The sequence below is a fragment of the Biomphalaria glabrata genome, chromosome 14 (assembly GCF_947242115.1).
Source record: "Biomphalaria glabrata chromosome 14, xgBioGlab47.1, whole genome shotgun sequence".
Taxonomy (NCBI): Eukaryota; Metazoa; Mollusca; class Gastropoda; family Planorbidae; genus Biomphalaria; species Biomphalaria glabrata.
In genome coordinates this window covers 35,087,673-35,148,199 of record NC_074724.1, presented here as the reverse complement: position 1 = coordinate 35,148,199, position 60,527 = coordinate 35,087,673, and the positions used below count along the sequence as shown (strand labels likewise).

The 60,527-nt window shown below is 34.9% G+C and overlaps 1 protein-coding gene across 4 annotated transcripts; it reads right to left on the bottom strand.

The window, feature by feature from the left end:
* Positions 1-4,283: 4,283 nt before the first annotated feature.
* On the bottom strand, positions 4,284-57,859 carry LOC106052491 (uncharacterized). 4 transcript variants are annotated; one of them, XM_056010293.1, is made up of 13 exons: positions 57,724-57,859; positions 55,724-55,894; positions 54,440-54,525; positions 52,706-52,838; positions 50,783-50,949; positions 50,511-50,634; positions 47,882-48,010; positions 46,773-46,952; positions 42,317-42,607; positions 7,819-7,971; positions 7,275-7,367; positions 5,911-6,131; positions 4,284-4,795 (listed from the first exon to the last, which is right to left on the bottom strand). In XM_056010293.1, exons 1-13 carry the CDS (start codon positions 57,788-57,790, stop codon positions 4,403-4,405), a joined length of 2,208 nt encoding a protein of 735 aa, XP_055866268.1. In that variant the 5' UTR covers positions 57,791-57,859; the 3' UTR covers positions 4,284-4,402. The 4 variants fall into 4 exon arrangements, with proteins under 4 accessions (XP_055866268.1, XP_055866266.1, XP_055866265.1 ...); XM_056010291.1 differs by lacking the exons at positions 42,317-42,607; positions 46,773-46,952; positions 47,882-48,010; ... (4 more) ...; positions 55,724-55,894; positions 57,724-57,859 and adding exons at positions 10,189-10,479; positions 11,889-12,068; positions 15,941-16,069; ... (4 more) ...; positions 26,303-26,473; positions 29,022-29,311 and having other exon boundaries at positions 5,911-6,125; XM_056010290.1 differs by lacking the exons at positions 42,317-42,607; positions 46,773-46,952; positions 47,882-48,010; ... (4 more) ...; positions 55,724-55,894; positions 57,724-57,859 and adding exons at positions 10,189-10,479; positions 11,889-12,068; positions 15,941-16,069; ... (4 more) ...; positions 26,303-26,473; positions 29,022-29,310.
* Between the last annotated feature and the right edge of the window lie 2,668 nt (positions 57,860-60,527).

The following is a 60,527-nucleotide window of genomic DNA, read 5'->3' as shown; positions in this document are numbered from 1 at the left end:
TCTTTCTATTAAATCAGACGGCAAGGTAAAAATAAAGGGGACTAATCCACTTATAGCACCACTTCCGTCAAATACTACTTCGTTCCCTTGTTTGAGATAACAAACAAAATAATTTATTACCAATATTTAATTATCTAATTAGTTATTTTTTATATATATCGATTGTGTGTTTTTAGAGACTTAAGGCAAGGCTTTGGTCACACAAAGTTTCGAAGGTTACGTAGTAATGTAACCATTTCAAGATTGCATCTAAAACGTCAGCTTGAGTGAGATCTTTAATTACTCATACCATTGTCTATTAATCATATTTTCATGACCAATCTATTGATTTACCGATAGTGTACTTAGTTGGTGCTCACAAAACTTACGTGACGGCAACATAGATTGTAAGTGTAGGACCGTAGTGCTAGATATCTATTCCAACTTCCGTTTGTAGGCAATCCTATTAGCATGATATTGCAACTTGATAACGTCTTTTCCAAACAGAATACACTCGAGCTTTATTAACAAATAATAACAACTTTTGTTCTTTGTTCATAGAAACTGCTTTCCTTCTACTGTTCACAATATATGAGGGTTCGGCGGCTGAGTCATTAAGCAACTGGCTTCCAAACCCGGCTTCCAGGGTTCGAATCTCGTAAAGGACTGATTTTAAATGTCGGGATACTTAGGGCACCGCTGGGTCCACCCAACTGCAATGGGTACCCAACTTTACTTCGGGAAAGCAAATGCGGTTGGTAGTTGTGATGGCCACATGACACCCAGCCATAAAAAACAGATTACCTTAACATCATCTGCCCCATGGATCGCAAGGTCTAAAAGGGGAACTTCATTTTACTTAATAAGTAATTAAGTTCATTAAGAGAAGAGATAACTCGTCTTCACATTAATTGGCAGGAGGTCACTTAATGTCAAACATAACCGATCTCTAAACAGGTATTTTTACTTTGTTATGATCAATTGTAAAACAAATTTCCAATCGGATAATGAACATTATTAATGTTATTATGTTAGGAACAAAGCAGTATTCATTCTCTGGCACTGCCAGGGTCGAATTTCGTTAAAGGGAAACAAAATTCATTGTAGTCACTTTATCAGTTCTACTGAGGCATTTTCGATGATGTGGCAGGTCTGCAGCAGTACCGCCCTCTGACGCAAGGAGAATATTCCTAGGAATGTTAAGGCCCTTGAAGGTATCTGTGAGGTCAGTTGTCATTATCCCCTTGGTTGATATAACGATGGTGTATATTGTTATTTTGGATAAATTCAGTAAACGCTTAATCTTATTAATATTATTATTATTATAAATTAAGTCTCGTACACACTTTATATAATTGTCCCCATAGAGAATCGAACAAAAGTATAAAAGAGAGACCTCTTGTCGGTAGTTGAATTGTAGCTCCAAGCAGTTAGGAAAACAAAAGAAATGTATGTGTATTAGTTTTGGGGAAATAAATTTTAAATAATTTAAACATACTCCTTTTTGTGAACAAAAAGTCAATACAACTTTTATTAACAATATACACAGATCCAACGTGATACGATATATGAATCTAGTAATAGTAATATGAAATTTTAAACGAAATCTAAGTCACTAAAAAACAACCTTTGAAATCTTTTTGTCGTCTTTGTATTCACATGGACATTACGTAATATCTGTTGTAGTTTCATCATTCTGCACTACCCGAAAACCAACCGCTACTTCTACCACTATATACTAATACACAGACACACGCACTCTCTCTTTTTCTCTCTAACCCTCTTTTTTCATCTGTTTATCTTTCATTCTCTCTATCTCTTTCTCTCTTTCTTTATCCTTCTTTTTCTAATTTGTTTTCTGTCTCTATCAGTCTCTCTCTCTTTTTCTTTTTGTCTCTCTATTTTTCCTTCTCTCTCTCTCTCTCTCTCTGTCTCTTTCTTTCTCTCTCTCTCTCTCTCTCTCTCCACAACATCTCACTAATAGGTCATCAAGATATTGGGAACTCAGTTTCCGTGAAAAGATACTGTAAAGTTACAAGATATAAACTCTTAAATATTCCAGATCAACAACGCTATACAGCGTATAGAAATCAGTCCATACCATAATGGTATAATTGTAAAATACTGTAACATAATATCTCTAAACTCTAAATAGTATAAAAAGAGCATCAGCGTTAAAATTACGGTCCTAACTTGACACTGCAGACTTAATGTTTAAAATAGTATCTTGGATCTAGATTCTATATCTTGTCTATACTCCAGACTCTAGACCAGCGGTTCTCAACCTTTTAAGCTCGGCGACCCCTTTTTACTATCCCCCCACTATGTGCGACCCCCCCCCCCACACACACATACAGCAATAGAATCCATATTTTCGATGGTCTTGTGCGACCCCTGACAAATGGTCAATCGACCCCTCAAGGGGTCGCGACCCACAGGTTGAGAACCCCTGCTCTAGACTGATCGGTAAATAAAAATAGAAATACCATAAAAGTTGTATGACAAGGGGAGTAATTTAAGCAGGGTATCGGCTTACATTTATTGTAAGGTTGAGAACCCCTGCTCTAGACTGATCGGTAAATAAAAATAGAAATACCATAAAAGTTGGATCCCAAGGGGAGTAATTTAAGCAGGATATCGGCTTACATTTATTGTAAGGTTGAGAATCCCTGCTCTAGACTGATCGGTAAATAAAAATAGAAATACCATAAAAGTTGGATCCCAAGGGGAGTAATTTAAGCAGGATATCGGCTTACATTTATTGTAAGGTAGAGAACCCCTGCTCTAGACTGATCGGTAAATAAAAATAGAAATACCATAAAAGTTGGATCCCAAGGGGAGTAATTTAAGAAGGATATCGGCTTACATTTATTGTAAGGTTGAGAATTCCTGCTCTAGACTGATAGGTAAATAAAAATAGAAATACCATAAAAGTTGGATCCCAAAAGGAGTAATTTAAGCAGGATATCGGCTTACATTTATTGTAAGGTTGAGAACCCCTGCTCTAGACTGATCGGTAAATAAAAATAGAAATACCATAAAAGTTGGATCCCAAGGGGAGTAATTTAAGCAGGATATCGGCTTACATTTATTGTAAGGTTGAGAATCCCTGCTCTAGACTGATCGGTAAATAAAAATAGAAATACCATAAAAGTTGGATCCCAAGGGGAGTAATTTAAGCAGGATATCGGCTTACATTTATTGTAAGGTTGAGAACCCCTGCTCTAGACTGATCGGTAAATAAAAATAGAAATACCATAAAAGTTGGATCCCAAGGGGAGTAATTTAAGCAGGATATCGGCTTACATTTATTGTAAGGTTGAGAACCCCTGCTCTAGACTGATCGGTAAATAAAAATAGAAATACCATAAAAGTTGGATCCCAAGGGGAGTAATTTAAGCAGGATATCGGCTTACATTTATTGAACCTGATAATTACATGAGTCCATGTGTCCGCGGTCCTGCTGAAATATGGTAGTGTTAGTGTTATGTACAGTTCGAGGCTCTGAGTTTTGTAGACAAAAGATATTTATAATAGGAAGTGAATGTAAGCTATACACGTACATGATATCAAGCATTTTAAAGGCATACATTTATCTCTGGATATGACTTACAGAATGTTATATATATCAGCTCCATCTAATTACATTCAATATATTATTTAACTCTATCAGTGATGCCAAACCTGTTTCGACCTGCGGGCCATTTTAATTTCCAACACTCGTGTCGCGGGCCACATGAACGAAAACGTACAATAACGCAATGTGCTTGACATGAAACTGTTTGATTACAGACTTACATTAATTAGTGGGACATTATAAGTTTTATCTTTTTTTTACGCGTCGGAAAATGGCTTCATTTCTTCTCTACTTAAAATGTGAGCGCCTTCGTAGCTTTACCACCGTCTCATGTTCTTGTCTCTATTTTGGATATATTCTCATCAATCCTCCAATCTCTAGATGTAGTTTAACAATATTTTATTCACTGCTCAAGCCAAGAGTGTCGTCCTATTTGCTTCATAATGCTGTTATATATGTTGTTGTTTTTTTAAATAGCCACCCTTCCTTCAAAACATTCGGCTTATTATCATGTTCCACAAAATAAGTAAAGATTCGTTCACGTTCCTGGTAGATTCCACATTTTATACACACACAAATGTTAAAGGCTAATATAGAAAAAGATGCATTTTTCAACCTTTTTTTTTATGAAAGTGGGATATTTTACTTTTTGTGCTGACGTTTCGGCTGGCTGGATAGATCCACGACGCGGGTCTGATGTGGCCCGCGGGCTGTATTTTGAACATCACTGAACTATAAGATATTGCATTATAAATATTTATTGAATATATTTAGATGCTATGGTTTCCTTAATCATTGTTTTTTTTTTCATTCCAACATTGAATAATTGTATTTTAAAAGATTTATTTATTCATTAGCCTCTGTGCCAGCTAAGCTTCCCGAACTATTTTCTATTGCTGCTAGTGATGTTGCCAGATAGTCTAGACTGCTGTACTCCACAGCGTCATAAGATGACTTCCCTTCTTGACATATCTCTGTCTTGTTTTCATCCTGTGACTTGCCCAACTTGTCACTAGCTTGGGGTTTTTCCTCCACAAGTTTTGGGGTTTTACTGCTTCTGTTGATCTCAACCATGACGTAGACCAAACCTTCAGGACTAACTGTTCGAGAGTCTTCAATAGGTTTAGCTTCTTGCATTTGCAGCTCTCTGTTTGAGATTTCCCCTTCCTTTGAAGACCTGTCTATATTTTCTTTATCATTTGTATGTTCTTGGTCTTGTTTTGGAGTGTCCTCCGGCGTCTGTAATTAAAATTGAGACAAAGGAAACTATTTTGTTTGATATAATTAGATATTTGAAATTGTGTACAAGACGTAGAGGAAGACCAAAAAGATGAAGCCGCAAGGACAGGAAACAGTTGGGAAAGCCATTAAAAGACAGGAAACAGTTGGGAAAGCCATTAAAAGACAGGAAACAGTTGGGAAAGCCATTAAAAGACAGGGAACAGTTGGGAGAGCCATTAAAAGACAGGAAACAGTTGGGAAAGCCATTAAAAGACAGGAAACAGTTGGGAAAGCCATTAAAAGACAGGAAACAGTTGGAAAAGCCATTAAAAGACAGGAAAGAGTTGGGAAAGCCATTAAAAACTGGCGTGTTTTTACTGAGGGCCTATGTTCCTTGAGGAAATCAAAGAAAGATGATGATGATAATAACAAAACTAGAAGTAGGACTGTGTTACAAATCTGATGTATAGTTAAGAGTGGCAATGCAGAAATGGATTCTCTTTATTTCATATAGAGCTACTCAACTGTACAGGGTGAGAATGCTGTTTTTATTGAAGTGCAAAGAAACAGAAAAACAAGTACAACTTTTTTTTTTTAACAATTCCTCTGTTCAAGTTATTTCTAAAAAATAGACTCTAAAGATTTGTCTAGAAATTTAACAGTTGATATATATATCGCACTGCGCCCACCCCTTTGAAACCGTAAACCATATCCTCTTTGAATGCCCCACCCTAATCCACCATAGGCAGACCCTACTTCCACTACAGCCCAACATAACCAACACCCTGTACGGCAGTGCTGAACAACTGAAGAAAACAGCACACTAGTTTTCCTTGGCACAGTCTGCCAAAGAGCTCACATCTCAGCAGCAATAAAGCTTGCTAGAAGAAGAAGAAGAAGAAGAATAAATCACAATGAAAAGGATTGCTAGCTCGTTGGCCCAATGCGGAATACTCTAGTTTGATCGTATAATTATTCAAAGTAAAAAAAAATTTGGCTAGAGACTAAATCTAGGTCTAGATCCTGCATTGGAGTATCGCGTTCGGGTATTTCCGAATGTAAAGTTGTATTGAATCGAGAGCTTAATAAATTAATGTTTAGGAAGTTGTATAAGTTGTATACTAATCTCTTACATTTTCATAAACATTTATGTCATCGTCCCACGTGACCAACGTTTTTCCAAGAGGTAAGGTGCTTGCTTGACGTTTTCCTGTTTCTATAGAAACCTTTTCTTTTAACTTGACTGACGACCCGGACTTCCGTGCCGGTTTTAAAGCTTTAGCGCCCTGATGAGCTTGGCTTTCTAGGACATTGTTGTAAATGTTTTCAGCGACTTCGCTTGAACACACTGGGGCTTAGAGGAAAAAGAAAATACTAATACTTTGTTTTAAAAAAAATAATGCAAGTTTGTGAAAAGAATTTGTGAGATATCTGGTAATATTAGCTTTAAATCGTACTCGGCTGCTTTGGTTTTTCAACAACTTTTACTAATTAAAATAAAAGAACCATTATTTCATAAAGATTACAGCTAGTAAAAAGCAGTGCATAAGTCTGGAGCTAAACTAGAACTGTATCCGTCGCGATGAAAAGGTCGACATTTGTTTTTTAGCATCGCACTCTAACACTTTCAAAACGCCCATGACATTTTGGCGTTTCGATTGTCACAAAACATATATCAGCCTCTTGCGTTTGTCTGTCTCGTACACAAATTGTAAGACTAATTTCCAGACGGACAATAAAGATTATTATTATTATGTTAGAAATGAACGAGTAGTCATTCTCTGGCGCTGCCAGGGTCGAGTTTCGCTAAAGAGAAACAAAATTCATCGTAGTCCCTTTAACAGTTTCCACTGAGGAATATTATTATTATTATTATTATTATAAATGTGCACACGTTATTTCTCCCACACCCATTCTCGGAATAAAGAAAAAAATGTCCACATTTATTCAATACAGGAAAAAAAAATATTTAAAAAATAAACCAATTAATACATTAAATACTGTTAATAAATTATTTTCTCTGAAGCCAAAAAGGGAAATAAATCTTATCAGTATTACAAGTTTTCTCAAAATAAGTAGGGTTTTGTCCCCTTATTAATGATATTTCTCCCCACCTTTTGTCGGATCACGTGGAAATATTCACTTTTGCCTAGCAAAACACAAATCAATTAAAAACTAATCAATACGTTACTTAATTATTGGTAATCAATTATTTTGTTTGATTTTGAATAAGAAAATAACTTCTACATTATTGAGATTTATAGTTTTAAAAGTAGCGTTCTTCCTCTTAGATAATTTTTTTTAAAGAGTTTTTTTTTAAATAATATTTTGTTTGCTTTTTTAATAAAAGAAAATATTTTCATCCATCTAACTCTATCATTTCTCCGTCTTCGACTGTGAAAATAGATTCCGAACAACAACAAGTTGCTGATTCTAATTTGAATCCATTTTCTACATGAACTATATCTCTGTTTCTATGATATTACTTATTTCTCACCTAATGGATTAGCAGAACTGTTGACATCACTTGGACTGGACTGTTGGGCGGAGATGGTCTCTGATCCACAATGGTATCTGTAGTCTCTCTGGTCTGTTGGTTTAACAAGTACATCATGTAAACACTGTAAACTGTGGGAAGCGTGGTCGAGAGGCCAAGTGCGCTTGAGCTTGGCTTGGCTACCTACAAGGGGGCTCGAGGTTCGACACCCGACTCGGGCAGAGTTGTGTTTACTTGAGCGCCTAAAGGCAGCACGGAAAACCAACTCCTAGATACCCCCTCCCCCCCAGTGGTCCACAACTGAGATTGGACCAAAAGCGCTCTGAGCATGCTATAAGCATGAAAGTAGCGCTATATAAAAGCTATAATAATAATATTGATTAGCTTTGAAACATAGTATATATTTTTTAAAATGTTGTTTCCACAATATGAAAATATTTTACGTTTCATTGAAATATATATATCTAAATCGCTTTGATGTTTTATTTCCTAATCTATAATTTTAGTCTGTTAGGTGTGGTCGTAAAAATGAAATATATATTACCATTAAATGTGTTTTTATTCTTCTGATTCAACTTAATTTTTCTGACCACGACAATGATGACCACGCAAATGACCAGTAGAACCACAAGAGCTACTATGGGTATGATATAGAACATATCGTTAGTGTCACCATCTTGAGGGAGAGCTGCTGGTCCTGTAGTGAATGACAAAAAGTTCGATTATTTTTTTAAAAAACAAAATCTTGTTTTAAAACAAAGCTTATCTGAGGAGATGAACCGCAAAATAACTGCAATATTCTTCAATACTGCAGGAATAAGCTTTTTTTTTTTTTTTCAGTATTACACAATTAATTGCTACTAATTAATTAAATATCGTGTTAATTTTTTTTTTATTCATGTGTAGACATTAACCATGAATAATTATGTAAAATTAAAATTGATCCAAAAATGGGAAAAGTAAAGTGCACTAAACGTAGAAAAAAGGAAATAACTCCACATATACAGCCACATCTCTTAATAAGTAGCATTTAATTCCCTTTTTCAATACCAAGTAAAATAGTAACTATCAGTAACTAATTAGATAATTAATTGTTGCTTCATATTTTGTTGGAAACGAGAAATAAGTGTGTTAAGTTTTAACCTGATCCGAGAATGGGTGTGGTAGAAATAACGTGTAAAGAAATCGTATCAGACAGACAGAGTGAGTTGATATAAGCTTTGTATTTGTATTAAGTTCTAAGTCTGAAGAAAATTTAACTTAAGCACTCAAATTCCATCTGTAACACTCAAACACACATGTCGGCTAGTAGCTTGAATTTAGACGGGTCAGTAATTTGGACCAGAATGTTTTGTTAGTGTTGATGACCAGATCCTTGAAGAGGTATTTTGGTAAACAGGTAGGAGATGGCCGAAACAGAAGATTAGAAGAAAATGTTAAGATTTATGTAACTATTAAGGCAAGTCTTAAGGAAGAATACAAATGTAAGACAAAAAGTTGGATATCGGGGTCCTAGATTATTGTCATCGCTAGTCTGTAAATTGTTCAGCAATTATTCACTATGCTTCATTTATCGGTAATATTATTTGCCAATGTCGCTTTTCTGCTATTCATATGATTCCTACAGGTGATTTATATTTTATGTGAATTTTTTATCAATAGAATAATTGTTTTATTGAGTTTATATTAAACCTAGGAAAAATTAATATGCAGCAAGCTTGAAAGTCGTTTTATATCCAAAGCAAATTTGTACAAATGCTCCTTCTTTTCTAGTGCTATTACGGTATCACCCAAACTTCTAGAGCTAGCGAGGAGAACCAATGACTTAACAGAATTTAAGTTATTGGTTAACATGCGTGACAAGATGCATGACGCGTTGGACGTAATCATCTTCTTTTTTTGAAGTAACGTCTGTATAATATATTATAAGATAAGATATGTTGTAGTTTGACGTCAAGCTTGCAAAGATCTTCCTACAGGGAACAGTACCAGGAAAAAGAAGAAGAGGCAGACAGAGAAAGCAAAGGGAGGAATGGAGAGACTAAGAAATAGGTGAAGATGAAGTACGCTAGAAAAATGTAGATAATAAATTACACATTTTAATCCAATGAAAGAGGAAACAGTGCAATGTCCAGGTCACTATAATATCCTAGGATTAACATAGTTTGTACAAAGTTAGTTCCCCTTTCAGACCTTGTGGTCTATCGGGCAGCTGATGTAAAGGTCATCTGTTTCTGTGGCCTACGGTCAACAAGGGTGTCATGTGGCCAGCACAACGACCAACCGCCTTTACTTTTCCCTCAACTAATGTCAGGTACCCATTAGGGCTGGGTGGACTCAGAGGCGCCCGAAGATCCCGAAATTAAAAATCCCAGTCTTCACTAGGATTCTAACCCCGGTCCCCGGTTCGGAAGCCAAGCGCTTTACCGCTCAGCCACCGCAACTCCCTTATAGTTTACCTATCTTTATATATGTCACTATTCTATTTCCGTTATTTACAAGTATATTTTGTCGAATGATTATGAACTTTTTAATACCTACTAAAATTTGATCACCAATAATATAAACTAGTCTGTTGCTCATAATTATCTTCTTTTCTGAAGGAACATACAAGAATTAAAAAAAAAACTTATCAAGAATATAAAATAAAAGTTTTAACTCACGAAGATTATAATTATAAACAAGACTACTAAACATATTATGGCTGCCTGTCGTGCGATTTGCGCGGTGGACTGTCGTTCGGAATTATCGATGGTCCCAGGTTCAAACCATTCCCGCTTCCATCCCCCGTCGTCCTGCGGGAGGTTTGGACTAAGAAGTAAACTATCTTCAACTCTGAAGGAACATCCGAAACAATGTCAAGCATTGTACAACCATTTATTAACACACCTTATAACTGATCACTTAGAATTACCTTTTATTATAACACTTGTTATCACATGTTTACACGGAGTCTCAAACTGTCCAGCTTTCACACGGAGATAAAAACTATACTTTGTGTTAGGTGATAGTCCAGTCACATTGTAAGACAATATCATTTTTTTCTCGTACGAGACTGTATCCAAGTGGACGTCACCAAGTCGATCAGCTTTAAAAATTTTAAAAAGTTGTTCAGATATTTCATAAGTTATTGGTGACCAGGTCAGTCTCACCGTATTTTGATCCAGTTCTTCTGATGTTAGGTTGTTCGGACACTTTGGTGGACCTGAATACAAGTATATTTTGTAATATTAAACACACTTATCAATACCTAGATCTATTGTTTCTTGACACATGAAAGATCTTTAAATTATCATATAGACGAAATAAACACTACATAAATCTATAATTTCAGGTCTATCACCGCAGCTGTAACCCACTAGATCAGCGACGTAGCTAGGGAGTGGGAAGACACATGAATTAGGTTGTACATTTAAAAGTCAACACTCTTTCTTGCAAAATGGAAGAACTCTTCAATACTGTAAGAGACGAAAGCTGAGCTGGTTAGGTCAAATTGTAAGACATGACTCACTATTAAAAGTCACTTTTTAACGTACAGTTAAGAAAACAAAACAAAAAATGTATTTAGAAGATGTACAATAATTGACTGGCGTGTATTTTGTTATGTTACTAAAAACAGCACCCCTACCACAAAAGTCAAGCGACAAATGATGAGATGAGTATCAATATTAATAAAGTTCATCAAAAGAAGACTTGATCTGAGACCAAATTTATTTTGTTAAAAAAACCCAGAGCTTAAGAATTAACCTTGATTAGACTTGAATACTTACATTATTATAAGAATTACCATATCGGTTTAAAAAAAAAAAAGGTTACAAAACCTTTTTAAAGTTAATAGTGTACGCATCTAAATAACAAGCTAAGATCTAATTAAAAAATCAAAGAAAGGTAAACTATGACTCTCCAGTTTTTTAATTGAATTTCAAAAACGAAGTTCCCAGATCTGTGTCTTTTTATTTGGATGCGCAAACTGTTATTCGAAATTTTCATACAAAGGGAAAGAAAAATATAGATAGCTTATTGGTGTATAAAATAAAATAAAATGTGAATAAGTAATGTTTTTTAAAAGGTAAATGATAATTTTAGTGCACATATTTCCTTCTACAGAATCACTTTTTCTAAGTTTTTTTTTTTTTAAATACAAAGTAAGTTTAATTCGGATGAAGCATTAGACTCTTGCCTTGTTACCTACATCTTTATAGAAAAACACGCTTTCTATTCAAAGAAGCTCTGTATAGAACGTTCCAGAGAAAGATATCATATAACAGCAGCACATTGTGCATTATATATGGTTTCTTAGTGCTTCTAGTTAAAGCACAACTATAAATTTAAACATTGGCTGCTTGCTAATCCAAACTTGTAAAAAAAATAACAACTTCGGGAGTCATTTCTTAGGACAAATCAGGAGCCGGTGAGCGTGGCCAGTTCGAAACCCATGCTGCATCAGTGTGGCAAAACTGAGACACAGCTAATTCCAATCAGCATGAACTGGGAAGAACTGTGTGAAAACAATAACTTCTCATTTAGGTTTTACTAGATAAACCTTTTGCGATTCTACAATTAATGGCGACAAAGTGTATACTTTTATGTTGTCTCTAAAAAAAGATTACTGACCTGCGATATTGAAATAAAGTATTGACGAAACATATTTATGATAAAATAAAATATGATATCTTCCATAATCAGATGACGTCACGTTGTAGAATCTGATGTCAATTTCACCTCGTGCTGATGTCTCATCAATGTAAGTGAAATTGGCGTTGTATCTAGACTCCGGGATATTCTTGGTGGCACCTAATTTTAATAATAAGATAACAATCAAACCATAACATTTTTTTTTCTCTATTTTAACATAGTTTTCTTTTTCACTTGTGATGTCTTTTGTCTACCCTTAACTAAAACCAAGATTTTAGAATTAATTTACCTATCAATGTACACGGATGTGGTGAGGAATTTCATGCATAACATAGTCCACAATCAAATTGTATGTCTAGTTTGTAAGAAACATTTCTCTCAACTCTAAATACTGTATTCACTGTAAAGTATTAAGACAGAGGTTCTCATCCTCTGGGTCGCGACCCCTTTGGGGGTCGAATGACTATTTGCCAGGGGTGGCCTAAGACAATCGGAAATTCGGGTTTACCTCTATTTTTCATCGGAATTATTTTTTTCGTCAATAGTCAATTAAATAAACTACAAAAGTGAGGGTGTTACATATAAGAACCCGGGCATACTGCCAGAGAATACAGAGTGTGCTTTGAGTTAGTAGGTGTGAAATCATTATTTAAGATAGACATGTTTTTCTTTTGTTGTTACATCTTTTTTTTTTAAATTGTCATTCGAAAACAGAGGCTGGAGACCACATCTTCATAAACGCAGCATAGGCTAGTCAATGTTTGGTACAAAGTGAGTTACTAAAAAGTCCTCGGAACTCACTGTTTGATTTATGGACATAACATTAGCAGCGAAGACACTGCCAGAAAAATTACATCGATAGAGATGCAGCTAATAATGATTTCTCTTCAATGTCAGTTACGCAATTCTGGTTCTATTGTTTATAGTCATATAGCAGGGGTTCTCAACCTGTGGGTCGCGACCCCCTTGGGGGTCGATTGACGATTTGCCAGGGGTCGCCTAAGACCATCGAAAATATGGATTGTTTTTGTCTATTCTTCTTTTGCTGTGTGTGTGTGTGGGAAGGGGGGTCGCGGCCGAGTGGGGGATTCTAAAAAGGTGTCGCCGAGCTTAAAAGGTTGAGAACCGCTGTTATATGGGGTTCTATCTGAAAAATTTTTATGCGCCTTCTTCTTCCAGTTCCAACATCATGTCTTTGCGAAAGTGGGTTGTCCAGGCTGTTAGTGATCAAATCTAAGTACAGAAGTAGGTTGTCCAGGCTGTTAGTGATCAAATCTAAGTACAGAAGTAGGTTGTCCAGGCTGTTAGTGATCAAATCTAAGTACAGAAGTAGGTTGTCCAGGCTGTTAGTGATCAAATCTAAGTACAGAAGTAGGTTGTCCAGGCTGTTAGTGATCAAATCTAAGTACAGAAGTAGGTTGTCCAGGCTGTTAGTGATCAAATCTAAGTACAGAAGTAGGTTGTCCAGGCTGTTAGTGATCAAATCTAAGTACAGAAGTAGACTTGAGGCTAGAGATCATGTTCTTAATGATCTTACAAAGACTGTACTGAGACTTCCTGATCTGGTGAAACAAAAACAAGCAAAAAACTTCGCACTAACATTGGTGTGTTTTGCAAAGACTGTCGCAACAATATTTTAGTTTCAATGTACGTTTACTGTATCAATGGCTGTACGTTTTCCATGATTAGGCCTACTTTTAAAACTGCAGTTGACACAAAATTAAGTTTTCGCTGTGTTCACTTTCTAACAATAAAAATACATCATGGATATCCGATATATACATTTTGATAACGATTTTATAACATAGTAAAATCCCATTTAGCTAGGCCTATAATTGAAAACCAAAATACGGCTGGGGGTCGACGCATAGTGGAAAATTGTATTAGGGGGTCGTGGACCTGAAAAGATTGGGAACCGCTGTATTAAGATAAACACTTTTTTTTTTCTTTTTCAGTATTATAACCGGTAACGCTTTAAAAATAGCATATACAAGGAGGAGCCAAGGGGAATAATAAACAGTCATGAATGTAAAAGTTATTTGAATGTCCAAATAGTGTCATTGCTCGCCCACCTAAGAATACACCTTTTATTCTGTTTGTATTATCCGATTAATGTTTAAAACAATATTTAGAAGTCTTATATATTTTATACTACTCTATAGTGGAAGAATATTATCTAAAGCAAAAAAAAAACAAGAAGGGTGTATGTTAAAATAAACAACATATACCACGGAAACAAATCAACAGGCACACTACATGCGAAACAGCAGTATGATATAAGCGTATATATTTCATAATGAAACAAAATATACATAGTACTTACAAATAAGAACAACAAAGCTTACAGTAAGCGTAGTTGTATCTATCAGTTTGGATCAGTCATGTAATTAAATTGGTAATAGATCTAGACCAGTGATTCTCAAAGGGGTCTATATAGGGGCTTACGATGATTTTTAAGGGGTCTACGAAAGTGTAAAAATAATTGCCTTAAAGAAAAAAAAGTTATCATTTAAACTATAATATCATTTGCAATATTTGAGAACTGTTCATGGTTTGGTTCTACTGTGGATATTGTAGCTGGAGTTTTTAGTAATACGATAGTGATCGATTGCATGAATATCTTCAATCAGTTGTAAACCAAGTTGACCAAAGTAACAAGTAAAATATGCTATTTCTTGCTCAAATGTGTTGAGAAAATGACTAGAACTTTCTTTAGTTGTTCCTTCAGTTGCTCCTTCACATTGAGGTACGAAGGTTGTTCAAAATCTTACTCTGACAAGATTTTTTTGAAACATTTTTGACACTGTTTTGGAGTTCTTGAATGCTAAAGGTCTGATTTTAAAATACAATGTTTAATCATACAGAAATAACTTATTTCCTATTTAACATATATGTGTCTTAAACTCATTGAGGTGTACTTAAATGTGATTTTTATTATAGAAATCAGTAAAGAAAAAAATTGCATTAAGATTAAAAAATATTGCAATATTGGCTAAGCAGGGGTCAACGGAATGCAGGAAAAAAAATTGTTACGGGGAAACCACTGATCTAGACTAAAGAAATAAAACAGTTTAATTAGACATTTTTTTACAAATCGTTTTTGATTAGCACGATTTCATGCTTTGAGCTTTCTCAATGCGATACGATCCTGTCACTTGTCTGGACCAGTTGGAAAAAAATATGGGGGGGGGGGGGGGAGAATGGGGTATCGCTCTTTTAATGTTTTTTATAATAACAAATATAAAAATATAGAAACAAACACTGTGCCAAAGAATCGCGTATTATATTTTTTATAATGAAACTTTTTTAAAGCAATGACCTACAAAGTATAAAGGAAACTAATTAAACTTATACCACAAAATCCGTCGAATACAACTTCTTTCTTTTGTTCCAAACTAAATAATGTATTACAAACACTTAATTAAGTAATAGTATTTATTACATTTTTTTTCCTCATGTACAGATACTAATTGTGTAAATTTCAGCCTAATCCGAGATTGGGTATGAGAAATAACGTGTACAAACATTTAACAAGACTAAATTGATATAACCTTTGTAAAAAAAAAAATAAGTGTTTAGGTAGAAGTAATGCCCTTGTGTATTTGAAAAAATTTGGTTTTCCTGAAAAAAAAAAATTTGGTTGGTTACTAAGAATAGTTTCATTGTTTGGCTAAATTGTGATACATTAGTTTTTAATAAGGGCACTAGAAACATGTTGGAGAAAACCAAATGTGAGCATTTTGTAGTGGTAAAAGAATCTTATAGAAATTGGTCTCGATTTTTTTTATACAGGACACTAGTAACGGAGTTTCAGAGACCAGAGAAAAGTATAACGGTCAATAGACCAGAAAGGCAACTTGTAATATATTTCTCGGCCTGTGTCCAACTAAATGAAAATTATTAAGAATTTGTAACGAATGATAAAAGAATAATAAAAAAAATATAATGCTATTAAAATGAAATGTTTGAATAAAGAGACCACGAACTAATGAAAATAGCAACTCAAAAATTGAACTCGCCAAAACTCTAACCTGTAAAAACAGTCAGTCTAGTAGGTCTAGGATACACAAATACACAAAACCTGTGAAATGTAACGTCTGTATTGCCAGCAACAATTAAATTATGATAGGGATCCTGTTCATCACAGTAAGTCGCGTTATCTAAAAAAAAAATTAAATGAAGTATGTAAATAAATAAACAAAAAAGTAAAACCAATAAAATGAACGAAAAAAATGAAATAATATTATAGTTTCTTGTAATTTCTAGGTGTTCACAATGACAGTAGTGACTCTCTCAATCCAGGTTCTCTACAAACACTTTACAACACGATATCAAAAACTCGAAGAAAGCAGGGCTCCAAATAGCGTAACTCTTAAATTTCTAATAAATTGTAATAAATCACATCCAATAGGCTTACTATAACATTGGCAACAAGACTAACTGACCGTACTAACGCTTTACCGCAGATAACTTAACTGCCGTATACTGCTGTGACTGAGTCTTAAGGCTTCTCCGTCTCGTACTGGATTCTACTGGGTTGAACTGTTCCAGAACTGCTACACACTAGCCTCACTGCAATGGAGTGATCTAGAATAGTGACTTTGTCTCGTAGTCTTGACTCTTAATCGTAACCAAACCGTCTTAACTGCTCGAATACGATGGAACAACGCTCGTCTTTTCTGGGTAACCACATGACCATTTCTGACGTGCCTACGTTCTGTTCACAACACGCATGTTTCCTGAAGCGTCGAGGCGTGGGTTGTATGTGACCAGAATCAAAAAGACCAGCCACATTTATTTCCCAATGGACGTCCGGTACCCATCACAGTAGAGTGGAGTCAAGGGTGTCTTAAAAATCGTGAAACTCAAAATTCTTGTGATCCTCGGCTCGAAAGTCCAAACGTTTACTATACCACGATATTTAACAGAGCGGCACTTGATATTTGACCTTCGTTCAAACCAAAATTATGTCAGTAGGATGTGTACTGTAATAGTAAGTGTACTTTTTGGGTGACCAGCAGTAGTATTTTATGTGAATGTATGGAGAAAGTAATTGAACTTTATTGAGAGAGAAACGATAGCTACTCACAAACATTGAGCCAGTCATAATAATAAAATTTCATCAACCATATCTAAGTCTTATTTTTTTTATTTATTTTAAATAACTGTTATAGCCTTACTTCTATTCTACACAAATAAAATGTATTCTTCAAATTTGTCTTTTTTAGCGGCCCCTGAAAGAGGAAAAGACGCTATTGGTTTCGTGTGACGTTAACCATCTTATTTTTACAATTATATATGCAAGTAGATTTTTCAAAAAAAAAAAAAAAATACACCACTTTTCAGTGAAAAACTTCTGAGGGAAGTATTAAAAAATTCACACGCTTCGTTATTTAAAAAAATCAAGCTTCATTCATAGATTCGCGCATTGGTACAAAAAAAATTGCATCTGAAGTCTCAATTCAAAATGTATCAATGAATCATTAAAAATATATTTTCCATTTATTAACTAACTCGTGGAATTGAATACTGATTCAAATGTTTTTTTGTTTTTTTTTTATTCTTATACGAACTTGTTTCAATTGTAAGTTTAAAAAAAATACTTTTATACCGCGCAGTTTTCACACATCCTCATTAGGCTATACACTTGACAACAATCTAAATTGCAATAAATAAAGGCCAGACATAGATCTAGATTTAGATTTAATTGTATTAAACAATTTGAACAAAATTTACATTTATAATCCATTAAGAAAATAGTTTATCTTCTAACAGCTTAGGGGGTACAGATTTATTTATTATGTAAAGAAGTGAATCTGATGCGAACAGTATAAGTGCACTATAACCCAGTAGTAGGCCTACTAATCCTAATCCTAATATTGACCTAGAACTAGCTCTAGTAGATCTAGATTCTATTTTTAGAATTCTAGATCTAATCTAGATTAGACAATAGATTTAGTTCTGGATCTTTATCTAGAGTCTATTTAGTCTAGTCCCAAACCAAGTCTAGGACTCCAGGATGGTTGCGGGTTGCTCACGGGACTGTCGTTTGGATTTAATGATAGTCAAGGGTTCAAACCCTGCCCACTCCCATTCCCCGTCGTCCTGCGGGAGGTTTGGACTAGAAAGTAAACTATCTTCAACTCTGAAGGAACATCCGAAACATGTAAAACATTTTACAAATATTTTCTAGACATAGTCTAGATCGATATCTAGATAGATCTAAATCTTCAAGAGTCTAGATCTAGATCTAAACTAGATATAGGCCTATATCTAGAACTAGTCTAGAAATCTAGTTCTAGCCTTGATTCTAAGTGTAGTTCTAGTCTGAATTCTAGTTCTAGATTTTAATTTTAGATTCTAGTTCTAGTTCTATCTAGATCAAGTCTAGATCTAGATCAAGAACTAGTCTACAGATATAGTCTAGATGTAGATCTAGATTCTATATGTAGACTATATCATATCTAGAACAAGTCCAGAAATCTATATGTTTGTCTAGATCTTGATTCTCTATTTATATTCTATATATGGATCTAGTCTAGACCTATTAAGTAAATACAGTCTAGAGCGGTTATGATCAGGATTAGTAGGCCTACAAGTGGGTAATAATGTATTAGCCTATGCTGTTCGTATGGGAAACCTGTTAAGTTGTGCAGGCCCTTTTTTCTTACTACGTCTACTCCAATATATTAATCGAAATCGTTGGGAAGAAGCAGGTATCTTGGAGCAGTGGCGTCATTTGGGAAATGGGCTGTGGGGTGCGGTCCGCAACAATCGACACCATTTTGGGGATAACAACCAAGTTGAAAAAATTATAACATTGAAAAAGATAATAATAACATTTCGAGATATATGCCCAAATATGCCTTGACACATCTAGATGGTCTAAATGATACAGCACAACGTTATACCATTTAAAGTACAACAAAAAAAAACTTGTTCATATAATGTTAAGTCTGTATATAATTTTAATTAAATATTATTGTAAAATGTGCAATTACATTTAAATTGATGTAATTAACATTGGGATTTTACATTTGAGAAAAATCAATAAAAGTAGATAATCAGCTCACTGTATTGGTTCAACAAAAAAAGACACATAGCAATTGTGTTCATTGGAACATATTTCAAGAAAATTGATGGGGAGGGATGACACCCTGAGCTACCTCACTAGGTGCCACCGACACTGTATCGGGAATTTGCTGATCTTAGGTTATCCCTTAACACTACTCTACTTATTCCAGAAGAGTTAGAAGAGTCTTATAAAAAAAAACCGACCTGTTGCACTGTTTGCTTTTATGTAAAAAAAATATAGCCAACTTTCTTTAAACGATGGAAACATTGGTGAATTTGATGGGGGCGCCTCTGAGTTTTTGTGATCTTGTTATAATATGGATTCATTTACATTTTTCAATTAGGTTATAAAGTAAAGTTTTGCCAATAAAAGATTCCTTGGGTGTGTGGTGAACAAAGTTTGGGAACCACTGATTAGTCATACATGCTAATTATGATTTCCATTAATTTTCTTTTACTAATTTAGAAAAACCTAATGTCGGCCCTGCAAAATAGCGGCGTAAGCTACGCCTTGAGTCGACTAGTTCTTCTTTATAATACCATTGTCTGTGCGCTATTAAGACACCAGTAGAAAGCGCTTTTACAGCTCTAGATGTAGGAAATTGGTTTTGTGTGTGCTGGTTGTGGGGAGGGGCAAATGTACCTTTTCTTCTGTTTGGAGGGAGGACTTCATAAGTAAACCGTACTATCCATCACTTTAAAATAGGTCTTCACTTACACAACTGACACAGGAATGTACTACTCACGAATTACTTCCAGAGTCCCTGTTAGAGAGACGGACTTTCCTTCGAGTTGTTGTCTAATCTGGCAGACGTAGACACCAGAACTGTTAAAACCTGGCCGGAACGTGTACGTAAGACTTTTACCGAGTTTCTAAAAAAAAATAGTTTTATTGAAATGTCCATTTAGAAATTGCCTCAAATAAAAAGCTTCAAAAGTAAAAATATTTTTTTTTTCTATTTACTTAAAAGGAAAATAAATAACATAAACATTAAACAAGTTCAAAGAGAATGTTTCTGGACAAAACATACCTCGTCAATCTTTGACACTGTACCATCAGAATTCTGATATAGTAATTGTAGATGGTGGTCGTCGATGTCAAATACTTCACACCTTAAAGTATTCATTGTTAGCGCGATAACTTCCCTTGTTGAATTCACAAAGTATTGCTGGTTAAGCCAGAAACGTAAACTTCTTCCTGAAATTAAAACAGGATGAGATATTTGCAAAAGAAATTCCCGTATAATATTTTTATTTTTTTTTATTATAAAAATATTTCTTAAACTATTTCTTCTTAAAATTTATTATCTGTATAAAACAGTGTTCCCAGACTCATTATCTTTGAAATAGCTTGGTCATTTTTTATTTTGTTTTTGTATGCAAAGATAAACATCTTTACAGCTGCAACTTCCAAATTAAAGTCCAAGTAAGCTTTCACTGCGATTACTTTTGTCAGCAAAACTTCCAATTTTCTTGAAGAAGAACTGATGAATCAAAATTGAACAGTGCATCTTATCAGCTTAAACCCTGTCAAAGTCGTTTAAAAAAAAACGGCAGTATATATGGCTCCTTCTGTCTCTAAAGACAATGAATGTGCCAAAAAAAATAATAAATTCCGTTTCTCTTCAATTTTGTCAGAGTCCACTTGAATAAACAAGATACTTCTGCAAAAAATAAAGGTCATTGTATGGATCAAAAATTCACCTACTCAACACAATTGTCATCCCAACTGCAACACATGCATGTGAGACGTGGAAGTCATCTGTCAAAATTGAGAAAAGACTAAATGTGGCTCAACAAAAATGGCTGAGACGGATTTTGTCAGTCAGTTACACAGATCGGGTCTGAAACAAGGAAATTCTTTGCTGAACTGGGAATCGAACACTTAGTGAGGTTGTGACAGAACGTCGCATGAGGTTTGCTGGGCATGTTCTCCGACAAAATGAACTACGCATACCAAGAGTTGCAATGACATGGAGGCTAATACGAGGAAAGCGCAAACACGGAAGTCCTCGTATAACTTGGCGTCACACCTTCATGGAGTATCTCAGAACAGTGGACACCAGCTGGGAGGAGGCTTGAGACATTGACAACAACAGATCTTTCTGGAGACAGCTTGCTGCCCAATGCGCCGAACTGCGCGTGAGGACCTAAGCCTAAGTCTAAGTATGGAGCAAACCAACAACATCTATGTAATTAACACTTTGCTCTAACCAGTTGTTAAAAAGATGAATACATTTTTCCCCTTTTTTTTTGGTTGATGCAGAGTGAAATGTCCTTTTGTTGTTAGTCTTAAAAAATCAGATGAGATTTATGCATGAACTAATAGTATACACTTAAAAACATAACTATTCATACACATTTTTTTAAGTGTCATGCGAGCTGCTATGGAGATGGCGGTTATCTTAAAATAAACACGGTTTAAAAAAATCTTAAAATATAGATAGATCGATATATATTTCATTGCCCTAGAAAACGAATTCATTGTTATTTTTAGTTCCCATTTTAGCACATTTTTTAACAGTTCAATATGTGTCAGTCTTTTAAGTATAGGAAATAGGAGTTTTCCTATCTCTGATTTAGGTGATTTGGTTGTCATTTATTTGAGAAACTGCATCAGTGCCTCTGATCTGTGACAACAAGATACTTACCATAACAATATTTACATTCTGCACATTACATACTACAACTAAATTGTAATTAAATAATAAGAATGAAATCGAAATATTTTTAATACGTGGCAATTGTTTCTCATTAGCAACCATTTATTCTAGCGTCTGACAGAGATTTTTTACTATCCAAAAAAGAAAATACTTATTATCAAGTATATTGATGATAATTTAAACTCACACCTGCAACTGATTGGCAAATAAATTTTCTTCGTTCGTCAAATACTTCATTCCAGCCGTTTGAGCTCACTACCACATAGGCACTGTTTCTAAGTGGTGTATGTCTTTTTACATTCCAACCAGTGTAAGAAACATCCTGTAGATTATATATTTGTAGCAATACATATTTGTTTTTTTTAATCAAAAAAAAAAAATCAAAATTACATTTAAAAAGAGCAAAAATATAATTTAAAAAAAGTTTTTTTTAATAACTCCTTATAAAAGCTGATGAAATTTTGTAACATAGATTAGTGTTCATCCACACGTTGTTTATAAGCTATAAACTTAGTTTAGAGAGAAAAGCTATGTACAAAATATGGTTGGATAAAATTTTAATAATTTTTGTAGTCTCCTTCGAGCAATAGATTGTCATTAATGTATCTCCTGTTGTAAAAGCCCTAAAACACTAATCGTTGCCTGCCATTTTTTATCTAAAAGTTAGGCTGAATAGTGCGCTGTTTGTGTGATTTAGGTAGGGTGAGTGTTGTTTGTGGTCGTTGACGTGTAGCACCAAACTTCTGGTAGACAACTAAATCGCTCTAAAATAATTTATTAAATTTAAACAAAATCAAGTTCAAATAAGATAAAATAAATAAACTAGACAGTAGTATTTTTTTTTTCAACTAGCTTACTCACTGCAATAATACAACCTTTCAGATTAATAATTATGAACATTTCCAGCTGGATCCTAGACAGGGTGTCGGAGAAATTACGTGTACAAATTGACAGTTTAGGGACCCAAAACCAATTTTTAAAAAATGGTCACTCAGTTGTTTTTTTTTATTCGGATAGAACTCGCGATTCTAAGACCGATGATACGAAATTTATGAATACAGCTCAAATATTAAGAAAATTAAACCTTTTTAAAAACTCGTTTTTTAAAATATTTTTTTTGGCCTTCCAAACCCGTGTTTTTTGAAGAACACTTAAAGAGAAACTATACAAATCTTTGAGATGAAACTTAGTAAAAAACATTCAAATGCACACAGAAAACAAGGTCAATTTTTTTCCAACTTGTCAAAAAATTATTTGAGTTTTTTGTGTGTGTGGTACATAATCTTTATTACATTCTGACCCTTCATTCTTTCAGAAGACGTTTATTGTGCCCTAGAATAGGTTCTTCCTGGAGTTAGTACAAACATTGTAGATTCCCCGCCATTGCCAGCAAGGAGATCTGGGGGAGCGCTAGCAGCTCCCCCAGCGCGCTCTGTCCTGCCGCCAAGGACTATTTCTGGTATTGAAAGCCTACAAAATGCATATTCTGAGGTATCTACAGTGCATTTTCATGCTATTAAAAAGTTTTATTTCAAAAACCTAATGTGCTATTCTTAGTGACTTTGACCCTCCCGCACTGTTCGGCGCATTAGCCGTCAAGCTGTTTCCACAAAAATCTGACACTGATAATTTCTGAAGCCTCTTCCCACCTGCTCTGAGGACCTCCATGAATGTGTGGCGCCAAGTTGTACTAGAATGTCATCGCAACTCTTCTTATGCGTAATTCATTTTGTCGGAGAACATGCCCCACAAACCTCATGCAACGCTCTGTCACAATCTTACTAAGGGGTCGACTCCCAGTTCGGCATAGGAATACCTTGATTTAGACCAGATCTCTAAAACTGACTCCTAAAATTTGTCTTAGCCATCTTAGTTGAGCCACATGGTTTAGTATTAAAATCTCACCTAAAATAAACAAAATCAACGCAAATCAAAGCAAAAAATCAGTCACTAAATTCCGACCCCCCCCCCCCCCCCGACTACGCACATGATCTAAACATGATCATAAAAAATATTCAATACTGTTTTACAAAATGATAATTGAAATTAACTATCTTCCCACTCTGTAAATACTATTTTATTTATGACCAGACAGTGTTAGACACATATTGCATTGCTCATCTGTTTGGTAATGTAATTCACAAGTCACAACTGCAGAATAGGAATGTGAACTATGTTTTTCAACAGTAGTACAAATGCATACCTGCCATTAACACATGTAAACTCACTAGTACTGAGACAGCATGCAACACACATATAATCCATAGATAATACCATAGATAATATTTGAGTTTATTAACTTGTGCCGAATGTTGCATTTTAAAATTTTTATTATGTTTCAAAAAGGGAGGTAAAAAACACAAACAATTTGCATTTTCAAAAGTTAGTAACAAAAAAACTATAAAGCTACATGCATGTAATATATGTCAAAATGCGAACAAGTTATAGATCTACAAGAATAAATTTCAATAAATATTTTATTTTAATATTTTGTTGTACATATAAAATAATATGCAATGATTTACAATAACTCTAAAATAAGTTCAACTTTAATGAGCTAAAATTTATGAAGACTATATAGCAATAAGGGTACACTATGCATCGTATTTTAGATAATTCTTCCCTCTAATAATATTGAATAACATGTATTTATTTATTCAGACCTCTGTAAGTGTATAGCGGATCCAGAACTTTGGAGTGGGGGGGGGAGCGATTTTTTTTTAGAAACCCTAACCCTCACAGCCAGTAAACCCTAACCCTATGCATAAACGTGCATACAGCACATATATAACACATATATACAAGTCATGAAGATATACATATTTAGTTAATAATAATAGGAACATAACATCAATACCAGAAGAGGTATATACAGCACACTAATCCACTAACACCAACAGCATTTTGTGTGTTGCATCTCAAAAAGGCACAGAAGGCGAAAATAAACCGCAATGGATAATGGCTTTGTCTGCATTAGACGTTGCAAAACATGCATGTCAAAACCAGGTCTGCGTAGTCACTTAAAATACTGCAAGCATCTTTAATCTTCGAAAATGAAAACATTAATTGTGCAATATTCGTACACACTACTTCCACCTTTTTTAATGAGGTTTTATAACGTTGTTATTCTAATGAGCAAAATAATAATAATGATAATTTAAACAAAAGAAAGACATAAATACCTTTCCATTTATCCATTTATAAACACCATTTTCCTCTTTATCAGTTAGTCCTATATAGTACCAATGGCGATCAGTCACAAAGTTCCCTGGTGGAAGAAATAATTTTGATGTACAAAAAAATTTTTAGTGGCTTAGTGAAGATAGAATAAAGTGCGTGCTTATAATTTAACCACGACGAAAGGGGAGCGGATGTTTTTGGTTGTGTAGGCTGAAGAGCTCAAGAGGGTTTGTCGTAATTAAAGTTTAAAGTTAATTAATGGCAGATAAAAGTTGAAGAGGAAATTAGCAGGAGACGTGATACAGAAAGAAAAAAACGTGTTTTTCCAAAGCGGTGATTTTTCTCAACCCTTTTATATGGATCTGAGAAATTAATATTATAAAGAAAGCAACTGAGAACTACTTGAGCACTTCCTCCATCATGGACTTTCGGTGGCATGTGAACGCCGCTATGTACAGTTTAGAGGGACTTCTTATGGTCCGGCAGTTACACTGGCCAGGGCAGGTGTCCAGCGTGGGGGACGAACGTATGCCAATAGCAGTCTTTTTTTTTTGTGAGCTAAAAGTTGGTCGACGAAACACTTTAAATACCAGCTAAGGCGCCAACTTACCTTAGCTGACATAGAAGAGAGCACCTGGTTGCATGCGGCTTCAGAACAAGAAAACTGGAGGTCGCGGGATACACATATGAGGCTAAAAGAAAACAGATGACAGACGCAGACAAAAATAAAAATCTTAATCGACAACCGCGGACAAAGTTTATGATTGCCTTGTGGGTGGCAAGATATCTAGGTCACAGCTGGGGCTGCTTAGCTATGGGAAATACTGCAATTCTCATTATTCTTCGGACTCAAAAGACAAGCTTATATTATTATTATTTCTTGTTTTCATTTCATTAATGTTTTTACCAACTCTTTGGAGCTATAAACCAACGACCGAGAATCGACACCTTTCAAACATTCTCAGCCTGTGAAACTTTATTATGCAGCTCCCTATAAGTTTCGAACTAAATCTGTTTTAAGTTTATAAAATGGGTTTATTCAATAATTTATACACCTTGAATTAGCGTAGGTCCTATGAAAGTGCGGAATCCTTAAAAAATGGGGGCCCACTGCGATCGCATAGGTTGAAGTGGCCTAAGACCGGCCATGCAAATTAGCGGCGCATGCTACGCCATAGGTCGACTAGCAAAGAAAATATTGTTATTATAGTAAGTCAGTTACATAGTATAAGCACTCTAATTTTTCACTTTTTTCTCTCTCTTTTCTCTCTTTCTTTATCTTTCATTACCTCTTTCTCTCTCTATCTCTCTATCTCTCTCTTTTTCTCATTTTTTCCTCTTTCTTTTTTTATCTCTCTATTTCTCTTTCTCTCTTCTTCTTTCATTTTTATCATTCTCTATCTCCCGCATTCTCTCAATTACTTGGTCTTCTCACTCTCTCTCTTTCAAATGAATTATGCAATTCAAATTACCTACTTGTAATAAATGCATCAGTTTCCTCATCTAGAACATACACAAGGTGACCGCCAGAGTAAGTCTTAGCACAATACTCCTTTGCTTCTTCATAATATAGAAACGACTGAACGGCAATCATACAACTGTGAGTGTGTATGTGGTACTTCATATTAGCCGCACACAACTGGCAGTCTAATATAAAGAATGTAATTAATAAAAGCAATAGCATTTAGAAAACTGTCAATAGTGTATGTTATCCTTTATTATCCACACACTTTATAAATATATATATATATATATATATATATATATATATATGTCAGGGAGAGGTATGGCGAGAATGAATGTTAGTTTGATATTTTGGTATGATTGTTATATCCCCTTGTTATGAATGCGAAGTGTTGCACGTGTTGTGAACTGAGTGATTAAGTCTTCGTTGAATGTGCGAGAGAATGTGTTAAGTCAGTAAGGTCTTGCTCCCGGTCCAGGAAGGTTGGACGTTTACTTCCTGGACTGGTATTATGCATTTATATATTCATAAGTTGATGGACTGGTGTTTTGTGTATTTCATAAGAGTGATATAATTGTGTGCTTTATTAAGTATTAAAGTATTATCGATATTCGTGAATATAAGGAGTTAGAGTTGATGTATATTAAGTGTTAGTATTTGAGTTAAGCAAGTATTGATGAATTCTGAGTAACCAAGAAAGTACCAAGCAAGTATTATTTAATATTCAAGAAACCCCTAGTGAGCCACAGGAACCAAGTTAAGAAACACAACAAGAACAAGAGACAAGCAGAGCAGAGCATAGCAGCAGAGCAGCAGTATATATATATATATATATATATATAATTTCGAACCTCTGACAATATATATATATATATATATATATATATATATATATATATATATATATATTACCATGTTAGAATTCTTCTAAGTTCAAAATATATCTGAATAGAAAGAATATTACATCACTTTTCAATGAAAAACTTCAGGGGAAGTAAGTCTTATTAAAAAGTTAACAAGCTTCTTCATTAATAAATCAAGCTTCAATCATAGATTCGCACATTAGTACAAAAAAAATTGCATCTAAGGTCATGATTGAAAAAGTATCAATGAATCGTTAAAAAAATAGATTTTCTATTTATTAACTAACTCATGAATAGAATACTGATTCAAATGTTGTTTTTAAAAAGAATTTTTATATGAACTTCGTTTCAATTATAAGCCTAAAACGAAAATAACAAAACACTTTTATACCGCGCAGTTTTCACAAATCCTCATTAGGCTTTGCACATGACAACAATCTAAGTTACAATAAAGACCAGACATAGATCTAGATTTAGATTTAATTGTATTAAACAGTTTGAACAAAACTTACATTTAGAATCATTAAGAAAATAGTTTATCTTCTACCAGCTTAGGGGTGCAGATTTATTTATTATGTAAGCAGTAGTATCACATCAAGAAGTGAATCTGATGCGAACAGCATAAGTGCACTATAACCCAGTAGTAGGCCTACTAATACTAATTCTAATATTGACCTAGAACTAGCTCTAGTAGATCTAGATTCTATTTATAGATTTCTAGTTCTAGTCTAGATTCGAATCTAGTCTAGATTAGTCTAGATTAGGCTATAGATCTAGTTCTAGATCTTTATCTAAAGTCTATTTAGTCTAGACTTAAACCTAGTCTAGGATGGCTGCCTGGTATCGATGGTCCAGAGTTCAAACCCTACAAGCTCCCATCACCCGTCGAAGTAGACTTCAACTCTGAAGGAACACCCGAAACACGTAAAACATTGTACAAACATTTTTTGACCTAGTCTAGATTCCAGATCGATGTCTAGATTCTATATCTATATCGATATCTAGATAGATTATTATTATTATAGCTTTTATATAGCGCTGCTTTCATGCTTATAGCATGCTCAGAGCGCTTTGGTCCAATCTCATTTGTGGACCAGTGGGGGGGGGGGGGGAGGGGGTATCTAGGAGTTGGTTTTCCGTGCTGCCTTTAGGCGCTCAGTAATAAAAGTTATTATTAAATGAAAGATAATCACGATCATACATGAACTTTTCGCTTTATGTAAAAAAAAAAATTGTACATGATCAGTATAGAGCAGTGAAGGGCAAACTACGGCCTGTGGGACAACTTCGTTCAACAGAAAGGTTTAATTTCGGCCCACCACATGTTTTTTAATAAAAGCTGAAGTAATATCACTCACAATTTAAATATTCAACTTTTGAAAAATACGAGTAATTAGATGTAATTTAATAATATTGCGAATGTTTACTTGTATGATTGACTACTTCATGTGCCTGCTGATTGAAATTCACTGTAGACACAATTTTGAATTCAAAAAGTATCTAATGAAATCGTTGAGTTAATTCAGAATGTTGTGGGAATACCTTTTTATAACTATACAAGACAAGTCAATGTGTCTCTTTGCAATGCTATATTCGCACACTGCATAATACTTCATTACATCCACTATGACTGTAGTCTGTAATATATTTAACTATAGCCTTCAATGTAAATGAAAAGATTGTAAATAATATTCGCTTCCGTGGGTTTTGAATATTTTGAAGAGTTTCTTAGCTCAGTTGTCGTCAATACACGAGAAATGTTTGAGTGCAGGAAGTGCAAAATAATCACGTCCATCTTCGCCCACACCCGAACTGAATCCTGTGTACGATCATTCAACAAAAGAAATATTAATATTTAATTACTCACCAACCAATTTATTCACTACCAAAAAGTACGTTATAAGAAAAATTAAAGTATTAGTTAGATGAGTTGACTGCATCGCACAAATGTATTGACAGCATGGACAGTTGTTTTTGTTTATATTATTTTAATAGTGGTAGCGTTCCAAGTGTGAATTTTTCATTTTCTGTTAACTCATCTGAAAGTACATTATAAACACTAAAAACAATTGAAATGAATTTTAAATATATATTGTAACTGTCAAGATAAAAAATCAACAATGGTGATGTGGAAAAATATGTAGTAATGTAGTAATATGTAGTAAGCTCTAAGTAAAAAGATTTAACTTCCGTGTGTCGGTTAACCCACTTGAAAAAGACACTTGACCACAAATGTTTTAACTCTCTGCTCATGTCTTCCGGAATTATTATTTTTTTTTTTTGCTTGACATTCAAATAGCTTGATTTTGATGACAGTTTCTAGAGGCTGCTTGTATATGAACAGCGCTCTACACACGCAACACATCCACTTGTTTCATATGTTTCACTCTGAACTAGATAACACTTGGGGTATGCTAACACTGTATTCAACTTGTGGTTAGCCCAATTAAAAAGGAAATGGCGTAAAATTATCTCAACCATTTTGAGTAAATAACTTTGTCAGCGCACAATTCGCAGGAGGGATAAAATCAAACATGCGTACTTCTGTTAAGCTGTTCTGTTTTTTGGGTGTTGGCCTGAACAAGGCAGGCATTAAGTAATCTGAGGCGAAGTGAATTTGCTGGCCCCAACTTAAAATAAACAGCAAAAAAAAAATACTATCACGCAATTTATTTAATAAAACATTTCTGTATCTGTCTGCATCGCTTGGACCAGCATCTCCTGTGAACGTGTGCAAGACCATGTCCTGCAAATTAATCGATTCTTCTAGAGCCATACCGCTTTTTGTTTGTTTTTGATGCAGCCGACATGATGCACACGACATGATGCACCCGACATGATGCACCCGACATGATGCACCCAACATGATGCACCCGACATGATGCACCCGACATGATGCACCCGACATGATGCACCCGACATGATGCAGCCGACATGATGCACCCGACATGATGCACCCGACATGATGCACCCGACATGATGCACCCGACATGATGCAGCCGACATGATGCACCCGACATGATGCAGCCGACATGATGCACCCGACATGATGCATGATGCACCCGACATGATGCACCCGACATGATGCAGCCGACATGATGCACCCGACATGATGCACCCGACATGATGCATGATGCACCCGACATGATGCACCCGACATGATGCAGCCGACATGATGCACCCGACATGATGCAGCCGACATGATGCACCCGACATGATGCATGATGCACCCGACATGATGCACCCGACATGATGCACCCGACATGATGCAGCCGACATGATGCACCCGACATGATGCACCCGACATGATGCACCCGACGTGAAATAACGTCTCGACATTTTCAGCAAAAAAGTCTTATCTTATAAAATACAGACGTTACTTCAAAAAGAAGTTTATTACGTCATACGCCTCATGCGTTGTGTCATATGTATATGAACATATAACTATTTTTTTGTGACCAGCAGATCGCGTGAGGCGTATGCCTTTATCTTTGTGTCTATCTGAGTTGTTTTGTTTTTTTTGTATTTGAAAATGGTTTAGTGTTTTATGTATAATTGCTGCTTTACTTTGGAATGTTATATCCTGAGGGCTTTCTAAATTGAGTGATTTTTCTAAAGGTGTTACTCTGGGGAAATCAAGGGAGGAATATGCCTTTATGTTTGTGTCTTTCTGAGTAGGTTTTGTTGTTGTATTTGAAGATGGTTTAGCGCTTTATGCATAATTGCTGCTTTACTTTGGAATGTTATATACTGAAGGCTTTCTAAATTTAGTGATTTTATTAAAGGTGTTACTCTAGGCAAATGTGAATATTCGTTTGTTATGAATCTCACTGCTCCATGTCTGTCCAAGTTACTTAATGTTTTCTTGAGCAGAGGGGTCTAACAGGTACACCTAAACAAGTTAATCAGAGCAATGGAACTTTGCCATGTTTGATATTTGAACCAAGTTTCGCTGTTGTTTTTATTCTATACATTTTATTTTGTTAGTCCTATGCTAGACCCCCACTATAAGGGGGCCCTTTGAGGCTGCCTAGTTTCTTATCTTTTTAAATACAGACGTTACTTCAAAAAAGAAGATGATTACGTCCTTTGCGTCATGCATTTAGTCATGCATATTAACCAATGACCTAAATTCTGCCAAGTCACTGGTTTTCCTGGCTAGCTCAGGCAACCCATTCCATGCTCTAATAGCACTAGGGAAGAAGGAGTATTTGTACAAATTTGTCCTAGCATATGGGACAAGGAATGTTCCTTTATCTTTGTGTCTTTCTGAGTATTTTATTAAATTTTGTTTTTGTATTTGAAGATTATGGTTCAGTGTTTTATGTATAATTTACTTTTGAGTCCTCTGTCCTGAAGGCTTTTTAAATTTAGTGATTTTAATAAAGGTGTTACTCTAGTCAAATGTGAATGTTCGTTTGATATGAATCACACTGCTCTATTTTGTGTCTGTTCCAGTTTCTTAATTTTTTCTTGAGTCCCAAACGGAGGATGTATATTCTATTATTGGCCTAACCAAGGTTAAATAGCATTTTAGTTTTATGTTCTTATTTGATTTATAGTTTTATATTTAGTGGCTGATTTTTTTTGTTTGATATTGTTTTTTTTTAGGTGACATTTTAATATTAAATAATTTCAGCAGGTCCAAGTGACATTTGGCTGGTACCTCAAAAAAGACCCTGACGTAATTCGACCGTTAGTTGTGTAGTTAAGAGCGTTCTTTCTTTTGTGTTCACCTCTCGTTTAATCCAGTGATGCCCAACCTAATTCGACCGGCGGGCCATTCTCGTTTCCGACACTCGTGTCGCGCGTCACATGATGATAAGGTCCAAAAAGAAAAAAAAACGAATTGAAATTTACCTCAGACAATTTTATTAGAAACCTGTGGCTCTCTTAATGGGATATTTGAAGTTGATTTTTGTTTTTACGTGTCGGAAAATGACTTCACGTCTCTACTTAAAATGAGAATATCAATTACCATTGAAGCCATTTTACCACCGAGTCATTTTCTGGTCTCTTTTTTTGGTATATATTTCCATAGACCTTACAACTTCTAGGTGTATTCGCGGCTCAAAGCAAGAGCACTAGCGGATCCAGAACTATGAAGATGAGGGGGGCGATTTTTTTCCAAACACTAATCCTAATGCCTAGTAAATCCTACACCCTAGCCCTGTGTATAAACGCGCGTACAGCATCTATATATATATATATATATTGTTACAAATGAACAGTGATAGGTAGAGGTCAACGTATGACCCCGGCGAGATGACACAGCAACTAGTGTTCCCTGGAATCTACATGTGCAAACAAAGACAGGATGTGACGTGTCCACACGTGTTGTTCCAGGGGACGAACAGATCTAAGTAGGGGGACAGTTACTAATGAACAGTGACAGATAAAGGTCACTACGTGTGACCCCGACTTGATGACACTGCATCGAGTGTTTTCTGGAATCTACGTGTATAAATAGAGACAGGATGTGACGTTTCCTCACGTGTTATTTCAGAGGATACTAGCCGTGTTTGTGCAACTTTGGACAAGCGATTAGGGACTCTATATAAGCCAGAGAGTTAATGTGAAAGTCAGTCGTATGGAGTCGTGATTGAGCCGTTACAGTCGATACAGACGATGTAAGCCGTGTGCGGCTCTGTGGAAGAGAAATGTGTACGACTCGATGTAAGTTAACTAGGGTAGAGTTAACTGGAGTGGACTACTGTCGTTAAAGTCTATACAGCGAACTACAGTGGACTTGAGCCGTTACAGTCGATACAGTCGATGTAAGACGTGTGCGGCTCTGATGTGGTAGACTTGAGTACGACTTGGTTCAGCTTTGGGAGACCTGGAGCGACACTGGGAAGTGTGTCGTTGGTCTTTTCTGTGGAATACGGCTCGATGCAAGTTGAGAAGAGAGGAATTGCAACGAAGTGAAGAGATGCAGTGCAACGAAGTATAGCTAACTGTAAACTGACAGATATTGTACAGTCATCTACGCTACATGTTACAGTAATGTTAGAGTAAATAGTCATTAAAGTTATATGAAACTGAAAGTTTAGTCGTCAAGTTCTTTGCTGTGTTTTTATTTGTGTGCCAACTAATACTTCTAGCCAGAAGATTCAGAAATACGTAACAACTATATATATATATATATATACAGGCACCTTTTTTTCAATGTGTGGAAAAAATTATTACTTTTCTTGCATTTTATAAAATATTATTTTTAAAAAAAAGCTCCTTTGTAAGTGATACATTTTGTTCAATAGACATGTTTGTAACTTTGTTTTGTTACAGAACTATAATTCAAAGCTCTAAACACAAATTTTCGGAAGTCGCAGGAGAAATTAAGTGGACCAATAAGATTCTACTGTAATTGTTTTTTGTTTGTTTTTTTTGTTTTGTTTTGCATTTTTAGTATTCAAGCAGGTTAGTAGGTGACTAGGAATATAATATTTGGGTTCTGAACTCATCTCAATTGTTACTCTTATACTAAAAGTTTCGTAAGAATTCAAAATTTTCCAAAATAAAGTCTTTTTAAAATAATTGTGTAATCGTGTGCAATTACATAAACTCTGTCGCCATATTTGACTATTCTGTTTTAAAACGTCATGTCTTCGTCTGGAAAGGGGAGCGGCGGTAGAGTGAAAACGTCAATCCTCGCTCCTTTTTATAATGTCTGCTAATGCTTGCATTTGGCATTAAAGAAAAAGGGGTCAGAGTGACTCGATATATTAGTGACAGTTTTTATTTTTAATTTTGTAATTTCTTAACTAAAATACAAAAAGGAAAAAAAATATTGGTTTCTCCAATGGGCGGAAGGCAATTGCATGTATCGTCCCTCTCACCTGGTACAACCCTTTTTCATTTTAAATATACTAATGCTAAAATTTGAGATCAGAGTGTGTGTGTGACATAATATACAAATGGGTTCAAATATCAATATGTAGCTAATATTATATAGATATTCAACTAAATTTGTTCGCATACTATTATTTCTCCATAAAAAAGGGCCCACCCTCACTCAGTGGGCTAGAGTGGGGAGGGTAATAGATGCAATCGCCCCCCCCCCCACCTCACTCAATAGGCCAAGATACCAGAAGGGTAGCGACGTAGTATAAAAATTATATAATAATTCAATTAATTTCGTTTATAAAATAAGATTTCTTAGTAAAAGTAGAACCGTCCCCCAACTCAAAGGGTTTAGGTGGGAAGGGCAGTAGATGTATTCGCCCAACCCCCCCTCCCCAATCGGCTCACAAGGGGAACGACATAATATAAAGATCGGTTAAAATATCAATAACAACTTTTAATTATATAGATATTTAATTGATTCTGATAACAAGATGTGATTTCTACAAATAAATTGTCCGCCCCCCTCCACTCAAAAGTTAATGGGGGGGGGATTGATTCCATTGCCACCTCCCCACCCCACCAAATCGGTCAACATACAAGATTTTGGGGGGGGGGGGGTGAAATAATCTAAAAAATGGTTTAAATATAAATATTTAGTATATATTATTAAAATAACTAATAAATTCGTTTTCATATTGTGTGATCTCTTTACTAAAATTCGTCTGCCCGTCTTTGGGCGGAAGGGGTCGGCCGGGTGTGGGGGGGGGGGGGCGATCGCCCCTACCGTCCCACCCCTTGATCCGCCAGTGAGCAATAGTGGCGTCACATTTTTTTTAATACCGTTTATATGTTTACTTTTTTTCAACAGCCAGTTTCTTAAATATTCAAATATTTGGATTTTTATCATATTTTACACAAAAAAATAATAATTAAAGATATGTTCACCTTTTCTGTTACATTCTACATTCAAAGAGAGTCCACTTGTAGTTTCTTTTAATAAACATACACATGCTAATGGTATCAATCTATCAGAGAAAAACTGAGGGCCTAACGTTGGTAAAGATACATTTTTTAATCTTATTTTTTTGGATGGAGGGAATTTTATTTTCTAGACTTGTGACGGTTTGGGGGGCTAGATGGAATCATGTAGCGGGCCGGATTTCACCCGCAGGCCGTATTTTGGGCATCACTGCCTTAGTCTATTGGACCATTGCGGCACCACACAAGATCTGCTGACCATCTATCTCCATTCCTATCTTATTTTGGACAGCAAATCCGTCACTGACAGGCCCGTCCATTCCTTTGTGTTGTCTTTCCATCGCTTTCTTTGTCTGGTACTGTTCCCTGAAGGAAGGTCTTTGCAAGCCCTGAGGACCTTGTAATATGGCCATAAAGATTTACATTTCCAGTTTCTCTGAAAATACTACCAAATATATCTCATACTTATATAAATGAGTAGTTGTAAAATAATTATGTTTGTCTGTTTTGTAGTAATCAACAATAAGCCACAAAAATGTATACTTTATTAGATAGCCGATAAACAGCACTTCAAGAATGAACTCAGACATTTGAAATCAGCCCTTAGAGATGTGGTACATCATAAGCTTACGTCTACACAGGTATAACACTCATCAACTGCTTCTAGTACAAGTTCCTCATGTCTTAAGTCATCGAAATTGTCTATACCTTCTTAACAACACAGTCACAGTTAACATACATACACAAACTATATAGTGGTCGAGAGGCTAAGTACGCTTGAAGTTGGCTTGGCTTACTATCAAAGAGGCGCGAGTTTCGATACCCGACACAAACAAAGTTGTGTTTACTGAGCGCCTAAAGACATAAGATGGTTTTACTTCTTGACATATCTCTGTCTTGTTTTCATCTTTTGTCTGTGTCTTGCCCAACTTGTCTCTAACTTTGGGTCTTTTCTCCACAAATTTTGGGGTTTGACTGCTTCAGTTTATTTTCTACACTGACGTAGACCAGACCTTTAGGACTAATTGTTGGAGAGCCTTCTTTGGGTTTAGCTTTTGTATTTGCAGTTCTTTGTTTGACATTTCACCTTCATTGGAAGACTTGTATTTATTTTCTTTATCATTTTAATTATCTTGGTCTTGTTTTGGCGTGTCCTCCGGCGTCTGTAATTAAAAATGATACAATCAGATATTTGAAATTGTGTATAAGACGTAGAGGAAGACCAAAAAGAACATGGCGAAACAGTGTACTAGATGAAGTCGAGAGGAAAGGAAAGAGCTGGGAAGCCGTTAAAAAACTAGCAAGGTAACTAGGAGAGTAGCTTGTTTTTATTGAGGCTCTGTGTTCCATGAGGAACGCAAAGGAAAGATGATTACTAGAGTCGAAGGAATGTCTATGTTACAAATCTATGTATTGTAAAGAGTGGCAATACAGAAATGATTCTCTTTATTCAATACATTGTACTCAACTGTACAGGGCGAGAACTCTGTTTTTATTGAAGCAAAAAGAAACATAAAAACAAGTACAACTTCTTTTACAATTATCTTATCTTATCTTATTTGATACAGACGTTACTTCAAAAAAGAAGATGATTACGTCCTATTCAAGTCAAAAATGGCTCTAACAATTTGCCTAGAAATTTAACAGTTGATGTATATCGCTAAAAAAAAGAATTACTTGCTCGTTTGCTAAATGGGGAAACTCTAGTTTAATCTTATAACTATTCAATGTAAAAATTAAATAAATGTAAATTTAGCTAGTGACTAAATCTAGTCTACATTCTACATCGGAGTACCGCGTTCGGATATTTCTGAATGTAAGCTTTATTGATTTAAGAGTTTGATAAATTATTTTCAGGGACACTGTGCGCATTGTCTTTTAAGGCAAGGTTTAATTTTAATACCTATCATTGGAGTATTTAAAGGTGTACTAGATCTAGGGGGCAGGCGGGGTAAGGAGGCGGGGTAAACATTTTTATTTTAAATTTAACATTAATACATTTTGATGAGAATAACATTCGCTTAATGAGTTGCATAAAGGAGTTATTGTCTTTTTGCAAATTTTGCTAATGTTTTCTCTTGTCTGTTTAGATTTTTTTTTTACTGTATTTAACAGAGTCTTTAACAATCTTTTTACAAGATAGAAATAACATAAAATGACATTTATCTCCAATTTTCAATAGTTTTCTAACAATACACTCCAATTTCATATCATTAATATTCCTTTTTTTTTATTTTGTTTTTTTTATAAACTCAGGTTGTAACATTTTTTAAATCAATAGTAATATTTAACGATGTAAATATTATGTATTAAATTATGTATTAAATTATTGTATGACGATAGTCATTGAAACTCAATCATGTTTTCCCGTAAGATTTGTATGGAGAATTTACTTTAAAAATACGTACGATAAAAGAAACTGTGGTCAATTGTGAAATTTTAGAAGCTAAGTGTCGCTTAACTATTTGAGAACCACTATAATAAATCTTTAGCTGTAAAACTAAGTTCTTACATTTGTATAGACATTTATATCCTCCTTGTTATCGTCCCACGTGACCAACGTTTTTCCAAGAGGTAAGGTGCTTGCTTGACGTTTTCCAGTTGCTATAAAAACCTTTTCTTTTAACATGACTGATGACCCAGACTTCCGTTCCGGTTTTAAAGCTTAAGCGCCCTGATGAGCTTGGCTTTCTAGGACATTGTTGTAAATGTTTTCAGCGACTTCGCTTGAACACATCGAGGTTTAGAGGAAAAGAAAATACTTCGTTTAAAAAATAATACAATTTTGTCAAAAGAGTTGTGAGCTTTTGGTAATATTAGCTTTAAATCGTACAGTCTGCTATTGTTTTCAAATTATAAACATTTCGTAATTTTTTTTTCAAATATCTTTTAAGACAACACAGATAATTTATAACATTCTTTTTTTTAAATATAAAATTATAACAATATAGCAAAAAAAGCATACAAAGTACAATATTATCCGTTATTGATCAGTACTACCCAGGTACATAATCTACAGCAATAAATAATACTAGGCTAGTGAGATATACAAAGATCATGTCCATAAAAATATTTGAATATTTGAAGTGCAGTTGTACCAAAAATACTGAGCATCCACTGTATATTGATATGTGTATTGATATGTGTATTGATATGTGTATTGATATGTGTATTGATATGTATATTGATATGTGTATTGATATGTGTATTGATATGTGTATTGATATGTGTATTGATATGTGTATTGATATGTGTATTGATATGTGAATGATATGTATATTGATATGTGTATTGATATGTGTATTGATATGTGTATTGATATGTATATTGATAAGTATATTGATATGTGTATTGATATGTGTATTGATATGTGTATTGATATGTGTATTGATATGTGTATTGATATGTGTATTGATATATGTATTGATATGTGTATTGATATGTGTATTGATATGTGTATTGATATGTGTATTGATATGTGTATTGATATGTGTATTGATATGTATATTGATAAGTATATTGATTAGTGTATCAGTTAGGTTTTAATCAGAAATGCTGCTCATTGAGTAGCAGTCATCAATTGTCATATTTCAATTTTATTGGCTTTGATAAAGTCTATAGATTCAGTCCGCTTGTAATAATTGTACATCATAGATAATGGTGCCCAATAGTTATACATAATATGGTATTATATAACACTATGACCTAATAGAAAAATTGTATGACCATATTCATTGAAACTCAATCATGTTTTTGTCTAATTCATTTATTTGCCATGAGAAATCAGGTTCTCATCTTGATTCTTGTTGATGACTTTGAATCGATGATATTTTTCTGAGACAAAAAATAAAATAATATAAATTTTTATAATTATTATAATAAAAAACAACAACACATTAACAATCTTTTAATTTGCTAATGTAACAAATATTATTCTAAGCCTATAGTAACACAAAAAAATTAAGTAATAGCTCAAAATGGATTATATTTAGTTTATAATTTTGTCAAATGATAACATTATAATCATCAACAAGATATGTTCTATAATTTGCAGTTATATGATAATTGTAAATAATTAGCAATAAGATATATAATAAAGGTAAAAAAATAATAAAAAATATATGCTCTAAATCAAGGCCTGATCTCTGTTGATTCATATATCACAGGGGTGGCCAACCGATGGCGCATGCGCCAAAAATGGCTCATTGCACAAGTACAAGTGACACATTTCACCCCGAAAAAAATGAAAGTCGAGAATATGTATTCCTTCACGCCCCCCCAAAAAAAATAACCCTTTTGAACTTGCAGCATAATATCTCTATACCAGTTGTGAACTGTTTGAATAAAAGTAGGATAAAAGGATCAAAGAAAAAAGAATTCATAGAAAATTGTGATTTGCAAGATACTTTTACTGCGAGGTGCTCTAACTTTCTAGAGGTAAAGGTCTCAGAAGATTTAGGAAACTGAAAAATATCTCACATGATTATCAAGAAGAGAAAGATAAGCTGTACGAGGAAAAGAGGTCTTCCGTCTGCTAAAAAATGAATGTTAAATAACGCACTTTTAGAGGATGATACTAGACATCTCAATGACCTAAATCTAAAACTGCATGGCGAGGAGCAAGGACATGTTGATTTCTAGATTTGTCAAACATATCACTGACTCAAAACGATGTTAAAATTGATTAACTTTCATTGAAAATAAATATTTAAGACGATTCTTACATTGAAAAGAACAAAAGTATTGAAGGTCAAGTCAATTCTACAAAATACATTGAAGAGTCGTTTGAATGATTTTTCTGACAAGGAAGACTGCATGAAAATTTTCGTTTCCTGAGCAAAATATTCAGAAGATTCCTTACACATGGAACTTATCTAAAAAAACATTATAACTAAAATTGGAATTTGATGAGCTTTCCTGAGTCCTAAATGCATATGAATGATTAATTTTAGTGACCGTTGCCATGTTAACATTTTACAGTACTAAGAGAATTAGCTCATAGTTATGTCTGTCAGATATAATTATAAATTAATTTTATAAATGAAAACTAAAAATTGTAACAAAGACAGACATACTAAGTAAAGTTATTTGTTCTTTAATCCCCTTCTACATTAGGCCTATTCACAAGTGTCGCATCTGAATTCAAAATGAACAAAATTGGCGCCCTAAACCAAAAGGTAGGCCACTCCTGATATATCAGTAATTGATTTCTAAAGTGGCCCTGCTCTGTACACAGTGAATGTATGTCACAAAACAAAAAATCAAACTTATAAGAACAAGCAACAAATGTTAAATCTATTTATTATTTTATTATAAAAAGTATCCATATCTTTCTATGTCAATATATCCAACTGGACTAAATAAATTAAATAAATGTGTTATTACTTACATTTTCTGAACTGGTTTCATTTTTGGTTTTCAATTTTCGACAATGTTTTCACTTTTAAGCACAATAAAAGTACAATAGGCAACTGTTCGAAGTATCACGCAGTTGCGAAATGTATATAAACATGTTCTTAATTGAAAACAAAAGAAAACAAAATCTTGAAAACTTATTTTTATATATTTTGTTTAAAAACGCTGCCAGAGCACGAAGTAGGATTTAGGTTAATTACCTATCTGATTATTATTGTTTATGTATTTTTTTTTATTTATGTGTTATCATTTACTATGAGTAATTATGCAAAATTGAGATTGATCCGAGAATGGTAGAAATAACTTGTACTAAACTTTAAAAGGAAATAACTGCGTATATACAGCTACATCTCTTAATAAGTAGCATTTATTTCCCTTTTTGATACCAGGCAAAATTATTAACTACCAATAATTAGCACATCAATTTTTTTGATTGATTCATGTTTTGTTAGATACAAGAAATAATTGTGTAAAGTTTTAACCTGATCCGAGATTTGGTGTGGTAGAAATAACGTGTTTCGAAAATTGTACCAGACAGACAGACAGACAGTCAGACAGACAGATGGAGTGAGTTTATATACTCCTTCTTCCCTAGTGCTATTAGAGCATGGAATGGGTTGCCTGGGATAGCCAGGAAAACCAGTGACTTGGCAGAATTTAAGTCATTGGTTAATATGCAAAGGACGCGTAGTAGGTAATCATCTTCTTTTTTGAAGTAACGTCTGTATTATATAAGATAAGAAGAAGATGTAAGCTTTGTAATAAGTTCTGGGCCCGAAGAACCGTAACTTAAGCACACAACTTCCATCTGTCACACTCTAAGACACAGTTTGACTATTAGCTAGAAAGAGACGGTTCAGTAATGTGGGTAAAAATGTTTAGTTAGTGTCTATGACCAGATCCTTAAAATGTTGTGGTAAACAAGTGGGCGGTGGGGGGGGGGGGGAGAGGCAGAAACCGAAGGTTAGAAGAAAAGGTCAAGAATTATGTCACTGTCAAGACAAGCCTGATGGAAGACTGCGAAAGTAAAATAAATATAGATACTGGGGTCGTAGATTGTTGGTCATCGCTCCGCGGTATTTTGGTCATTATGATTCATTTATCAGTAATATTGTTTGTCAGTAAACGCTACTCTGTTATTCGAAATAATAGTACAAGGGATTAATATTTTATGTGATTTTTATCATAAATAAAAACATGCCTATACATACAATTGTAGTTTGACATCAAGCTAAGAGCTTCCTACAGGGAACAGTACCAGGAAAAAGAAGTGGAGACAAAGAGCGCGAAGGGAAGAATGGAGAGACTAAGAAATAGGTGAAGATGAAGTACGCTAGAAAAAAATGTGGATAATCAATTACACATTTTAATCCAATGAAAGAGGAAACAGTGCAATGCCCAGGTCACTATAATATCCTAAGATTAACACAAACAAAAGAACACGTCCCCTTAGCTTATACCATATAGTTTACCTGCCTTTATGTATGTCACTATTCTATTTCCTTACTTTACATGTATATTTAGTCCAGTGATTAGTTTTTCCATACCTACTAAAATTTGAGCCACCAACAATATCAACTAGTCTGTTTCTTATTAGAATTATCTTTTTTTTTCTAAGGGAACGTAAACAAAAACAAACTTACCAAGAATAAAACAAAAACTTTTAACTCAAGAAGATCATAATCATAAACAAGACTACTGGGTAACCTGCGACTGCATGGTCATGCGGTTTGCACGCTGGACTGTCGTTCGGACTTGCCGATGGTCCCGGGTTCAAACCTAGCCCGCTCCTATCCCCCCGTCGTTCTGCAGCAGGTTTGGACTAGGAAGTTATGATCTCCAAGTCTGAAGGAATATCCAAAACTTGTAACTCATTTTACAACTATTTATTAACACACCTTATAACTGATCACTTTGAATTACCTTTTATTAATACACTTGTTATCACATGTTTACACGGAGTCTCAAACTGTCCAGCTTTCACTTGGAGATAAAAACTATACTTTGTGTTAGGTGATAGTCCAGTCAAATTGTACGACAATAAAAAAAGTTTCTCGTCCGAGACTGTGGCCACGTGGACGTCACCAAGTCGATCAGCTTTAAAAATTAAAAAATATTGTTTAGATATTTTATAAGCTATTGGTGACCAGGTCAGTCTCAACGTATTTTGACCTAGCTCTTCTACTGTTAGTTTATCTGGACACTTTGGTGGACCTGCAAAGATAAACAAGTAAGTCAGGTATATTTAGTAATATTAAACACAATTATCAAAAAATAGATTTACTGTTTCATAAACAATACTACTAAACATATTATGGCTGCCTGGTCTTTGAATTAACATATAGAATAAATAAATACTGCATAAATCTATAAGTTCAGTTCTAGAAGGGCAGCTGTAACCCACTAGATCAGTGGCGTAGCTAAGGTGTGGGAAAAAAAAAAGGGGGGGGGTAAAATTAGCGAAGTAGGACGTTTTGGCGTAGCGGTTTTGGCACTGCCGTTTTTGCGCGAAGGTCGTTTTGGCGCAGCCGTTTTGACGCATGGGACGATTTGGCGCGAAATGTTTTGATCACATTATTTACGTTCATTATATTATTCTTTAAAGATAATTATACATATCTAAGTTTTGTATGTTTGTTTGTGTCGAGCGTATTTTTCATGCACAGAACAAGAGATATTTTTGTGTCCGTTACCTTTGGTATCTAAGTCTGTTATTTAATTATTGTTAAATCACTAATATTACACAACACCAGGCTGCATTCCATACTTCACAGTATGCGCGCATGAAATAGTCAAAGTTATTAAAACTTTTTTTTTCGTGGAGGGGGGAGGGGTGTTGTGTATGTATGTTCTTGTTGTGTTTTGTGAACTAATCTGTGCTTATGTTGTCAAAATGTCTTGGTGTCCAGGTCAGCTTGTGTGTGTGCCTGTGTATACTGTATTATAGTGAACTGTTTTTTCATTCTTGTTCAATAAAGCCTAGGATCAAGACATGTCTTCTTGTACTGTTTCATTAGGTTACTACAAGGAGTTGAGTGTATACTTTCTTTATCTTGCTATAATATAGTGAAAAATCTTTTTTTTTTACATTTTGAAACACATTTTTAAGCGAAACACATGAGTAGTTTTTGTACATTATATATACATTATTTCGGGTAATTATTGTTTTATATATGCTAACAAAACGTATGTTATGTGAACTATGACAAGTCCATTAATCAATTTGACTTATCATTTACTGCATGTAAATGTGTGTTTGTGTTTCACATCATTTTCTTTAATAAACCTTGGGCCGCTCGCGGAATTAAAGTCTAAGTTTATAAATTCGCACCTAGTGATGCCAAGAGGAGTGCTAGAGACAATCTTCTTACGAGAGAGGGAAGGAGTGGAGGAAAGAGTATATACAAGGAGTGAAATGTGCCCAGAAGAGAGAGGGCGGGATAGTTGTCACAGGGGTGGAATGTATACAGGTGATGACCAGTCCGAAGGAGATGATCGCCAGACATATGCCAGTGCTCGATTCTGGTTTTGTCTTTATTTCTTTGAATTTACCTACGTCAAGGGGAGATGTGTCAACCAAATCATCCTTAACCCTAACCAAATTTCTCAAAATATATCTTTTAAGAGTATCTTAGCTTTTTCGGATATTACACTAATGTCAATTCTTTTTTTTAAATGTCTTTTGGAAAGAAATCCAATGTCATCCAGTGAACTTAGCAAGACCCACATATAATTAAAGGGAAGGGGAGAGCATCTCATTACCATTCAGGAATTTGACTTATTATATATTCATGAAATAAAAAAAAAAAAAATTCGCTGGACGGTGTTAGAATTCATACTATACATACTATACTATACTGTACTATACAGTGGGAAGCGTGATCGAGAGGCCAAGTGCATTTGAACTTGGCTTGGCTTGGCTACCTAGAAGGGGGCTCGAGGTTCAACACCCGACTCGGGCAGATTTGTGTTTACTTAAAGGCAGCACGGAAAACCAACTCCTAGATACCCCTTCCCCCCCACCGGTCCACAAATGAGATTGGACCAAAAGCGCTCTGAGCTATGAAAGTAGCGCTATATAAAAGCTATAATAATAATAATAATAATTATAGTAGAGTGAAATAAACATTGTTATAAAAGTTGCGTGCTTATTAAATTAGCATCAAATTATGTCTCGCGCCAAAATGTCCCCTGCGCCAAAATGTCCCCTGCGCCAAAACGTACCCTGCACCAAAACGTCTTGCGCCAAAACGGCTGCGCCAAAAAGTCACGTACCGCAAAATTAGAAAGTCCCCCCACAGGCCCCCACTTTCTTTGGCGCCCCAAACGAGTGTCCGCATTTTATATTACATTAAATATTACGCCACTGCCACGTAGTCATGGTATTTCCCTTGTAAAAGAATTGAGTGACCCTGTTCCATGTACTCCACACAGATTTACTTTTATTAGCTGGGTTACTCTCGGAGAGCAAACTGAGTTTTTATATTATTAAGTTATATATTTATTAAGTACATTATCTCTTGCACTGGCGGATCCAGGAGGGGGGGGCCGTAGGGGCGATTGCCCCCCCACACACACACTCGGTCGACCCCCCCCCCCCCCCCGAAGGGGAAGGGACGAATTTTAGTAAAGAAATCACACAATTTGTATACGAATTTATTAGTTATGTTAATAATATATATATTAATTATTTATATTTCAACCTATTTTTAGACTATTTCGCTCGCCACCTCTAGTATGTTGGCCGAGTTGGTAGGATGGGGAGGTGGCGATTGTATCAATTCCCGACCCCCCCCCCCCCCCACCATAAACTTTCGAATGGGGGGAGGCGGTCCAGTTTATTTGTGGAAATCACAGCTTGTTAACAGAATCAATTAAATATCTATATAATTAAAACTTGTTATTGACATTTTAACCGATTGGGTTGGGGGGGGGGCACCCAAAATGCCTAGCTACGCCACTGCACTAGATTGAGGTATAAAAATGTATTAAAAGATGTACACAAGTGGACATATTTCAATGAACATAAAGGAAGAGATACATTTATTAGTATAATTAATTGTACAGATATAATGAATCAAGAAAAAATTCTGAAAAAAAAAAGATATTTCTGTGGATAAGTAGTTACAATGATATGGTTGTATCGTGTATGCATAAAATATCTACAATAAACAACACTAGTCATAGGCTAGCACTGGAGACTAAAACATTTTCATCAATTAAAACAAAGGTATGGATAAAGCTGTAATACAAATAAACATGAGCCCAAATTAAATATTGTGAGGTACTGATCCATTTACGGTTGGAGAGGTTTGTCAGGGCATAAATGTTTATTTATAAAATAATGGTGAATATTCAATCTATCTATCAATCTATCTATCTATTTTTCTATCGATCTATCTATCTATCTATCTATCTATCTATCTATCTATCTATCTATCTATTTATCTATTTTTCTATCGATCTATCTATCTATCTATCTATCTATCTATCTATCTATCTATCTATCTATCTATCTATCTATCTATCTATCTATCAATCTATCTGTCTGTCTGTCTGTCTGTCTATTTCTCTTTCTCTCTAAATATATTGTATAAAATAGATTATATTCTTTTGTTTTGGGAAAATTTTAAATAATACTCATTCTAGCATAGCCGAGGGTTTTTGAAATCTACCCCCTACAAAAAAAAACTACAGTCCGAAAATTCCATAATGATAGAGGGTGGGTTGAGGTTCAACCTCTTTCCCCATGAAACTGATACAATCATCCCATAGCTTAAATAACTTTGTATGTAAGAATTCAAGAAAGCTATAATACAATTGCAGCACATTGTGCATTATGTATAGTTTCCAAATGCTTCTGGGAGAAGCACAACTGTAAATCTAAACATTGGCTGCTTGCTAATTCAAACTTGTAAAACAAAAAGTAATCTCTTAGGGCAAATCAGGAGCCGGTGAGCGTGGCCAGTTCGAAACCTATACAGCATCATTCTGGCAAAACTGAGACAATTCTAATTCCAATCGTCATGGAGTGAAAATAACTGTGTGGGGGTGATAACATCCGGTCATAGTAAGTGCCCAGCATTTTATCTCATTCAAGTTCTAGTAGATGAACCATTATCTACAATTGATGGCTCTTGATGGAATGTTATGCCCTTTTCAGTAACTCACATAATATTGTATATTATCCCCCTTTTAGGGAGACTGTATATAGTAGGAAGTGTTGTGCCCATGCATAGGAGGGACTACTCTGGTAGCCAAGATGGCTGATTAAAATTGTTATGATCTTAAATGTTCTTATTTCAAATTTGTGTACCTTCAACTAGCTACCGTAACAAAGTATATGTTTACATGTTGTCTTAAAAAAATGATAACTAACCTGCGATAATGAAATAAAGTCTTGACGAAATATATTTATTATTAAAAAAAAAAAAATATGTTCCATGATCAGATGACGTCATGTTGTAGAGTCTGATGTCGATTACACCTCGTGCTGATATCTCGTCAATGTAAGTGAAGTTGACGTCGTATCTAGACTCTTTGATATGCTCGTTGGCATCTAATTTCGATAATAGGATAATAATCAAACTATAACATTATGTTCTGCAGCAGTTTCAAATCATGATTTTATTATTAATTTACCTATCAATGTACACGGATGTAGTGTAAAAGTTCATGAATAACATATTCTACAATCAAATTGTGTTCCTACTTTGTCTACATGTTTTATGTTATATTATATTTGTTATCCTGAAACTCTTAAGCAGTGACCTACAAAGTATAAAGGATATTAATTAAACGTATACCACCAAATCAGTCAAATACAGCTTCGTCAAAATAATAAATTACGAACACTAAATTAAGTAATTGTATTTTTTAAATTTTTATTTTGTTTTCTCATGTACAGATAACAATTGTGCAAAATTTTAGCCTGATCTGAGACTGGGTTTGAGAAATAACGTGGAAATAATGTGTACAAACTTTTTACAAGACTGAATTGATATAACCTTTGTAAAAAAAAGAAGTGTTTAGGTAGAAGTAATGTCTTTGTGTATTTGACAAATTTTGGATTATCTCCAAAAAAAATTGGTTGGTTACTAAGAATAGTTACTTTGTTTGGCTAAATTGTGATAATTAGTTTTTTAATAAGGGCACTAGAAACGTGTTGGAGAAAACCAAATGTGAGCGATTCTGTAGTGGTAGAAGAAACTTATAGAAATTTGTCTAGATTTTTTCTATACAATACATTAGTAACGAGTTTCAGAGACCAGAGAAAAGTAAAACGGCCAACTGACCAGAAAAGCAACTTGTTATATATTTCGCTGCTTATGTCCAACTGAATGAAAACTTAAAAATCTTAGGGATTAGTAACGAATGATAAAATAATCATAAAAAAATATAATGCTATTTAAATACAATGTTTGAATAAAGAGACCAAGAACTAATGAAAATAGCAACTCAAAAATTAAACTCGCCAAAACTTCTAACCTGTATAAACAGCCAGTACAGTTGGTCTGGGATACACAAATACACAAAATTTGTGAAATGTAACGTCTGTATTGCTAGCAACAATTACATTATGATTGGGATCCTGTTCATTGCAGTAAGCAGCCTTACCTAAAAAATTTGAAATGAAGTATGAAAAGTTAAAGCAAAATAGTAAGACCAATAAAATGAACGAAAAAAATAAGATAAAATTATAGTTTATCTAAATCTCTGCAATGAGAAAGCTACGGAAATACATGTCTCAATCCAGGTTCTCTGCAAACACTGCACAACACAACACCAACAACTCAAAGAACGTAGGGCTCCAAATAATGTTAATGTCTAATAAATTGTAATAAATAATATCCAATAGTCTCACTATAACATTAGCAACAAGAAGTTCTGACTGTACAAACGCTTCATCGTAGATACATCTATTGCCGTATGCTGTTGTGACTCTACTGGCTTCTCCGTCTCGTACTGGATTCTTCTGGGTTGAACTGTTCATACTAGTCTCACTGTTCTGGACTTGGTCTTAACTGTGGCAACCTTTGCTCAAATACAACGAAACATCGCTCGTCTTTTTTTTTTGGATAATCACATGACCATTTCTGACGTGATGTGCCTGCGTACTGTTCGCAACTAAGACGTTTCCTAAAGCGTCGAGGCGTGGGTTGTATCTGTCCATCACAAAGACCAATGCAATGAACGTCAGGTACCCATCAGAGTAGAGTGGAGTCAAGGTTGTCATAAGAATCCTGAAACTCAAAATCCTTGTCGTCACAGACGTTTGAAGTCGAGACCTTCTGCTCGGAAGTTAAACCATTTACTACATCATTACCTTTAACAGAGGGGCACTTAAAATTGACCTTCGTTTAAACCAAAATTATGTCAGTAGGATTGGTACTGTTATAGTAAGTGAGTTGTTTTGGATGACCAGAGGGTCATTTTGTGTATTGAGAAAATAGTTGAACTTTATTGTTATTAATAGAACGATTGAGAGTTTAGCGGTTGCTATTCTCTGACATTGAACAAATCATAATACGCTCATAAAATTTCATTAACCCCATCTAAGTCATTTTTTTTCTATTATTTTATTTTAAACAAATTTTATAGTTTTAATTAATACTTCTTCAAAAAATGTTTTCTTGAAATGTCTAGTTAGACAGTTAACTGAATGAATTGAAATAGTTATAAATTTATTATAAGAATACATTTGCTATATTAATATTTTTTAGGAGAATCTAATATAGAAATTGTTGTTCTAGACTAGACGTATTAAATCAGAAGTCTAGGTCTACGGTTAGATCGAGATGTCCCTATGATATAAATACAAACCAATAATCGCACAAGTATGCCTTGTCCGCTAGCAGAATTGGTTTGAACTAAATATTTGATATAAATTGTTAAAAACATATTATAATATTTTAAATTGTATAATGGAGGTATCGTTTTTTAGCGGCCCCCGAAAGGGGAAAAGACGCTATTAGTTTTGTGTGAAATGTCTGTCCGTCTGTCCGTCTGTCCCGTTTAGATCTCGTAAACTAGAAAAGATATTGAAAATCCGACATCACATTATTTTAGAGTCTTTAGACAATTCAAAGTTCTGATGCAAAAGAACTTTTTTTTTTCTGAAAGCGAAAAATCTAATTTTTTAAATCAGTTATGCAAGCATTTTTTAAAGAGAAAAAGCTAATTAGTGTGCATTATAAGTTAGACCTAATTTAAAAAGAATAGTAATCTTGTAAGTTTCTTTTTTCTGAACTTTTATTTTAATTGCGAAATGGTTTTATTTTTTTATTTTTTTTGAGGATTCGAATAAGAGATTGAGCCTATTCAAAACAATTAGATCAATTATAAGACATCAATTAGACTAGGGGAGGCGCGGTGGCTGAGCGGTACAGCGCTAGGCTTCCGAACAGGGGGTCCCGGGTTCGAATCTTGGTGAAGACTGGAATCTTTGGGCGCCTCTGAGTCTCTAATGGGTACCTGATATTAGTTAGGGAAAAGTAGAGGTGGTTGGTCGTTGTGCTGGATACATGACACCCTCGTTAACCGTAGGCCACAAAAACAGATGAACTTTACATGATCTGCCCTATAGATCACAAGGTCTGAAAGGGGAACTAGTTAGGCCAGGTTCACATCTAACTTTACATTCACTTTCACCTATCCTTTGATCTGCTGGACCGTTGGGTCACTACACAAGATCTGTTAACCTTCATTCTCCATTCTTATCTCTCATTTGTCTTTGATATAATTTCATCGGATGTTCTTTCTGAAAATATTGAAGCCTGCCTGGGTGGACCACTTCGGGGGCCGATTTTGAGTTTGTGTTTCCACACAAACTGTCTTTTGTAACCTTGTTATTTTTAAAACGTTGTTCTTATTCAACAGTTGTTCACCATCGTTCTTCTTAATACAATGATGTTCGCACTTTAGACACCATTAGAGGGCGCCAGATGTAGGAAATTGGATTTGTGTTTGCTGGTTAAAAAGAAAAAATGAAGGGGGTGGGAGTGTCAAATTTACATTTGCTTCTTCTGTTTAGGGGGACTTCTTAAGTATACCGTATTACCCGTCACTTTAAAATAGGTCTTCACTTACCTAACTGACACAGAAATGTACTACTCACTTATAACTTTGAGAGTCCCTGTTAGAGAGACGATTTCTCCTTCGTTTTGTCCAATCTGGCAGACGTAGACACCAGAACTGTTAAAACCTGGCCGGAACGTGTATGTAAGACTTTTACCGAGTTTCTAAAAAAAAATATTTTTATTTAAAATGTCCAGTAAGATCAAACAAAAAGTTTCAAAAGTACAATTTTTTTTTTCTATATTTTTATTTACTTAAAGTTAACAAAAAATGTGGACACGTTTAAAGAGAATGTTGCTGGACAATACATACCTCGACAATCTTTGACAATGTACCATCAGAATTCTGATATAGTAATAGTAGATGGTTGGCGTCGAAGTCATCTACTTCACACCTTAAAGTATTCATTGTTAGCGCGAAAATTTCCCTTGTTGAATTCACAAAGTCTTGCTGGTTAAGGGAGAAACTCAAACTTCTTGCTGGAAATAAAACAGGTTGAAATATTTATAACGAAATCTCTGTATTATATTTATAAATTTTTTTTTTCTAAAATTTTTTTTGGACATGGCGGTTATCTTAAGATAAGATAAGAGATAAGATAATTTTTATTGATCCAATTAAATGGAAATTCAGTTCGACAACAATTGACAACCTCAGCGTAACAACTGTAACAACATTATAGATACAAATACAAACAACATTCACACACGAAACACATACACATTCACAACCAGCGCTTTATGAATTAGACAGATATAAGCTTCTCGATGATGACAGATGATCTTGTAACACTCTGACCTTCAGTGGGATGAATGAGTTTTTAAGTCTTTCTGTTTTAGTTCTAATGGAAAGGAGACGACCACTTCGTTCAGATCTTATGTAACAGTGATTTAATGGGTGCAGGTTATCTTTAAGAATCGTGAGAGTTTTGGAAAGGCATCTTTCATGGAAAACTCTTCTAGATGGTAGCTGTGTTCGAGTGATATACGAAGCTTTTATTTAGTCTAAGTCTCTGTGCAAGTGAAGTATTACCATACCAGCAGGTGATGGCAAAGTTAATTAGACTGCTGATGGTTTTAAAAAATCTTAAAATATCGATAGATCGATATATATTTTATTGCCCTAGATTTTTAGATTTTGTCATATTTAAAGTTTCCATTTTTGCAAATTTTAAAAAAGTCTTTTAACTATTGGAAATATGAGTTTTCTTATCTCTAATTTGTAAAGCTACATCAGTGTCTCTGACCTTTTAAGGTGACAACAAGATGTAGTGGCATCATGACCCAATCTGTGATTGTGATCCAGGTCAGAACTCATCATATGAAAATTTAGCCCAAAAAAAAACCACCAGCATCCTTCTTTGAATCTCAAGAGCATTATTTCACAGAAACGAAACAAATAATAGTTTGTATTTTTGTTTTCAATTTTTAACTTTGTAAATCTATAATTTAGCTCTTTTTACTTTGAGTTTTTTAAAATTGTTTAAAGCATTTTAGGTGTGGTACTTTTTTCAAAATGTATACATCTTATCCGGATTTGATAATGGTGGATGAATGATAAAGAATTGTAAAGTTTCCCTTTTGGACCTTACGATCTAAAGGTAAGTTGATAAAATGGTCATCTGTTTCTGTCATGTGGCCAGAAAAAGTCAATAGCCTTTACTTTCACAAACTAATATCAGGTACCCATTAGAGATGAGTAGACTCAGGCGCGACCTAAGATCCCAAAATTAAAAATCCTAGTCTTCACCAGGATTCGACCCTTGTTTCAAAGCCATGCGCTTTACCGCTCGGCCTACAGAAAGCATTGTCTCATGAGCACTTTTCTGTACACCTCAGAGCGAGAACAATTCCAGATTAAAAAATGTTGATTTAAAAAAAAATAATCAAAATTTTGCTAACTCTTTTTTTAAATTTTTAAAATTTTTATTTTAAAAATTCATAATAAATATTTAAAACATGATTTTTATCTTAATTTGATAGAGAATTGGTATTCTATACACTTTAAACTATTTTGAGAAATTCAATTTCTAAAAATTGACTTACAATAACAATATTTACATGCTGCACATTACCTACTATAACTAAAATTTAATTTAATAATAAGAATAAAATCGTCTGAATTGTGTTTTTTTAGCAATGATCTATACTGGAGTCTGACACAGAATTTTTACCATCCAAAACAGAAAATACTTATTATAAAGAATAGTGATGATAATTAATTTAAACTCCACACCTGCAACAGATTGGCAAATAAATTTTCTGCGTGAGTCAAATACTTCAATCCAGCCGCCCCAGCTCGCTACAACATAGTCTTTGTCTGCAAGTGGTGTATGATTTTCTATATCCCAACCAATGTAAGAAACATTCTGTAGATTAAGTATTTGTAGCATACATATGTTTTAAATCACAAACAAAATCAACATTACACTTACAAAGGAAAAAAAAAGTAAACATGTAATTAAAAAAAAGGCGTTTGTTTTCTTTTTACAATTCCTCCTTTTAAGAGTGGTTTTCTCCTAAAAGGTTTTTTTTTCGCTTCGCTGGCCGCTTAAAATAAGTTTAGAGAGATTTTTAAGTTGGACTTGACGGATAAAGTATGTACAAAGTTTGGTAGGATACGATTCTAATAATTTTCGTAGTCTCATGTGAGCAATAGAGTGCCCTTAGTGTCTCTCCTGTCCTAAAACCCTAAAAACCTAACCCTTGATTCCAAACTTTCTATCTAAAGGTTAGACGGAATAATGCATTGATTGTGTGATTTAGGTAGGGTGAGTGCTGCTGACGGCCGTTGACCTGTAGCACCAAACTTCTGGTAGAACTAAATCACTATAAATTAACTTCATTATAATATAAACAACATCAAGTCGAAATAAGATAAAATAAATAGTACTAGACTGAAGTAATACTATTTTTTTCCACTAGATCTTGCTCACTACAATAACACAACCTTTCAGTCTCACGTGCTGGAGTCTTCTCCCCCCTAACTAAGACCAAATGACGAAAATGCCATCTATGTTGCATCATTCACAACCAATCGCCAACGTTTTCCCACCGTCACTATAGTAACACACACACACACTCACGTACTCCCTGACAGTGAGTTGATTTTATATTTGAGCTAGTACCTGGGGGGGGGGGGGGGGGAAAGCACAGCATGCAGTCGTGGTAAAAATATGTGAATGAATGAATGAATGAATGTTAAAATGTCACTTATCAGCCGTACTTTCAGTGGACGTCGATAGCATCTCTAACATCAGAATTATTGTAACATCAGCTCAGAAACAAATTAAGTCAATATTGGGAATGATTGATTATTACAGTATAAATATAATATAGTATTAAAGTAAGTGCCAATTTTAGCAAAGGTTGTGAGTATGTGGTGCTAGATATTGAAAAAAAAGACAGCCTAGGAAAGTTTTTTGCGATGTAAAGTGCTTAAAGGCTATAGAGAAAATTTAAAAGAGAGACCATATCATCTATGGGAGGTAAGCGATGAGCATCCCGAAGTGTGAACAGATTTACAGTTTGGCTGTAGTCCACTACCATTCTTCGTTTGTGTCGTGCGTTAGTTGTTATTAAGACTTGAGCCCGCCATGGAGATGACGAAGGGCTCAATGATGCCATCTTTTAAGTCTCTCAACTTCTGGATTCATGAATAGAGTGTCGATTGCACTGAGTTTGCAGAATAACGTTTGGATTTTGTGGCGACAGATACCTTCAAGGCCCTTGGCATTCCTAGGAACATTCTCGTTGCCTGTCAGAGGGCGATACTACTGCAGACCTGCCACATCACCAGAAAATTCCTCGGTGGAAACTGATAAAGGGACTACGATGAATTTTGTTTCCCTTTAACGAAACTCGACCCTGGCTTCGCCAGAGAATGAATACTCGCTCTTTTATAATAATAATAATAATAATAATAATAAAATAAAATGAAATAAATAAATAAAATGAAATAAATAAATACCTTTCCGTTTATCCATTTATAAACACCATTTTCCGCTTTATCACTTAGTCCTATATAGTACCAATTGCGATCAGTCACTAGGTTCCCTGATAGTAGAAATAATTTTGATAAACAGAAAATGTTTATAATGGCTTAGGGAAGAGAAACTAAAGTGATATTGAAATGATTACTTTTTGAAGTAAAATATAAGCTGAAGTGCAATTGTTACGCGTGCTTTTTAATAATCGTATATTTTACCAAATTCTCGTGACCGTCGCCAAATGAATGCGTGCTTATGATGTAACCATGAGGAAAGGAGAGCGGATGTTTTGGTTTGGGGGGGGGGGGTAATTAAAGTTGAAGGGGGAACTAGCAAGGGACGTGATGCAGAAATTATTTCTTGTTAAAGTTATCATTTCATTTGTGTTTTTACTGGCTATTTGGAGCTACTAACCAACGACCAAGAATCGACACCTTTCAAACCAGGGCCGGTCCTTTAGATAGCGGGACCCATTCTGGGTTGTGATAATGATATGTAATGAGTGAAAATTAAGATTTTGTACTAGAAAATAAATTCTTCTTTTTTTCGCAGTATGGTTGGCGTTGTTCATATTGAATGATACCCCAAAATAAAAATTTTGTCTGTTTTTAAAGAGATTTGCATCAGTTTTCAGAATATGGTGATAATTTCAGATTTTCATAACTTTTTCATATGCTTTACAATTTCAGGAGAATTCCAAGAAACCCTTTAATAATAAGTTAAAATGGTTTAATTTAATAATCCACACCTAGAATTCGCGCGGGGCCTATGAAAGTGCGGGGCCCACTGCGGCCGCATAGGTTGCAGCGGCCTAAGACCGGCCCTGTTTCAACTATTTGCAGCTTTTGAAACTTTATAATGCAGTTCCTTATATGTCGTAAACAAGATCGATTAAATAGTTTGTATACCAATAGTTGATAATTATATAGAGGTGGAAATCACAGGGAAGCATTTCTTTTCACCAAAAGGCAAATTATTAGGAGTAACAATTAACTAAAACAAACGAAAACTAATTATTGTATATCTGGTAAGCCAGTTACATAGAATTAACACACTCTCTCTTTTTTGTCTCTTTTTTATCTCTCTTTATCTTTTTATTCTCTCTTTTTCACTCTCTCTCTCTCTCTCTTTCTCTCCTTTTTGTACGTGTTATTTTGTCTCTCTCTCTTTCTCTCTGTCAATTTCTCTCTCTTTCTCATTCTTGGTCTTCTCCCTCTCTCTCTCTCTCTCTGTTTCAAATGAATTATGCAATTTAAATTACCTACTTGTAATAAATGTATTAGTTTCCTCATCTAGAATGTAAACAAGGTGACCGCCAGTGTAGGTCCTAGCACAATACTCCTTCGCTTCATCATAATGTAGAGATGTGTTAACGGCAATCATACAACTGTGAGTTTGTCTGTGGTACGTCATTCCAGCCTCACATAACTGGCAGTCTAATATAAAGAATGTAATATAATAAAGGCAATAGCATGTAGAAAACTGTCACTAAATTACTATATTTGTATATTTTTTCACAGACTTTTTTTTTATTGTATATATTACAATGTTAGCATTCTGTTTACGCTCAAAATGGATGTGATTAAAAAGATTTAATGCAGCAGAATATAGTCGTCCTTGGACTGTACTTAATAAAATTTGTCAAATTACTTTTTATAGGTAATAATACATTTCTATCATTACTTGTTTTGATATGATGAAGTTTTGTGACATTTTGTATTACTCATTGATTTGTTATTTGTATTGATTTTTTTTTTTTTGCCTTGTAGTTCAATTAAATCTGTTTTATCCTTTGGCCGTTGGTAGGTGATTGTGATGACGCGAAAGGTTCATTGTATATATAAATATGATCATCTCTCCCTTGACTTTTGTCATAGCAGTGCTGTGACAGTTATTGTAACCAATTTCATCCACTATTCCTAGTTGAGTTGATTTTTGGTTTGAGGCACATCGGCACAATTTAGGCCATGTCGTGCCTGCAGTCCCTTAAGGACTACTCTCTCTCTAAACAACAGCAGATGTTTTTAGCAGGATGTCAAGAGAGAGGCTGGTCATTTTTCTTACGTTGTCCATCCAGCTTTTCTTTGGGCTTCCATCGCTTTCTATACTGTACCTTTTAGAATGACTTTACCATAGACGTAACTACCCGACTGGAAACCGGAAATAAATTCTTTTCCGCGACTGGTCGATCTTGAACCATAGACTTATATATACTACCCGACTGGAAACCGGAAATAAATTCTTATCCGTGACTGGTCGATCTTGAACCATAGACTTATATATACTACCCGACTGGAAACCGGAAATAAATTCTTATCCGTGACTGGTCGATCTTGAAAATGTTTTAGAAAGTTGGATCAAGGCGTTGTTTTGTAAAGTAGTTAAAAGAAGTAAAGTTGTTTTTTTTTTGTTTTTTTTCAACCCTAACCTATGTAACATATAATTTTATTTTTTAGATCTAGATCTAGTAATTGATTATCAAAAACACACACAAAATCACAATTTACGAGTCGAGATAAGTGAATCGAATAATGGTTCAACTTTAGTCGACAACCATTCTAGTGGGGCACCACACAAGATTTGTCGACCGTCTATCTTTATTCCTCTCTGTCTTTTGCCTTGGAGAGAATCTTTTTCTATGTCATTCTTTATGTTGTCTTTCTATCGTTTTGTCTGCCTCTTCTTCTTTTTCCTGGTACTGTTCCCTGAAGGAAGGTCTTTGCGTGCCCCGAAGACCTTGTAAAATGGCCATAGATTTTTAGCTTGCCTTTTTTTACAATACTTATCATGTCATCGTGTGTTTCAATCGCTGTAGTAACCCTGTCTCTTATCTCTTCGTTTGTGATGCGGTCTTTAAATGTTTCGTTGCTAAAACTGAACGAGAAATTCAGCCTGACTAAAATAAAGCAATCTAAAATCGTTGCATCTCATGTGCGCGGTCGAGGGCGGGCTGAGGTTTAAACCCTCTCCTAACAAATAGTTCTCAAAATGCTTTGTTTTCCACCAGACACCTCTATTTTGATTCTATCCGCAAGAACGTATTCCTTGTTACCTAGAACCTCCGAAGAATATGAAGTGATATGCTGTAATTAACAGAATTAACAATATTTAGGCTTAAATTTACAGAAAGTTTGTCTGTGTAGGTGTAAAGAAAGAAAAAAAAAAAAGAAAACAACCCCACTCCTTAGCCCCTCCTTTCCCCTTTCCGAACAGAAACCTGGGCACGGCCATTTTACAAATGAAATATTAATATTTAATTACTTACCAACCAATTTTTTCACTATCAAAAAGTACATTATAAGAAAAAATAACCAATTAGTTAGATGACACATAGCAATTACACAAAACCACGGACAAGGTAGACAGTTTTTTTTTTATTTTCCAAGTAGGAATTTTTCATTTACTGTTAAGTCATCTAAAAGTAAATTATAAACCCAAAAAACAATCCAAATGAATTTTTTAAAAAAATGACTATCAACATAAACAATCAAGAATGATTATGTTGAAAAAAAAGTAGTAAGCTCTAAGCAGGAGGACACAATATTGCAATATTCATCAAACCACTTGAAAATGTCAAGTAACCACAGATGATGTAACTCTCTGCTCATGTCTTCTGAATTTTTTATTTTTTTTTTTTTGCTTTATTATAAAATCTCTAGATCTTGGTGTTTGTACGAGACCAAAAAATTTAATTTTAAGAATTGAGATAATTTGTTGAAAACTCAAAACATTGCGCCATGTAAATTACAAAGATCGATTAGTTTAAGGTTGCCTAAATCAGCCAGAAAACCAATGGCTTGATAATGATATAGTCTATAATAAACATTAGTAATTAGACTAACATATGCTTATTTTGAGAACGCAATTATCCTCTTTTTTGGAGAACGTCTGTAATCTATAAGATAAGATGAAAGATTATAAGATAACATTAAAAATATAGTTAATTTTAAGTATTTAGAGTGTTAGGATATGCAGACATTTTTCGGCCGGGCATTTTTACAGCAAAGAAAAACTGTGTGTGGAAAAAGGGCGATAATAGAATAAAAAATAGAAACAATAGAAGAGATCTAGATGTTAACCCTTTATAAGAGATTGCCTAATCTGCTACTGAAGAGGCTTATAATAAGATATATTACAAGTAGTATTAATAATAGTGGGAATATTAATAATGTGGGAAGCGTGGTCTAGAGGCCAAGTGCGCTTGAGCTTTGCTTGGCTTGGCTCGATGTTCGACACCCGACTCGGGCAGAGTTGTGTTTACTGAGCGCCTTAAGGCAGCACCTCGAAAACCAACTCCTACATACCCCCTTCCCTCCCCCCACACTGGTCCACAAATGAGATTGGACCAAAAGCGCTCTGAGCTTGCTATAAGCATGAAAGTAGCGCTATATAAAAGCTATAATAATAATAATAATAAGCTTGTCATCGAGTCCGAAGATTAATGAGGAATACAGTGTGTCCCGTGGCTGCGCAGCCCCAGCTGTGACCTGCATATTTGGCCACATCCAAGCATGGGGCAAGCATAACCATTGTCCGCAGGTGGTCGATTTAGATTTTCTCTTCGTCGTCTGCGTTTGTCCTCGTTCCGACGCCGCATGCAGCCAGGTGCTCTCTTCTATGTCAGCCAAGGAAAATCGACGCCTAAGCTGGTCTTTGAACCGTTTCCGTTGGGCGCCTCTGTTACGTCGACCACCTTTTAGCTCACCAAAAAAGACTGCCTTTGGCATAGTATTAATATATGAGCGTTTAATAACGTATACATTCCTGCTAACAATAACCTGCCTTCTTACAATCAATTATGATATCGGGATATCAGTGCAGACGTGAGTGACGTCAGGTTATTAGGGAAGTGCTAATATATTCAGGGGACGTGATGGTTGAACGATAAAGGGTTAGGGCTCCAGAACCGAGAGAGTCTCGTTTTGAAATCTCGTTTTAGGCTGAGACTTTGAATTTCGGGATTTCTTAATGCCCTAACTCTCGGTGTACCTGACAATTTGTTAAGGGAAACTAAAGGCAGTTGCGCGTTTGCTGGTCACATGACACCCCTCGTCAACCGTCGTCTATAAATACAAATCAGCTTTACAATACTTTACACCATCTGCCCTATAGATCGCGAGTTATGTAACGGGTACTTTATTTTTATTTATATGTAAAAGTAAAATGCCCTTTTTCAGACAAACCGCCTTTACTTTTCCCAACCAATGTCAGGTAGCCATTAGAGCTGGCAGATTCAGAGGCGCTCTTAAGGTCGCGTAATAAAAAAAATCTCAGTCTTCATCGAAATCGGAATCCGGGACCTCTTATTTCAGACGCCTTACCACCTAGCTGTCACGCCCTTATTTGTATGATTAAAATGAAACACTATCTTTCTTTGAGCTGTAACCTTTCCAGTACGACACTTAATATTACGCCATCTTTGTCAGAAGAACGCTATTCAACACAGAAGATTTATTGTGTCGTATTTGAGTTATTCGAATCACATTGAGGTCGACCACCGATTCTCACTTACAAGCACAGATGTGACTATAAGCACGACACTTTCTATGGGCTGCTTGTATATGAACAGCGCTCTACACACGCAACACATCCACGTGTTTCATATGTTTCACTCTGAACTAGATAACACTCGGGGCATGCACGCGCACTGTATTCAACTTGTGGTTAGCCCAATTAAAAAGGAAATGGCGTAAAATTATCTCAACCATCTTCTTTTTTTGAAGTAACGTCTGTATTATATAAGATAAGATAAGATAAGTAAATAACTTTGTAAGCGCGCAATTTGCAGGCGGATTACAATCAAGGTTGTGTACTTCTGTTTTGCACGTTAGACTGAACAAGGCCGGTCTTAGGTAATTGGATGTGAAGTGAATTAGGCGCTTCCCCCCCCCCCTACAGCCATGCCTTCAAATGACGAAGAAATCCCAAACCTAGAACAGGACAAGCAAAACGTTAACCCTGATGAAGACTCTCGGGCAGTCAGTGCTGAGGGGCTGGTCTACGTCAGCGTAGAAATCAACAGAAGCGGCCCCCAGATTGTAGGTGATAACCCCAAAGCTACAGAGAAGT

Bases quoted from the DNA above. Each gene is read 5' to 3' on its own strand.
- LOC106052491 (XM_056010290.1), bottom strand. From the start codon at position 29,094: ATGCAGTCAACTCATCTAACTAATACTTTAATTTTTCTTATAACGTAC. The intron at 26,474-29,021 runs GTGAGTAATTAA...TCTTTATATTAG, and splicing joins GGTAGTGAATAAATTGGTTG to ACTGCCAGTTGTGTGCGGCT. The intron at 16,070-19,729 runs GTGAGTAGTACA...TTTTTTTTTTAG, and splicing joins AGGGACTCTGGAAGTAATTC to ATAACGCGACTTACTGTGAT.